The 72,089-nt window shown below is 47.6% G+C and overlaps 5 non-coding genes across 5 annotated transcripts; all 5 read left to right on the top strand.

Moving 5' to 3' along the window:
• Positions 1–17,444: 17,444 nt before the first annotated feature.
• LOC120972461 (5S ribosomal RNA) lies at positions 17,445–17,564 on the top strand. The gene has a single exon (XR_005766801.1). It is a non-coding gene; the product is annotated as a 5S ribosomal RNA (ribosomal RNA).
• A 328-nt stretch (positions 17,565–17,892) lies between these two features.
• On the top strand, positions 17,893–18,011 carry LOC120972487 (5S ribosomal RNA). Its single transcript, XR_005766827.1, has one exon. It is a non-coding gene; the product is annotated as a 5S ribosomal RNA (ribosomal RNA).
• A 12,400-nt stretch (positions 18,012–30,411) lies between these two features.
• LOC120972489 (5S ribosomal RNA) lies at positions 30,412–30,530 on the top strand. The gene has a single exon (XR_005766829.1). It is a non-coding gene; the product is annotated as a 5S ribosomal RNA (ribosomal RNA).
• Positions 30,531–30,830: 300 nt separating this feature from the next.
• On the top strand, positions 30,831–30,949 carry LOC120972486 (5S ribosomal RNA). Its single transcript, XR_005766826.1, has one exon. It is a non-coding gene; the product is annotated as a 5S ribosomal RNA (ribosomal RNA).
• Positions 30,950–31,261: 312 nt separating this feature from the next.
• LOC120972482 (5S ribosomal RNA) lies at positions 31,262–31,380 on the top strand. The gene has a single exon (XR_005766822.1). It is a non-coding gene; the product is annotated as a 5S ribosomal RNA (ribosomal RNA).
• Positions 31,381–72,089: the final 40,709 nt, after the last annotated feature.

Consider the following 72,089-nt stretch of genomic DNA (forward strand, 5'->3'; position numbering starts at 1 on the left):
GAGCGATGTTGGTGTTCGCGGGCCGCGCCTCGGGTTATGTCCGCGACCGCCCCACTGCTCGCCCGCACCGGTACGGGCCATCCAACTCCGGATGAACCGATCACCGTGATCTTCTTCTTCTTGGGAGCCATGGCGATGAAGAATTGCTAGGCTAACTGATAGACCGGATTTTCACAAATGCGCCCCCTACCTGGCGCGCCAAAGATGTCGGGGGAAAACGACACATATGGGATCACTGGAATCCCTTCTACGGTTGGCGGGCGCGGGGTTGTGCAAAGAGCGGGTCTGGCGGTCAGCACAAGGATCATTTACCCAGGTTCGGGCCGCGAGGATGCGTAATACCCTAGTCCTGCTTTGGTGTAGAGTGTTCTTGAGTTCTTGAGCTAGCTACGGTGCGTGTCCAGCCCAAAAGATCCGAATCCTTCTCCTGGACGCCGCGGGCCTCCTTTTGTAGACAAAACGGGTTGCCACAATGGCACACAGTAGGTGGAAAGGTGTACAGTACGCAAGCTTATCGCTTGTCATTACGGGACAAGACGCATTAAATGTGCTCCCTTAGGTGTCCCATTGCTTTATTGGGGACGGCAACGAGGCCCGTCCCGTCCGTCGCCGCTTCACCTCGCTCCGACGCACGTCCAGGCCAGCGACGCGTGCGGCGCCATGTAGGCTGGCAGGCTGCTGAGAAGGTGTGGTGGTAGGGTCTTCACGATGATCTGCATGCCACCACGCAAGTGCTTGCTGAGCTGGTTTGGAAGCCGCACGTCGCCACGCAGGTGCCTGCCCAGCTGGTTGGGCTGGCAGCTGTACGAGAACGGCGGTGCAGTCTTGGTGGACGCGGGCCTGATTGTGGCCTCGCGGGTGTCTTCGGCAAGGGCCTTGCCGGGGCCCCAGCAAGGGCCCCGTCGTGGCATCACGGTCGTCCCCGGCAAGGATCTTGCCGAGAGTCTCGTGGATTTCCTCGGCTAGGATCCCGCTGAGGATCGTCGTCTTCTGGTCATTATCTGGTTTTGTATGCTTCTGATCTTCAGAAAGATCTGCATGCCACCACAGAGGTGCCTTCCGAGCCTTGGTCCCAATGTGGTTGATGGCGTTGGAACCCTCTGCCCAAGGGCGCCGCGCTCTGCTGGCATCGGGCAAGTTGCCCCGGCAAGGGTCTTGCCGGGGGAGCCCTACCTCGCGCTTCTGCTCTTTGTGTCTCTGGTCTTGGCGTTGCTCTGGGTGTATTGTGCTCCGCCTTCCCTCCTCTGCCCTGCCAAGTGTGGCCGCGGGCGCGGCTCCGACTGCCCGTGCACAAGTAAAGGGGTCAAAAGGAGAGCCCCTACTTTTGTACACCGACAAATACTGATTCTAATTGCAGTAGTTCAATAAACAAATTATCTAGGTCGTCCTATTTTGGTAGATTTTTCTGAGTTCCAGAAGTTTGCGTTAGATCCAGATTACTACAGATTGTTCTGTTTTTGACAGGTTCAGTTTTTCGTGTGTTGTTTGCTTATTTTGATGAATCTATGGCTAGTATCGGAGGTTATGAACCATAGAGAAGTTGGAATACAGTAGGTTTAACACCAATCTTTCCCTAATCTCTCCCTAATATAATAATAAAGCACGGATCGACTTTGTCGGATTCACCGTCACAATACGCTTTCTTCTCATGTTATAATACGCTTTTTACAATTTGTATGAACAAAATCGTAATAAAAAGATATAAACGAGGTGGTACTAAAGCATTGGTCGCTTCTGGTCATACGTCAATTTTCGTTCAGATTGTTGGGCACCGAGAAAGGGAACGAAACAGCCCATCCAGAAAAGGCCAAGCGAACGAAACAGTCCATGAGCCGTGCCTTACACCCACGTAAAAACGTTTCGTAACCCTAAAAAAGAAAACGTAAAAACGTTTCGTTTTGTATAAGAACCGGAAACACCTACGGTCCACGCACCGGTTGGATCCTGCCTTTTCGATTGGCTTGATTCACATAACATTGGATCGATTGTGATCTCTCGTCTTAGGTCCACTGCAACCGAGGTGAGAGCACTCGCAATCGTCGGCAAGACTGGCAGCGGCGGACAAGGAGCTATTTAATGGATTCATCACCTGCCGCAGTGGCCATCGAGATTGAGGCGTCGGCTAGCACAGCAGAACCTGCCACCATGGTTGAAGTTGACGATGATAATGGCAAGGATGTAGATGCAGGTGGGACTGGACGCGGAGAACGAGCTCTGTGCAAGCTGCCCGCATGGATTAGCATCTAGCATGACGATGACCTGCCGCTGGGACCAGTCGGGACCGGACCGAAGTGCCCAGCGGGCATGTCCCCCTGAACCGGACCGGCGAGGCGAAAGCTCGGTCAGGGTGAGGGATCTAGCGACGGCGAGGGAGCGCTAGCTGCGTATGTGTAGCTCGGTCAGGGTGAGGGATCTAGCTATGGCGAGGGAGCGCTAGCTGCGTGCGTGTGTGTGCGCCTTTGTGCGTGCTTGCGTGCGTTTGTGCCATGCCCTGTCCTAAAGAGCAACTCCTCCGGATGCTTGCTGCAGACAAAGAGGCAGTCCATCTATGGTAGCGTCTCATCCTGTGGAACTCCGCCGCCCGGCGGCACCGTCACCACATACTATGTACGTACATCGTTGCTTCAAATTTCAGATTACTAATCAGCTTGTACTGCAATACCAACTGTACGTACATCATTGCAAATTTAGACATCATCTGTGGGGGACGACCATGACGAGATCAACTTATTGTTCCTGCGGGAACAAGACGGGGCACACCAACGTATATGTGCTCACCGATGTGTTTGTCGGCACCCGAGATGCCCTTGGAACCAACACATGTGAACTGAGAGATTGCTTTAGGAAGAAGGAAGAAGCAGTTGTTTTGCCTGCACAAACTTCACAACTTTTCTGTTCTATTTCTCTGCTATTTATTCAGACTCGTAGAACAGGAACCGAGCTTCATGGCTTCTGACTCTGCGTCGTCGTGATCAACAACGCTGATGGCTTCTGACGGTGCTCGGGGATGCGGTGGTTCACTCAGGGGGTTGCCGGTGGTCACAACAACGAGGAACGGCAGCCGCGGCGACTGTGCTTTGTCGGACCTGCTTGGAGACTCGGTCAAAAACCGGATCGGACCGAGAGTTTGTGGGGCCTAATTTTCATAACCTGACCGACCAGTTTTCTCATCAGTCAAGGATGCCATCGAGTGCATGCCATCGACGGCTAGCTGTGGACGACCGCCTCACCGCCTCCAGAAAATATGGATGCAAGGGATTCTGCTACAAACATTGCGGAGTCTGTGCGGTTGCGGTGCCGTGATATCTGCAATACGTGGAAGAAGCTCTCGGTGTTATTTACAGATGATGTTAGGGGTTTACAGACCGGAAGTTTCAACCTCCTTTTTAAAAAAGAAAAAAAGAAGAAAAAAATCTACTTTTGACTGGTCAATCTGGTTTGTTGACCACTAGGCGGCTTCATGTTGTGCTACAGTGCACTACAGAGAGGTACATAGGTTCATCTTTATATTTTGAAGTTCAATATTGACTCCTTGATCCCGTTCTTAGGGTTCATGATTGACAATTGATTTTGGGCTATGGAACTAAAATGCCTACTCTGTGACTGAATATTTATGAATATCTTAAAAAGAGAACAATTCATAACTTAGATTTACAATATATTTGATGAATCTGTCTAATCTATACTTGAAATTACAGTGTATAATTCGTTTGGATACTATATATTTGATGGAGCCGTCTAAGTTGGATCGTTGGATTTGAAATACAGTGTATGGTTTCCTTCCAACTTGCTAATTCAAATTTACTTATTTTAAACTCTATAATAATAGCAATTATAAACATCATAATAATCTAGACAATATCTTTCAAGGTATGTTTTTTTACATCTTCTTATGTTAGTTTGATGTGAGATGGGATGTAAATACAGGCCTCTAAATAATTTAGCAGAGTTGTTATTTACACATCCGTAGGGTATCATTGTCAAGGGTGAGATGAAGTATAAGCGGTGCCAATGTAGGATCCATTTTCAAATTGAGGACGTCGACCGATGGAGAGGGTTCTTCAGGGTAAGGGTGCTCGATATTTTTTTCGGAAAAAGATATGGTGTCGGCAATCGACGCATTGTGCAACCACACAAGTGTCATCTATTCTCGTCAAGGAGTGAAGATGTACAACCCACTGCTTATGTGCTGATGACATCATAAATGTGCCGTATGCTCGTCTTGTTGTAGAGTTGTCTATTTTTTTTCTCCGTTGCAACTTACGGGCATTTGTGCTAGTAATAATAAAGCACGGGTTGAGTCTCTCGGGTTCACCGTCACAATACGCTTCTTCCCGTGATTTTACGCTTTCAGTTTGAATTTAAAACATATTCAAGGTGGTACTAATTCTGCTAAAAAACGATTCAAATCGCTGCTTTATGCTATGTCGTTCCTCCAACTTCGTACGCTAGCCATATATTGGGCCGATATATGCTGATGGGCCTCCTCCCAGGCTTCATTGGATTACAATCCAAAAATCAGCAGCGTGGGGATCGTACTCTGGTCTCCACGCCCGGAACCAACTCACCCAGGTTATTTGTCTAAAAAAAACTAACCCTGGTAATGATTGCAACTTCTGGCGTATGATGATACGCGTGGCATGCTCCTCGGGGTAGCTCCTTTTTTTCATGCACGCGCATGCACGTCCTTCTTTAAGTGCTGCAAGCATTTGGTTTGGAGCTGCAAACGTAAATCTTTTCGTTACTTGGCATTTTTCCTGCTATAAAAGTTCATTTTTTTGAAAATATACCTGCTTGATCTACGTGCAACTTCGCTCAAGTTTCGCTGCTTCAAACGGCAAACACTACACTACAAGCGGCATGTATCGCTGTAAGGTCGAGTGTCCACTGCGTCTAGCTAGAAACACGTCAATGTAACATCAGTCTCCACTGTCCTTTTTTCTATTGGCAATTCGGACCAAAGTGCTGCAAAATTATTACATGGGCGCTGGAAGGACGGTCGTTTGTCCTACCAGTTGGATGAAAAACACTGCGAAGGCGACCACGTGGAAGTTGCAAGGATGACTGGCGATGCTATAGGTCAGACGCATGTCATTGCAAGGTCGTTTCATGATTATACTTTTCTTCTAGATATGGACATGCACCTTCTTGTAGCTACCGTCCGAACGCTATCGTGATGTTATGATGGACATGCTATTTTTTATTTGATCTTGTTGCAATGCACGACATATGCGCTATAATAATAATAATTAAAGTCATCAACTACTCCCCAACTTATAAAATATTACCCACCAATGTCATTTATAAGTTGACAAAAAACATTTCACACTTGAAAATCCCCTACCTGGGCCATCCCACGCAGTAGTGATCTCCTATACCGCGCTCTGCATGCAGCGAGAAGATGCAGCGCTCCCAATAGGGCCGCCCATGTGCGGGCGGCCTGTTTTTAAATTTCGTTTTTATTTTTATTTTTTCTTTTCCATTATTGTTTTTTCTCCTTTAAATAATTTGGTACTTCAAAAAAGCTCCAAAAATTAAGAAAAAAACATGTTTGGGAAATAAAAAATATTCATTATTTTTAAAATTTTGTTTATTACAAATTATTAATGAAATTGAACAAAATGGTTGCCAAAATGTTATCGGTGATGCAGCAAAATGTTGTCATGGCCATTGAAGTTTATGTTTTTTTCTCCCGTTGTAACGCACGGGCCCTTTTGCTAGTATAAATAAAGAATGAGTTCATTACAGTACCTTGAAGTGGTGTTTTGTTTTCTTTCGCTAACGGAGCTCATGAGATTTTCTGTTGAGTTTTGTGTTGTGAAGTTTTCAAGTTTTGGGTAAATATTTGATGGATTATGGAACAAGGAGTGGCAAGCGCCTAAGCTTTGGGATGCCCAAGGCACCCCAAGGTAAAATCTAAGGACAACCAAAAGCCTAAGCTTGGGGATGCCCCGGAAGGCATCCCCTCTTTCGTCTTCGTCCATCAGTAACTTTACTTGGAGCTATATTTTTATTCACCACATGATATGTGTTTTGCTTGGAGCGTCTTGTATGATTTGAGTCTTTGCTTTTTAGTTCACCACAATCATCCTTGATGTACACACCTTTTGGGAGAGACACACATGATTCAGAATTTATTATAATACTCTTTGTGCTTCACTTATATCTTTTGAGCTAGAAAATTTGGCTCTAGTGCTTCACTTATATCTTTTAGAGCACGGCGGTGGTTATATTTTATAGAAATTATTGATCTATCAAGCTTCACTTATATTATTTTGAGAGTCCTTTAGAATAGCATGGTAATTTGCTTTGGTTAAAATTTTAGTCCTAAAGTGATAGGCATCCAAGATGGATATAATAAAAAAATTCATATAAGTGCATTGAATACTAAGAGAAGTTTGATACTTGATGATTGTTTTGAGATATGAAGATAGTGATATTAGAGTCATGCTAGTTGAGTAGTTGTGAATTTGAGAAATACTTGTTCTAAAGTTTGTGATTCCCGTAGCATGCACGTATGGTGAACCGTTATGTGATGAAGTCGGAGCATGATTTATTTATTGATTGTCTTCCTTATGAGTGGTGGTCGGGGACGAGCGATGGTCTTTTCCTACCAATCTATTCCCCTAGGAGCATGCACGTAGTACTTCGTTTCAATAACTAATAGATTTTTGCAATAAGTATGTGAGTTCTTTATGACTAATGTTGAGTCCATGGATTATACGCACTCTCATCCTTCCACCATTGCTAGCCTCTATAATACCGCGCACCTTTCGCCGGTATCATACACCCACCATATACCTTCCTCAAAACAGCCACCATACCTACCTATTATGGCATTTCCATAGCCATTCCGAGATATATTGCCATGGAAATTACCACCGTTCCGTTTATGATGACACGCTTCATCATTGTCATATTGCTTTGCATGATCATGTAGTTGACATTGTATTCGTGGCAAAGTCACCATTCATAATTCTTTCATACATGTCACTCTTGATTCATTGCATATCCCGGTACCCCGTCGGAGGCATTCACAGAGTCATATTTTGTTCTAAGTATGGAGTTGTAATTTTTGAGTTGTAAGTAAATAAAAGTGTGATGATCATCATTATTAGAGAATTGTGCCATGTGAGGCAAGGATGATGGAGACTATGATTCCCCCACAAGTCGGGCTGAGACTTCGGACGAAAAATAAAAAAAAGAGAAAGAAAAGAGGCCATAAAAAAGAGAAGAAGGCCCAAAAAAATGAGAGAAAAAGAGAGAAGGGACAATGTTACTGTCCTTTTACCACACTTGTGCTTCAAAGTAGCACCATGATCTTCAGGATAGAGAGTCTCCTATGTTGTCACTTTCATATACTAGTGGGAATTTTACATTATAGAACTTGGCTTGTATATTCCAATGATGCGCTTCCTCAAAATGCCCTAGGTCTTCGTGAGCAAGCGAGTTGGATGCACACCCACTTAGTTTTTTTTGTTGAGCTTTCATACACTTATAGCTCTAGTGCATCCGTTGCATGGCAATCCCTACTCACTCACATTGATATCTATTGATGGGCATCTCCATAGCCCATTGATTTGCCTAGTTGATGTGAGACTATCTTCTCCTTTTTGTCTTCTCCACAACCACCATTCTATTTCACATATAGTGCTATATCCATGGCTCACGCTCATGTATTGCGTGAAGATTGAAAAAGTTTGAGAACATCAAAAGTATGAAAGAATTGCTTGGCTTGTCATCGGGGTTGTGCATGATTAAATACTTTGTGTGATGAAGATAGGGCATAGCCAGACTATATGATTTTGTAGGGATAACTTTCTTTGGCCATGTTATTTTGAGAAGACATGATTGCTTTGCTAGTATGCTTGAAGTATTATTATTTTTATGTCAATATTAAACTTTTACCTTGAATCTTTCGGATCTGAACATTCATGCCACAATAAAGAAAAATACATTGAGAAATATGTTAGGTAGCATTCCACATCAAAAATTCTATTTTTTTATCATTTACCTACTCGAGGACGAGCAGTAATTAAGCTTGGGGATGCTTGATACGTCTCCAACGTATCTATAATTTTTGATTGTTCCATGCTATTATATATTCTGTTTTGGATGTTTAATGGGCTTTATTATACACTTTTATATTTTTTTGGGACTAACCTACTAACCCAAGGCCCGGTGCAAATTGTTGTTTTTTGCCTATTTCAGTGTTTCGTAGAAAAGGAATATCAAACGGAGTCCAAACGGAATGAAACCTTCGGGAGAGTTATTTTTGGAACAAACGTGATCCAGGGGACTTGGAGTGGACATCAAGAAACGAACGAGGAGGCCACGAGGCAAGGAGGCGCGCCTGCCCCCCTAGGCGCGCCCCCACCCTCGTGGGCCCCTCGTAGCTCCACCGACCTACTTGTTCCTCCTATATATACCCATATACACCGAAAACATCCGAGAGCACCACAAAATCCTATTTCCACCGCCGCAACCTTCTATACCCGTGAGATCCCATCTTGGAGCCTTTTCCGGCGCTCCGCCGGAGGGGGAATCGATCACGGAGGGCTTCTACATCAACACCATAGCCTCTCCGATGATGTGTGAGTAGTTTACCTCAGACCTTCGGGTCCATAGTTATTAGCTAGATGGCTTCTTCTTTCTCTTTGGATCTCAATACAAAGTAATCCTCGATCTTCTTGGAGATCTATTCGGTGTAACTCTTTTTGCTGTGTGTTTGTCGAGATCCGATGAATTGTGGGTTTATGATCAAGATTATCTATGAACAATATTTGAATCTCCTCTGAATTCTTTTATGTATGATTGGTTATCTTTGCAAGTTTCTTCAAATTATCAGTTTGGTTTGGCCTACTAGATTGATCTTTCTTGCAATGGGAGAAGTGCTTAGCTTTGGGTTCAATCTTGCGGTGCTCGATCCCAGTGACAGAAGGGGAAACGACACATATTGTATTGTTGCCATCGAGGATAAAAAGATGGGGTTTATATCATATTGCTTGAGTTTATCCCTCTACATCATGTCATCTTGCTTAATGCGTTACTCTGTTCTTATGAACTTAATACTCTAGATGCATGCTGGATAGCGGTCGATGTGTGGAGTAATAGTAGTAGATGCAGGCAGGAGTCGGTCTACTTGTCGCGGACGTGATGCCTATATACATGATCATTCCTAGATATTCTCATAACTATGCACTTTTCTATCAATTGCTTGACAGTAACCCGTTCACCCATCGTAATACTTATGCTATCTTGAGAGAAGCCTCTAGTGAAACCTATGGCCCCCGGGTCTATTTTCCATCATTTACGTTTCCAATCTATTTTACTTTGCAATCTTTATCATAAAAATACCAAAAATATTATCTTATCATCTCTATCAGATCTCACTTTTTCAAGTGGCCGTGAAGGGATTGACAACCCCTTTATCGCGTTGGTTGCAAGGTTCTTATTTATTTGTGTAGGTACGAGGGACTTGCGTGTAGCCTCCTACTGGATTGATACCTTGGTTCTCAAAAACTGAGGGAAATACTTACGGTACTTTGCTGCATCACCCTTTCCTCTTCAAGGGAAAACCAACGCATGCTCAAGAGGTAGCAATCCTTGATCCAGCACCTAGCACCAAATACTCTCAAATAACTAACATTTGGCTTCTTACCAGTTAGTAGCTCATAGGATGTCTTCTTTAGAAGCTTGTGAAGATAAACATGGTTGATGACGTGGCATGCAGTGTCAATAGCTTCAGGCCAGAACTTCCTTGGAGTCTTGTACTCATCAAGCATCATCTGTGCCATCTCAATGAGGGTTCTGTTCTTGCGCTCCACGATGCCATTCTGCTGAGGTGTGTATGGATCAAAGAACTCATGAGTGATGCCCAATGTATCAAGATAAGTGTCGAGGCCGGTATTCTTGAATTCTGTGCCGTTGTCACTTCTGATGTGCTTGATCTTGATGCCATAGTTCGTCATGGCACGATCGGCAAAGCGTCTGAAGACATCATGCACTTCATTCTTGTAGAGGATTATATGCACCCATGTATATCTTGAATAATCATCAACAATGACAAAGCCATAGAGGCAAGCAGTGATAGTAAGAGTAGAGTAGTGAGTAGGACCAAATAAGTCCATGTGAAGCAGCTTGAAGGGTTGAGATGTCGTCATGATTGTCTTCGAGGGATGCTTGGCCTTGTCATCTTTCCAGCTTCGCAGGCACCACACAGATGATCTTTCTTGAACTTGACGCCCTCGATGCCCATGACATGTTTCTTCTTCGCGAGAGTGTACAAGTTCCTCATGCCAGCATGCCCTAGCCTCTGATGCCAGAGCTAGCATTCTAAAGCTTTTGCTAGAAGACATACGGCCAACTGTGGTCCTGCTAAGAAATCTACCATGTACAGATCATCTTTCCGATACCCTTCAAAGACTAGAGACTTGTCAGATTCCATTAGAACAAGGCAAGGATATTTTCCAAATATCACAATCATTTTCAAATCACAAAGCATTGAGACAGACATTAAGTTGAAACCAAGGGATTCAACAAGCATCACTTTATCCATGTGTTGATCCTTTGAGATTGCAACTCTACCTAGACCCAATACCTTGCTTTTACCAGTGTCAGCAAATGTGATGTGACTCTTGTCAGATGGACGTAAGGTTGAGTCCATGAGAAGACTTCGATCACCAGTCATGTCATTAGTGCATCCACCGTCCATAATCCATTCTGAAGCATGTGGTGTCATACCCTACAGTACAGTTAGGGGGATAGGCTTCACCAAGGGTATTGTGAAGCATAAACATTTGACGAACAAGCGGATTATCAAAGCTCAGATCCAGGTTAGGGCTGATAGGATGATTGGCAAGCGATTTAGGAACAAAATACATAGTAAGACCATTGGGGCATTTTATCTTGCGCCCCGCAAGATGTTTTAGGTCCCCAGCATAAGCATCAGACGCCTTTGATTTTCGACTCGAGACCTTTCCCTGCAAAAGAGAGTTAAGTTTTCTTAACCACCCACATTTTCAGGGGTGGCTTCGAAGCAATGAGTCTAAGTGCAGCATCTGAGAACTTCGGCTTTGGAGCCCTAGCAAATAGCCTTGCAGGAGGTGAATAATACTCATATGAATAAGCAGAAAATTTCTTAGTTTTATGAACATAGCGGTATGAGGAAACACGCTCATATTCATAGGTCTGAGTATGATTTCCCTGCAAAACATTGGCGTTAGGGTGACTCTGTTGAGTCCTCTGTCTGTATGAAGCCTTTGGACCATATGAAGCCTTTGGTCTGGGGTTTGTCTTCTTCCCAGGTGGTGTCATGATGACATTCACAGGAAGATTCTCAAGACAGCTTTTGGGTACCCAGATCTTCTTCATAGGTGGCCCATTCCTGCAGTTAGTACCAATATACCTGGCAAACACTTCATCATTCTGATTCTTAAACAGTTTATAGTTTGCACCAAAGGATTCATCAATGATAATCGGGTTAGCACAAGTGAATCCAGATAAGGTGGATGCATCCACTGAAGGTCCCTTTGCAGCAACCCATGTGGTTTTGGGGTACTGCTCAGGCTTCCTGTAAGAACCATCAACATTCATTTTCCTCTCGAACCCAACACCCTCTTTCCTAGGGTTTCGGTTCAGAATCTGCTTTTTGTGGACATCACATAGTGTCTGATGCCCTTTGAGACTATTGTACATCCCTGTCTCAAGCAATGTCTTCAACCTGGCATTTTCATCAGCAATAGTAGTGGTATCCTCAGCAGAGGGGTTAGTTACCACATCGACAGTTGAAGATATTGCAACAGTAGCAGTAGTGGAACATTTAGCAATTGAAGTAGCGTTATCACGCTCATGGCATTTTAGACATGGTGGTTCAAATCCTTCCTGAGCGGGGCTGATCTGTTGAGCGCGAAGTGACTCGTTCTCTTTTTGAAGATCTTCATGAGCCGCTCTCAATTTCTCAAGTTCTTGCTTCCTTTGAAGATAATCGTAGGAAAGCTTTTCATGAGTTGTTGAGAGCGTTTCATGACGACTTTCAAGTTCCTCATACTTAACATGAAGATTTTTTATGTCTTCAATTAAGGACTGAGATCGGGTCATTTCCGTGTGCAACATGTCATCGCTTTTGTCTAGCAATTTTTGAATATGTTCCATAGCTTTCTATTGTTCAGTTGTAGCTAGGTTTGGATTCACATTCAGAGTTATCTTCACTTGATGTTTCAAAGTAAGCATCGGGTGAGTTTACCTTGGCACCATGTGCCATGAAGCAGTAGGTGGGGGCAGAGTCGTCCTTGTCATTAGCATCAGCGTTCGTGACGGAGCCATTGTCTTCAGTGTTGAAAATGGACTTGGCAACGTAGGCTGTAGCTAGAGCCAGACTTGCAACGCCAGAGTCGGACTCCTCCTCAGACTCCACCTCAGCCTCCTCAGAAGCTGACTCCTCCTCTGAATCCATCTCCTTTCCAAAAAAAGCACGAGCCTTGCCAGATGAACTTTTCTTGTGTGATGAAGACTTGCACGAAGACTTTGAAGATTTATTTTTCTTCTTGTCATCAGAATCATATTCCTTGCTCTTCTTCTTCTTCTTCTTGTTCTCATTGTCCCACTGTGGACACTCAGAGATGTAGTGACCAGGTTTCTTGCACTTATGGCATGTTCTCTTCTTGTGGTCATGAGTGGAAGCTTCATCATTTCTTGATCTGGATCTTGAAGACTTTCTGAAGCCTTTCTTCTTGGTGAATTTCTGGAACTTCTTCACAAGCATAGCAAGCTCCTTTCCGATGTCTTCAGGATCCCCAGAACTGCAGTCAGATTCTTCTTTAGATGAGGAAACAGCCTTCGCCTTCAAAGCACGCGTACGGCCATAGCTGGGACCATAAATATCTCTTTTCTCAGATAACTGGAACTCATGTGTGTTGAGCCTCTCAAGTATGTCAGACGGATCGAGAGTCTTGTAGTCAGGGTGTTCTTGAATCATCAGGGCAAGGGTGTCAAATGAGCTGTCAAGTGATCTCAGGAGCGTCTTGACGATTTCATGCTTGGTGATCTTAGTGGCGCCAAGTGCATGAAGCTCATTTGTGATATCAGTGAGGCGATCAAACGTGAGCTGGACATTTTCATTGTCGTTTCTCTTGAAGCGGTTGAAGAGGTTGCGAAGAACACTGATCCTTGAGTCTCTCTGGGTTGAGACGCCTTCGTTGACCTTGGAGAGCCAATAAGTTTCCAGAGCACTCACACGGCCATACTGTCCTTTGGTCAGATGACCACAGATGATGTTCTTGGCAGTAGAATCCAGTTGAATGAACTTCATGACATCAGCAGGGGTGACACCTTCACCAGCCTTGGGAACGCCATTCTTGACGACATACCAGAGGTCGACATCAATGGCTTCAAGATGCATGCGCATCTTATTCTTCCAGTAGGGGTAATCAGTGCCATCGAAGACAGGGCACGCAACGGAGACTTTGATTATCCCTGCAGTCGACCTAGCTAAAACTCCAGGTGGTTAAACCGAATCACACAGAACAAGGGAGCACCTTGCTCTGATACCAATTGAAAGTGCTAGTTATCGACTAGAGGGGGGTGAATAGGCGATTTTTATGAGAGTCTTCAAAACATGAGAGTTTCGAAGACAAACAATAGAAATGAACCTATTGACATGCAGCGGAAGGTAGACTACACTAGACAAGCCATAGTCAAGTAAGGAATGAAGTGAAAGCACGAAGACTATTAGCAGCTAGGTAGCATGGATCAGGGTGGAAGATGGTATGAAGCCAAGCAACAATAGTCGTCACACAGTGAAGTCAAACAGATCAGGCAAGCAAGCAAAGACTTCATGAAGACAAACTGTAAGTAAAGAGAGGGAGGAGATAGAACCGGTTGCTTGGTGAGGATAGGGATTTGTTGGACCAGTTCCAGTTGCTGTGACAACTGTACGTCTGGTTAGGGAGGCTGAGATTCAACTCAGAAGACTGCGTCTTCACCTTATTCCCGTTGAGCTAAGGACACTTAGTCCTCACGCAATCACTCTAGTAAGTCTTCAAGGTAGAGTTCCGAACCTTCACAGACTTTGTTCACCGGCAATCTACAATGACTCTTGGATGCTCAGAACGCGACGCCTAACCGGAAGGAGGATTCACAGTCCTCAAGTGTAATAAGTCTTCAGATCACGCGGACAGAAAGACTTCAGTGATGCCTAAGACTCTTTGGCTCTGGGTGTTTTGGGCTTTGTCCTCGCAAGGATCTCTTTCTCAAATGCTTCGGAGGTGGGTTGCTCTCAAACGACAAAAGCCGTGCACTAACTCTGAGCAGCCACCAACTTATGGTGTAGGGGGTGGGCTATTTATAGCCAGGAGGCAACCCGACCTGATTTGTCCGAAATGACACTGGGTCACTAAGGAACTGACACGTGTCTAACGGTCAGATTTCAAACACACGCGGCAGCTTGACTTGGGCTACAAGTAAAGCCGACTCATCAATCTCTGGATAAGATTTTATCTCATTGTCTTCGCTCGAAGACATAGGATTTGGTTGAGCATCACTTCAGTCACTCTGACTTTGTTCACTTGGACCCCACTTAACAGTGCGGTGGTTCCTATGACTCAACAAAGAAGAAAAAGAAGCTACGAAATAATTATGTCTTCGCACTCCATAGTCTTCATGCGATGTCTTCTCATGTCATAGTCTTCATTGTGAATATCTTCACAGACCACCATTGTCTTCAATGTCTTCACACATTTTTAGGGGTCATCTCCGGTAGGTAAACCATATCAATGAGGGACTACTACCTGTGTTATCCTGCAATTCTCACAAACACATTAGTCCCTCAACCAAGTTTGTCGTCAATACTCCAAAACCAACTAGGGGTGGCACTAGATGCACTTACAATCTTGGTGATTGATGACAAACTGGTTGAGGTTTTCAATGGGGATAAAAGTATGTGAAATTGTAAGGATTAAGGTATTGTCTTCATAAGTAGCAAAAGGCTCCCCCTGAAGATGTGCATATAAATAGTTTGTGTTTGAATGCAAATGCACATGGCAGGTTTTACTTTGTGGAGATCCTTTCCAACATAAGAAGACAATTCATTATGCATATGAATATATACCGAAGATAATGACATGCATAATGAAAAATGGACGTCTGCGGAATGACTTCATGCGAATTTATCATCGCATCACAGAATAGCAAGCAAAGTAGCAGACGACCATCAAGTTTAAGTGTTACAAGCCAAAGAACCAAATGTATCAGAAACGAGAGTTGTAACCACTTGGCAAAAGATATAGCAACCACCCATATGGACCCTCTTGAAGACTATCAACTCATATGCTTCTCCCCCTTTTGTCAGTAAGGACTAAGAAGGTTTGAAGACATAGAGCATCTACTCGTTCCCATCAGGAGTAGATGAAGGAGCAAGGTCGACGTTGGATTTTGGTGGTGCAGATGGGCCTGGTGCAGTGTCGAGACGTGGCGAAGTCATGGTTGGAGAGGTGGCATCTCTTCTTCATCAACGACTCTCGCAACAACAGTTACAACCGAAGATGAATACTCCGAGTCTTCTAAGGAAGGAGTATGACGCAAGACGGCATTTCGGGGAGGCGTGGAATCAAACTTGTAGCGCTCGGTGAAGCCATCTTCGCGAAGATCATCTTCGGGGCTTAGCAATGTCAGACTCTTCCAGGACCTCCGACAGGCTTCATGTGATACGAAGGCATTCTTGGTGGCAAGATTGCGAATGCGATTAGCATCCACCAAGAGGCTCTGCATCTGACGCTTTAGCCAGTCATGGTGCCTATCCTGTTTCTGATGTAAGGCCACAAGAAGCTCTTTGTCATTGAGTACACGAGATCGCTTCCGAGGCCTTTGAGCAATGGTGCTTTCAGTGGCTTCAATGTTGGCACGATGAGGTGCACGTGTATTTTCAGCCAGAGGATAAACAGGAGTGGCAACATTTGGAACATGAACCCCTTCAATTGGTTGCGTGAAGCTTTGGCGATCGACATTGTGAAGATATATTGGCTCCTTGTCGGGCTCAGGGTAGATGGCTTCGACAGACATATCAACCTCAGGCAAGAAGATAAGATGGTTGTGTGCAGAGGGTTGATAGTTGACAGAAGAGTGAAGCTTAATTAAGTGCATCAACCATGGAGCATAGAACTTCAAGCCAAATAGATCAATTCCAGATGCAGCAAGTTGCCTGATGAAGAAATCTTGAGCATTGAAGCTGATGCCATTGAGAATATAGAACACCAATGTCTTCATCGTGCCTTCAAGCTTGGCTGCAGGAGAATGTCCTTTGACGGGCCATAGAGTTCGCCTTATAATGTGATAGATGGTACGGGGCAGATACTCGAGGTCTTCGACAAAGAATTCCTTTGGATATTCAGCATCTTGTGGCAGTGGCTTCATCATGCTGAGCATCTGACTCATGTTGGGCTCAGACTTCTGAAATATGCTCTCCAATGCATTTCTGTGGAGCTGACAACCAGGTTCATAGAGCTCACCTGGAGTGGGCAGGGAAGTAAGCTCAATGATATCTTGAGCTTTCGCTTCATGGTGCACATCACCTGTCATCCACTCAAGGACCCAAGTCTTCGGATCCCTGTTGTAGCCACGAATGTGTAGAGTGGCATAGAATTGCAGCAGAAGCTCCTCATTCCAATGCTCTTTTTCAGTGACAAACTGCAGAAGGACAGCATCTCTTAAACAGTCTAGAGCTTCTTCCAAGAAGGGCAGACCAGCAATGGCTTCACAATCCAGACGCATGTGAGGAAAGATTCGCCCTTGATTGTATAAGATGCATGAGTAATAACTGTGCTGCTGATAGCTCCAGAAGCGATCAGATGAGATCTTTGGGTTTGAGTACGTGTTCTTTGCACTGTCAAAGAAGGTGTTGTGAGCCCTGAAGCTATTGACATTGAATGATCCAGGCGAAGTTGCAGCGCCGGGAAATCTTGGCAGTCTGGGCTTTGGCTTCTGGACCTGAGGCCTGTGCTCCACATGGTAGTCAAATTGTGGTCTGGGGGCAGGAGAAGGAACCAGAATAGGCCATCGGACAGTGACAAGTTGGCCGCGATCAAATGCCTGCTCAATATTGTGAGACCTTGGAGGTGGTACAGGAGCATTGGCATTGACAGGGGCTTCATGTTGCACATTGGCTTCAGGCGCCACATTAGCTTCAGGCGCCACATTGTCTTCAGCCATGACAACGTCATTGGCTCCAGTAGTGTAGTTTGTGGCCGCTTCAGTGTTTTCAACCTCCTCTTGAGTAGCAGGAGGTTCGGACATAGACTCGTTCTCCTCGAGAACATCTTCTTGAGTGATAGGGGGTGTGGCAACTCTCTCTTCTTCTAGACGCGGTTCTTGATTGTCATCGGCTGATGCAGTCGGAATGTAGTGGAGGTGGGAGGGGCAAGCATAAGGGACGAAGACGGGGGTAACATGTCGGATGCGATCATACCAGCACTGAAGCACCAGATCCCATCAGAACTCCGAAGTTAAGCTTGCTTGGGACGAGAGTAGTACTAGGATGGGTGACCTCCTGGGAAGTCCTCGTGTTGCATTCCCTTTTTAATTTTTTTGCGCCGCGTGCAAAACAAAGAGCACGTGTGCGGCGTATATTTACCATGTTTCATTATTTTCCACGTTTGCGGTAAGTTTTAGCTGGGTGCTCATTATTCATGCGTCTAGCGGCAGCGTTGTGGCGCGGCAAGCGCGTTCTGAAAGGGGTCGAAACAGTGGTAAATAGGCGCTGATGCGGTTGAGAGGGAGGGGTGGAAACCATGGTAAACTCGTTTCCGTAGTCGAGCGGAAGCGGCCAAAGCAATGTAAAATCGTCTTTGTAGTGGAGCTGGGAGGGGTAAGCATAAGTGACGAAGACGACGGTAACATGTTGGATATGACCATACCTGCACTAAAGCACCGGATCCCATCAGAACTCCGAAGTTAAGCGTGTTTGGGCGAGAGTAGTTCTAGGATGGGTGACCTCCTGGGAAGTCCTTGTGTTTTGGTCGGCCTGAGGGCAGAGTTCACGCGGTGACCACGCATGTACACGATGCCAGCCTGCGTGTCGACGCGCTCTGAGTGCCGCCGAGCGCTCTGTTTCGCGCGTGCTCGCTCCCCTGACTGCCAAAGCGCGCCAAACTTCGCCACCATCTTCGTCTCAACCCCCCTAACTCCCCCTGGCACTCGCCGACGCCGGAGCTCGCCGCAGCGAGCACGGGCACGGTCCGGCCAACGCCACAGTGCGCTCTGCACTGTGCTCGTCGCCTTCTTCTTGATCTTGTGCTCGTCCCCGTTCGCCCACAGTCCCCGCGTGAGTTGCGTCGCCTTCTCCCCCTCTCACTGACTCCGCTCGTCGCCGGGCGCAGTGTCCAGGTGTCGCCGGGGGAGCCCGATCCACCCCTCGGTGCTCTCCTATAAATGGAGCCCCCCAGCCTCCTCGAGCACCATCCTCCACTCCCACACACTCCACAAGCTTGTAGATAGCCGTAGCCCGGCCGGGCAGGCCGCGGGCCGCTGTCCCCGAGCTCGAGCTCGCCGGTGATCTCCTCGGGTCGCCGCGGTAGCTCCAGCCCCTCCCTCGCCTGGGAGACCCTTGCAGACCCTCCACCACTCTTCGGTGAAGCCGTTCCGTCCACTTGGAGCCCCTAGAGTTGCCTCTGCTCGCAGTCGTCTTCATCTCCGGCGACCACTGCTCTCTGCCTCCGCTTGCGAGGTCGATTCCGACGCCGTCCGACCACCCCTAGCTACGCTACGGGTATGGGCAGGTGCGCCTCCATCCCCTCTCTCGATCCCTCCCTCTCGGTTTGGCCAAGGAGCCCTCGCCGCCGGCGTGAGCTCCGGCGAAGCCATGACCCCCTCTGTTTCCTCCTCCCTCTCCCCCTCGCCTGACTAGCGGGGCCCGCTAGTGAGCCACTCAGTACGCGCGCGAAGCGGTACGAGTGGTGGCGCCCCGAGGCTTTACGCCTTCGACGTCACCCCCCTAGTTTGTTTATTTAAATTCAAAAATATATATATATTTTCTAGAGAGCTTCAAACGGCTATAACTCTTTAACCATAAGTCCAAATGAATTGATTCTTTTTTCATTGTGTTCTTTGCAAAGAAATCTAGCAGCTCACCAAAGATGAGATTTTTCTGTGCTGTCTAGATTTTCTGGTGATTTTCAGAAGGGTTCTTGATATTTTCTTCTTATGTTTAAAATTATTTTCAGAGGGTGAGGCTTGTCTTGAGGATCACCAGAAGGCTTGTGAACCTCATCTGCACTAAGGCAAGACACAACAACATTTTCATGGTGCCATTTCAATGTTTATGATTTTCTTACTTGAATGAAAGATTTAATCCATGCATTTAAATAATTATTATGTTATTTATATTCTGTTAAGTGTTTGTTTTAGTTAATATGCTTTATTTACAGAATGTTTGAAACTAACTTATTTGGTAAAGAAACTAGTATTCATTTGTGGTGATAAAAGAATAATATTTTTATGCATATGAGTAATTACTTGAAGTTATTTTCTTGCATGAGCAAAATAATAAAAATTTGCTAGGATATATTCTGTTTAAAATGAGGTTTATCCTAACTAGAAAAGTGGCATGAGTTGTTGATGTTTCTGCTTAGTGTGAATATAGTTGACTCGGTCATTTCCGTTAATATGTGATGCATATGTAGTGTTGCATTTTCATGGCATGTGATGACACCGGTCATTTTTACTTTAAGTTGAACCTGAATATAACTCAACTTGAACATATCGTTGGCCGGGTCATGGTGCCACTGAATCGAGTTCTTCCCAGTGCAACCACATTTGCCTTTATGGGAAGGCCTTGATTCTGTCCGTTGTCATGCCTCTGGTCGGTGCCTCCAACTAGGGAAGGTTATGGGCGTGCTTACCTGGCCCGGTAAGCAGACATAACCTTGTGTGCCCGTTGTTGAGATTATGGTACCGGGTCCCCTTGTGGGATCATTTTGGCCACCACGGTGGTCGTTGTGTCTTTGGTAGACACGAGGCCACCCAGGACTAGCCCGATGGGGAGTGAGTCGGAGTGGCCGGGAGAGTGTCATGGCAATGGAGGGGTTTCGTCGGAATGCCATTGGTCCACCCGAATGGGAGTGCGAGGCCATGGGTTCCGTGGTGTGGGTACAGTGTGCTACCTCTACAGAGTGTAATAATCTATTGATAGCCGAGTCCATGGTTATGGACACGCTCGTAGTAGTTCACACCATGGGTCAATGTTTAATAAATTTTGCACACTAAGTTATGAACTTTGCACTATTGATGATGGTGGGAAAGCCATCGAGATGTTCGAGACCAAGTATTGGTCATGGTTGTGATCACCGTAAGGATCACGAGATATCCTAGTCAAGACCACGATGGTGGTACGTTTGTGATCCATGAACGATCACGGTTGGTAAGTCAGTCCCGAGGGACTTTTATCACAAGAGCATGAGCACAGCATGTTGAAACATTATTTCATTATTAATTGGTTAATTATCATGATATTGTTTGTCATTATGATTATGCCTGTTGTGAGCTTGCAAGTACATTCGATGTACTGACCTGGCGTGTCATGCCAGATTTCAGGAAAGTCTCGTTGGAAAGGAGTGCTGCTCGAGTCTAGATCGTGTCCACATCGGTGTCCCTGTGCTATGGAGTTTCCGCTACGACGCTGTTCCGTTGCCGCATAGTTGTTATGATCGAGGCCCCTTTATGTTCACTAAATAATGTACATATTGTTCAGCCGCACTGTGTGTGCCGCTTGGCCTCGACACCTGTTGTAATATAAACTATGATCCGCTAGCATCAATAAAGCGGTTGCTTTCTGTACCAAGATGTTGTGTGTTGCCAGAAGACATGGTCTCTGGGCTGGCAAGGCATGGTAAACCGGTCGCTCTGAGCCGGGGTGCCACAACGCTTGGTATCACAGCCGCGCTGACTGTAGGCCACGCTAGACTACGACGTGTTAACTGGACATTAGATACGAGTTTAAGTTGAGTGCCGGTTGCATTTATAGCTGGTTGTTGCATTGCATGCACTCGTTTTATTTTTATGCTAACCTGCTAATGGTTGTGAGTGTAGATGGCTCCGGTGCCGTATCCGTGGCAGTTGCAGCAGATGTCGTTCACGTCGCCGCACCTCCTTCGCAATGTGTGGGATCGGCTGTATCCTCTCGGAGACGATCCAGTCTATCGCGTGTACTGGGAGCGTCTAGCTGACTCAGTGTATGAGTATCACGCAGTGGTTACTCTGCGCACCAGTTCCGATTCTAGCACTTACACTCGTACCTCTCGGAGCGGTTACTCTTCTATCGCTTCTCAGGCTGTCCAGTTTGCTGCATTCGAGGTCCTTGTTGAGATTCATTACAACGAGGTACGGATGCAGAACCACCCAGGTTTCTACTACTATCCTTCTCTGCACGACAATGGTCGTGTCCGTTTCCCTATCATTGATCCGGAGTCTGATAGTGTTATTAGCCATCTTGCTCGTTATATCACCGCTAGCTATCTTATGATCCACGAGCTGGCTCGAGAGCTGACTTGTGCCCGTACTACTTTAGCCTCTGCTTTAGTCTCTACTAGATCTGCCACTACTCCATCCTCCCTGGGATTTACTCCTTATATTCCAGCCAGTTCTAGTTCCCCTGTTTCACCGGTTACTCCCCCGAGTAGCTCGGGCACCTCGACGGTAAACCCTCTCAGTGCCCCTGCCGAGTGGGTTACACTTCTCTCTACTCCTGTAGCCCCGATGCTTCACCCTACCCCTGCCCTGAGGGAGAGCCCTCTAGGCAGCGTTGTCGTGTTACCTTTAACCCGGAGGTATCAGTTAACCTCGTCAGTTCAGGATCCTTGTCCGCTTCAGGAAAGGACCTCGCACCACCCGCAGAGCAGTAGAGCCCCTGAGTATTCGCAGTCATCAGGCTGGTGTACGGATGTAGTAGTACGAGTTAAGATGTTTCATTTCCTGTATGAGAGTAGTTGAACCTGGCATGTTGATTATATTTCATGTAGGAGTCTATGTATAATTATGTTGGAACTCTATTTTATTCGCCGTGTTTTCTTCGTTATTTTGGTTTTTCTCGGGCTTTTGTTGCTGGCTTTTCCCCAATTTATTTTTGGATGTTTCTCATCTCGGTTGCGTTGTCTTGGGAAAAATCATAATTGGATGCCGCGGGGAGGCAGCAGTAGCAACGTTCGTGAGGGTACCCCTGTTCGTCGTTCTGCACGACAGGCATGACACTCCCCCGAGCCGTACGTTCCACCACCACCTCCACCGCCAAATCCACCCTCCACCGAGCAAATTCTGCGTATGTTTGAGGAAAGAAGGAACAATGATCTGATTGAAATATTACGAAGTGTGCAAGCTATGGTTGGACAGAATGGAAATCAGAATGGTCATTACTCCAAGTTGTCAGATTTTCAGAGGACCAAGCCTCCCAGTTTCAGTCAGGTTGTTGATCCCTTGCATGCAGACGATTGGTTGCATACCATTGAGAAAAAGCTTGAGATTGCTCGTACTGAAGAAAATGATAAAGTTCCATTTGCAACTCATTATCTTGAAGGCGCTGCTGCCATATGGTGGGAAAATGCAAAAGCCATGTGGCCTGCTGATGAAGAAATCACCTGGTCAAAATTCAAGGATCAGTTCCAGAAATATCATATCCCTACTGGAATTAGGAAGACTAAGCAGTGAGAATTTCTCGCACTCATCCAAGGAAATCAGTTTGTGGGTGAGTATTTGCAAAAATTCAATCATCTGGCCCGTTACTCCCTTTATGACGTGGCCACCGAAGAAAGAAAGATTGATAGATTTCTTGGAGGATTAAATCCGCAACTCCGGTGTACTCTCAGTATGTTTGATTTCCCGGATTTCCAAACTCTGGTAAACAAGGCTTTCATTGCTGAAAGGGAACACAAGCTTGTATCAGATAATAGGCCTGTTAACAACGACCACAAGCGGAAGTTTGATCCTAAGAAGGCTGGACAACCAGTGCAGAAGGCTCATACCTGGCAGCAGACTCAGGTGGAATACAAGCCCAATTGGCAACAGAATGTTAACAAGACCACCACTCAAGTCAACAATGTCGTGACCAACCCAGTGCACGAGGAGCGCCAGCGCAACAATTCTTGTTTCAGTTGTGGGAAACCGGACATTATGCCAGACAGTGTCCCAAGAACAGCAAGGCGAATGCCCTATTCAGGCCACAAGTCAACTATATGGAGTCATGCCCGACCCAGCAAAACATCATTGGGCACGTGTATCACCTCTCCGCCGATGAAGCCCAAGAGAACCCTCAAGTCGTCATTGGTATGTTTTCTGTTAATAACATACCTGCAGTAATTTTATTTGACTTTGGGGCTTCCCACTCTTTTATTTCTCGGAGTTTTGTTGCCCAAAACTAATTTCCTTGTTCTCTTTTGGGCAAAAATATGCTGGTACAAACCCCGGGATCCTTAATCAAGAGCAATCTGGTCTGCCGTAATCTGGAAATCAATATCAACGGAGGCTGTTTTCCAACTTCTTTGATAATCATTGAGTCTGATAAGTTGGACGCTATCTTGGGTATGAATTGGCTGACTCAATATCAAGTATGCATAAATTGCGTGACCCGAGAAGTCACTTTGACGAGTCAGAATGGGCAGACTACAAAATTCTATGCTCGCAGAAGCATACCCAAGAAAGAAATGGCTTTCACCGCTGTGGCTGAATTGGAATTTATTCCTGTGGTCAGCGAGTTTCCTGATGTATTTCCAGAAGAACTGCCAGGCATGCCACCAGATCGAGAGCTTGAGTTTGCAATAGATCTTGTGCCCGGAACCGCACCGTTATACAAGAAGTATAACCGGATGCCCTCATCAGAATTAGTGGAGCTAAAGAAACAACTCGATGAACTTCTCCAGAAAGGATATATCCATCCCAGCTCTTCACCATGGGGATCACCTGCTATTTTCATGGACAAAAAGGATGGCAGTCTCCGCATGTGTGTGGATTACCGTCAGCTGAATGAGGTTGCCATCAAAAATAAATATCTGCTGCCAAGGATTGATGGTCTATTTGATCAGCTCAGTGGGGCCAAGGTATTCTCTAAGATTGATTTACGGACAGGATATCATCAGCTCAAGATTAAAAAGGAAGATATTCCTAAGACCGCATTCACTACTCGGTACGGTCTTTATGAATATATAGTTATGTCCTTTGGTCTCGCCAATGCCCCTGCCTTTTTCATGCATATGATGAACAAAGTATTCATGGACTTCCTCGATAAGTTCGTGGTAGTCTTCATTGATGACATACTCATTTACTCCAAGAGTGAAGAAGACCACAAGGATCACCTCCGAGTAGTGCTAGCTACAACGACTCCGCGACCATCGGCTGTACGCCAAATTCAGTAAGTGTGAGTTTTCGCAAGTTGGATTTCTTGGACACGTTCTATCTGCCGAAGGTATAGCCGTGGACCCGAGCAAAGTAAATGACGTGCTCGATTGGTTGCCACCCACAACCGTATCACAGATCCGGAGTTTTCTTGGATTAGCCGGGTATTACCGTCGTTTCATTGAAGGATTTTCCAAGATTGCTAAACCCATGACGGAGCTGCTCAAAAAGGATAAGCAGTTTGAATGGACTGAGGACTGTGAGAAAAGTTTCAATGAGCTAAAGATACGGCTGACGACCGCACCTGTATTGACTCTTCTAGATATCTACCGCAGTTTTGATGTGTACTGTGACGCCTCCAGACAAGGTCTTGGATGTGTACTTATGCAAGACGGCAAGGCAGTAGCCTATGCATCGCGACAACTACGACCGCACGAGGGAAATTATCCTACTCATGATTTGGAATTGGCCGCGGTGGTTCATGCTCTAAAAATTTGGAGGCACTACCTCATCGGGAAGAGGTGCCAAATTTTTACCGATCACAAAAGTCTCACGTATATATTTACTCAGCTGGATTTAAATCTCCATCAACGAAGATGGCTTGAGTTGGTTAAGCATTATGATCTTGGAATAAATTACCACCCGGGTAAGGCCAACATGGTTGCCGATGCACTCAATCGAAAGCCTGTCAGCCTGACTGTCATATTGGAGTCCTTGCCTCTTGAACTACAAGAGGAGATCGCTCAGCTCAACTTGGTCATAGTCGATGCTGGCCTCGCTCATATTTTGGAAGTTACCCCCACACTTGAGGAAGAAATCCGCAAGGCCCAGCCAGCTGACATCGATCTACAGAAACGTGTCAAGAGCACGACGGCAGGACAGACTCATGATTTCTCAAAGGATAAATTCGGTACCCTCCGGTTCCGTGGAAGGATTTGTGTACCCAATTAGTCGGACTTAAAGAAGAAAATCCTGTCGGAAGCACACGAATCCTCATATTCTATTCACCCTGGAGGTACGAAGATGTATGAAGACCTTCGACAAATATTCTGGTGGGATGGAATGAAGAAAGGCATTGCCTATTTTGTGGCCTGTTGCGACATATGCAACAAGGTGAAGGGAGAGCATCAGAAGCCAGCCGGACTTCTCCAACCACTGCCAGTTTCACAATGGAATGGGATGACGTTTGCATGGATTTCATCACAGGACTGCCCAAGACTCAGCAAGGCAATGATGCAATCTGGGTCATAGTGGACACCTTAACCAAGGTTGCTCACTTTATCCCGATCAGAACCACATATCGAGCAGACCAATTCGCACAGCTGTATGTATCCAGGATAGTCAGTCTGCATGGAGTACCTTGAACTATCACTTCTGACCGAGGTTCACTTTTTACATCCGCTTTTTGGTCACGTCTCCATCAAGCCTTGGGGACAACACTGAAATACAGTACCGCTTATCATCCTCAGACAGATGGACAGACAGAGCGGGTAAGCCAAATACTCGAAGATATGTTACGAGCCAGCGTCTTGGTCCAAGGATCTAAACGGGAAGACTGTCTGCCATATGCCGAGTTCTCTTATAACAACAGCTTCCAGACCAGTCTAAAGATGTCACCGTATGAGGCTTTGTATGGCCGTAAGTGCCGCACTCCTTTAAATTGGTCTCAAACTGGAGATAGCCGCATTTTCGGAACAGATCTCATGATGGAAGCTGAGAAAAAAGTTAGGGAAATCAGAGACAGATTGTAATTGGCCAAAACTCGACAAAAGAGTTATTATGATGCAAAGCACCGACAGATCAATTTTGAACCCGGAGAACATGTATCCCTCCGAGTCAACCCTATGAAAGGAGTCAAGAGGTTCCAGACTCGAGGAAAGTTGGCACCCAGATTTATTGGCCCATTTCCAGTTATGTCTCGAGTGGGTACTGTTGCTTATCAGTTGGAACTACCCCATAATTGTCAGACGTGCACAACGTGTTTCATGTCTCACAGTTGAGGCGATGCATATCGCCGCCTGAGAAAAATACTGCTATGACTGAGATAGAATTGGCAAGGGATTTAACATATGAAGAGAGTCCGGTTAGGATTTTGGATCAGATGGAAAGAGTCACTCGCAGTAAAGTAAGGAAGTTTTACAAAGTTCAGTGGGAGCATCACACGGAGTCAGAATCAATGTGGGAACGGGAAGAATTTCTAAGGGCACATTCATTCTAAGTGGGGGAGGTTTGTGACAGCCTGGTTTTTGCCCTCCTGTATTTGCGTGATTTTCATTTGGGTTTATTTTGAAAGTTGGAGTTTTTGAATCTTTTCATATGGACTTAAACACTTGGGTACCCTTGGCTTTCACCCAAGTGCCTCATTTCCCTCTCTAATCATCATTCCCTCTCTGGTTCTACCCAAAATAATATTTGGAATATTTTTCTTTAATGAAAAATATTCATTTTCCTCTCTAAAACCCTAGCTAGCTCAATGTGCTCCAAAGCAACCCCAATTTTTCTTGCCCACAAAAATCTGAGAAAATTCACAAAAATCCTTTGAACCCTAGGGCACCTTCCTGAGCAAAAATATTGCACCACTTTTTGGAATATTTTTGCTACAGAAAATATTTTCTGTTCTGGACAGAAATGGTGGTTTCTACAGCAACTACCATTTTACTTGCTCCAATGAGGCTGATCTTTCTTGTGCATCATCACCTTAGTAGATGATTGCAAGCCTCCAAAGCACAGCCCCCAACTCCCAGCCATTTGACCTCAGTAACCTCTCAAAGTTACTGACCAGAAACTTACCTGGCTTGTGAAATCTCTTCTACTGCATCTGGAGCCAAACCAAAGCATGGTAATCTTCAAAACTACCACGAACAACAAGCCAGACATGATCTTTGGACTTTGGTCAGCCTAAGGGCAGAGTTCACGCGGTGACCACGCGTGTACACGATGCCAGCCTGCGTGTCGACGCGCTCTGAGTGCCGCCGAGTGCTCTGTTTCGCGCGTGCTCGCTTCTCCGACTGCCAAAGCGCGCCAAACTTCACCACCATCTTCTTCTCAACCCCCTTAACTCCCCCCTGGCACTCGCCGACGCCGGAGCTCGCCGCAGCGAGCATGGGCGCGGTCCAGCCAACGCCACTGTGCGCTCTGCACTGTGCTCGTCGGCTTCCTCTTGATCCTATGCTCGTCCCCGTTCGCCCACAGTCCCCGCGTGAGTTGCGTCACCTTCTCCCCCTCTCACTGATGCCGCTTGTCACCGAGCGCAGTGCCCAGGTGTCGCCGGCGAAGCCTGATCCACCCCTCGATGCTCGCCTATAAATGGAGCCCCCAGCCTCCTCGAGCACCATCCTCCACTCCCACACACTCCACAAGCTTGTAGATAGCCGTAGCCCGGCCGGGCAGGCCGCATACCGCCGTCCCCGAGCTCGAGCTCGCCGGCGATCCCCTCGGGTCATCGCGGTAGCTCCAACCCCTCCCTGGCCTGGGAGACCCTTCCAGAGCCTCCACCACTCTTCGGTGAAGCCGTTCCATCCACATGGAGCCCCTGGAGTTGCCTCTGCTCGCCGTCGTCTTCGTCTCCGGCGACCACCGCTCTCTGCCTCCGCTTGTGAGGTCGATTCCGACACTGTCCGACCACCCCTAGCTATGCTACGGTTACGGGCAGGTGTGCCTCCATGCCCTCCCTCGATCCCTCCCTCTCGGTTTGGCCAAGGAGCCCTCGCCGCCGGCGTGAGCTCCGGCGAAGCCGCGACCCCCTCTGTTTCCTCCTCCCTCTCCCCCTCGCCTGACTAGCGGGGCCCCGAGGCTTTATGCGCGCGAAGCGGTACGAGTGGTGGCGCCCCGAGGCTTTACGCCTTCGACGTCACCCCCCTAGTTTGTTTATTTAAATTCAAATATATATATATATTTTCTAGAGAGCTTCAAACGGCTATAACTCTTTAACCATAAGTCCAAATGAATTGATTCTTTTTGCATTGTGTTCTTTGCAAAGAAATCTAGCATCTCACCAAAGATGAGATTTTTCTGTGCTGTCTAGATTTTCTGGTGATTTTCAGAAGGGTTCTTGATATTTTCTTCTTATGTTTAAAATTATTTTCAGAGGGTGAGGCTTGTCTTGAGGATCACCAGAAGGCTTGTGAACCTCATCTGCACTAAGGCAAGCCACAACAACATTTTCATGGTGCCATTTCAATGTTTATGATTTTCTTACTTGAATGAAAGATTTAATCCATGCATTTAAATAATTATTATGTTATTTATATTCTGTTAAGTGTTTGTTTTAGTTAATATGCTTGATTTACAGAATGTTTGAAACTAACCTAGTTGGTAAAGAAACTAGGATTCATTTGTGGTGATAAAGGAATAATATTGTTATGCATATGAGTAATTACTTGAAGTTATTTTCTTGCATGAGTAAAATAATAAAAATTTGCTAGGATATATTCTGTTTAAAGTGAGGTTTATCCTAACCAGAAAAGTGGCATGAGTTGTTGATGTTTATGCTTAGTGTGAATATAGTTGACTCGGTCATATCCGTTAATATGTGATGCATATGTAGTGTTGCATTTTCATGGCATGTGATGACACCGGTCATTTTTACTTTAAGTTGTACCTGAATATAACTCAACTTGAACATATCGTTGGCCGGGTCATGGTGCCACTGAATCGAGTTTTTCCCGGTGCAACCACATTTGCCTTTATGGGAAGGCCTTGATTCGGTCCGTTGTCATGCCTCTGGTCGGTGCCTCCAACTAGGGAAGGTTATGGGTGTGCTTACCCTGGCCCGGTAAGCAGACATAACCTTGTGTGCCCGTTGTTGAGATTATGGTACCGGGTCCCCTTGTGGGATCATTTTGGCCACCACGGTGGTCGTTGTGTCTTTGGTAGACACGGGGCCACACAGGACTAGCCCGATGGGGAGTGAGTCGGAGTGGCCGGGAGAGTGTCATGGCAATGGAGGGGTTTCGTCGGAATGCCGTTGGTCCACCCGAATGGGAGTGCGAGTCCATGGGTTCCGTGGTATGGGTACAGTGTGCTACCTCTGCAGAGTGTAATAATCTATCGACAGCCGAGTCCACGGTTACGGACACGCTCGTACTAGGTCACACCATGGGTCAACGTTTAATAAATTTTGCACACTAAGTTATGAACTTTGCACTATTGATGATGGTGGGAAAGCCATCGACATGTTCGACACCAAGTATTGGTCGTGGTTGTGATCGCCGTAAGGATCACGAGATATCCTAGTCAAGACCACGATGTTTGTACGTTTGTGATCCAAGAACGATCACTGTTGGTTAGTCAGTCCCGAGGGACTTTTACACAAGAGCATGAGCACCAGCATGTTGAAACATTATTGCATTATTAATTGGTTAATTATCATGATATTGTTTGTCATTATGATTATGCCTATTGTGAGCTTGCAAGTACATTCGATGTACTGACCTGGCGTGTCATGCCAGATTTCAGGAAAGTCTCGTTGGAAAGGAGTGCTGCTCGAGTCTAGATCGTGTCCACATCGGTGTCCCTGTGCTATGGAGTTTCCGCTACGACGTTCTTCCGCTGCTGCGTAGTTGTTATGATCGAGGCCCCTTTATGTTCACTAAATAATGTACATATTGTTCAGCCGCACCGTGTGTGCCGCTTGGCCTCGACACCTGTGGTAATATAAACTATGATCCGCTAGCATCAATAAAGCGGTTGCTTTCTGTACCAAGATCTTGTGTGTTGCCAGAAGACATGGTCTCTGGGCTGGCAATGCATGGTAAACCGGTCGCTCTGAGCCGGGGTGCCACATATATTTACCACGTTTGAGGTAAGTTTTTCCTGGGTGCTCATTATTCACGCGTCTAGCGGCGGTGTTGTGGCGCGGCAAGCGCATTCTGAAAGGGGTCGAAATAGTGGTAAATAGGCGCTGGTGGGGTTGAGAGGGAGGGGTGGAAACCTTGGTAAACTCGTCTCTGTAGTTGAGCGGGAGTGGCCAAAGCAATGTACAATTGTCTTTATAGTGGAGCTGGGAGGGCCAAGCATAAGGGACGAAGACGGGGGTAACATGTCGGATGTGATCATACCAGCACTAAAGCACCGGATCCCATCAGAACTCCGAAGTTAAGCGTGCTTGGGCGAGAGTAGTACTAGGATGGGTGACCTCCTGGGAAGTCCTCGTGTTGCATTCTCTTTTTAATTTTCTTTGCGTCGCGTGCAAAACAAAGCGCACGTGTGCGGCGTATATTTACCACGTTTGCGATAAGTTTTAGTTGGGTGCTCATTATTCACCCGTCTAGCGGCGAGGTTGTGGCGCGGCAAGCGCGTTCTGAAAGGGGTCGAAACAGTGGTAAATAGGCGCTGGTGCGGTTGAGAGGGAGGGGTGGAAACCATGGTAAACTCGTCTCCGTAGTTGAGCGGTATCGGCCAAAGCATGTACAATCGTCTTTGTAGTGGAGCTGGGAGCGGCAAGCACAAGGGATGAAGTACTAGGATGCGATCATACCAGCAGTAAAGCATCGGATCCCATCAGAACTTTGAAGTTAAGCGTGCTTGGGCGAGAGTAGTACTAGGATGGGTGACGTCCTGGGAAGTCCTCGTGTTGCGTTCCCTTTTTAATTTTTTTTGCGCCGCGTGCAAAACAAAGCGCACGTGTGCGGCATATATTTACCACGTTTGTGGTAAGTTTTAGCTGGGTGCTCATTATTCACGCGTCTAGCGGCGGCGTTGTGGCTCGACAAGTGCGTTCTGAAAGGGGTCGAAACAGTGGTAAATAGGCGCTGGTGCGGTTGAGAGGGAGGGGTGGAAACTGTGGTAAACTCGTCTCCGTAGTTGAGCGGGAGCGGCCAAAGCAATGTACAAACGTCTTTGTAGTGGAGCTGGGAGGGGCAAGCATAAGGGATGAAGACAGGGGTAACATGTCGGATGCGATCATACCAGCAGTAAAGCATCGGATCCCATCAGAACTCTGAAGTTAAACGTGCTTGGGTGAGAGTAGTACTAGGATGGGTGACCTCCTGGGAAGTCCTCGTGTTGCAATCCCTTTTTAATATTTTTTGCGCCACGTGCAAAACAAAGTGCACGTGTGCGGCGTATATTTACCATGTTTTATTATTTTCCCCGTTTGCGGTAAGTTTTAGCTAGGTGCTCATTATTCACGCATCTAGCGGCGACGTTGTGGTGTGGCAAGCGCATTCTGAAAGGGGTCAAAACAATGGTAAATAGGCGCTGGTGCGGTTGAGAGGGAGGGGTGGAAACCGTGGTAAACTCGTCTTCGTAGTTGAGCAGCAGCGGCCAAAGCAATGTACAATCGTCTTTGTACTGGAGCTGGGAGGGGTGAGGGAGTCCTGGATTAGGGGGTCCTCGGACAGCCGGACTATATCCTTTGGCCGGACTGTTGGACTATGAAGATACAAGACTCAAGACTTCGACCCATGTCCGGATGGGACTCTCCTTGGTGTGGAAGGCAAGCTTGGCGATACGGATACGAAGATCTCCTCCCTTGTAACCGACTCTGTGTAACCCTAGCCCCCTCCGGTGTCTATATAAACCGGAGGGTTTAGTCCGTAGGACAACAACAATCATACCATAGGCTAGCTTCTAGGGTTTACCCTCTACGATCTCGTGGTAGATCAACTCTTGTAATACTCATATCATCAAGATCAATCAAGCAGGAAGTAGGGTATTACCTCCATCGAGAGGGCCCGAACCTGGGTAAACATCGTGTCCCCTGCCTCCTGTTACCATCCGCCTTAGACGCACAGTTCGGGACCTCCTACCCGAGATCCGCTGGTTTTGACACCGACATTGGTGCTTTCATTGAGAGTTCCACTGTGCCGTCACCGTAAGGCTAGATGGCTCCTTCGATCATCGACAACGATGCGATCCAGGGTGAGGTTTTCCTCCCCGGACAGATGTTCGTATTCGGCGGCTTCGTACTGCGGGCCAACTTGCTTGGCCATCTGGAGCAGATCAAGAGCTACGCCCCTGGCCATCAGGTCAGGTTTGGAATCCTGAACTATACTGCCGACATCCATGGAGACTTGATCTTCGACGGATTCGAGCCTATGTCAGATGCGCCGCACAATCACGACGAGCATGACTTAGCTCTGCCGTCGGACAGTGTTCCGGAGATCACACCTGCAACTACTCCGGACCTCAATCCGGAACAAATTGCGCCATCTGAGGACGGGTGGATGGACCCCGCCACGGAGGCCGCACACTCAGTGGCGATAGAGCCGAATACTGACTTCACCTCTTATGAGACCCGTGTGGCCGAACCCTTGGATTCGTCCCCGGTCATGGGCTCCGAACCGCCTACATCTGCGCCCATCAAATCCGATTGGGCGCCGATCATGGAGTTTACCTCCGCGGATATCTTTCATCACTCGCCCTTTGGCGACATGCTAAACTCGTTAAGGTCTCTCTCCCTGACAGGAGACCCTTGGCCGAACTCTGTCCGGCTAGAATGGGATGCGGACGACGAAGAAATTCGCTCCCCACCCACCACCCACTTAGTAGCCACTGTCGACGATCTAACCGACATGCTCGATTTCGACTCCGAAGACATCGACGGTATGGACGACGATGCAGGAGACGAACAGGAACCACCGCCCACAGGGCGCTGGACAGCCACTTCATTACACGATATATATATGGTGGATAAACCCAAAGAAAACAATGATGAGGAACGAAAGGATGTAGCGAAGGATAGCTCCTTCGAGAAGCAACCAAAGCGACGGCGTAGGCGCCGCTCCAAATCCCGCCTCTGCAAAAACAGCGATAACAGCGCAAGAAAAAATAACACCCCGGTCGACGCCAGAGGAAGCGACGACCACATTGACCCAGCGATAGAGCAGGATGAACCAGCGAACGGCGAACATAGTACGGAGCCACTGTCTGATCACGTCGACGCCAAGGTTAAAGCTCATCAACCTCTCTTCGGAGAGGGGAACAGTCCGGACGACGACGCACACATCATCCCGGAAAGGCACCTGGAACAAGAGAACCTCCGTAGAAGGCTTATTGCCACCGCGAGGAGTCTGAAGAAGCAAAAGAAAAGGCTTAAGGCCACGCGGAATACGCTCAACAGTAGATGGAACAAAGTGCTTGACACTGAAGAAAAGTATGGTGGCAGTCGCCACACAAAGAGCTATCCAAAGCGCAAGCTGTTACCCGAATTCGATGAGGAGGCCTTAGAGCCCACACAGCCGAAAAATAAAACGGCCGACCAGTCGGATCGACCACCTCGTGGCCGCAATAGGGCGGCTAACGAGGCCGCACATAAGTCAGCATACGATCCAAGCAAGGACTTGCATCAAAAGGCCGGCATGACCAGATCCATCTACGGATCTAGGAAGCGCGCTCCAGCGCATAATCAAAACCGAACACTACAACCGTCAGAACGCCATGACACATCCAAATACAGGGGTGCCGTGCACCCCCTATGTTTCACCGATGAGGTGCTGGATCATGAATTTCCAGAGGGATTCAAACCCATGAACATAGAGGCGTACGACGGAACAACAGACCCTGGGGTCTGGATTGAGGACTTCATCCTCCATATGCATAAGGCTCGCGGAGACGATCTCCACGCCATCAAATACTTGCCCCTCAAGTTGAAAGGACCAGCTCGGCACTGGCTGAAGAGCCTCCCTGAAAATTCAATTGGAAGTTGGGAGGAGCTTGAGGATGCTTTTAGGGCTAACTTTCAAGGGACCTACGCCCGACCTCCGGATGCAGACGATTTAAGTCATATAATTCAACAGCCCGGAGAGTCAGCCCGAAAGCTTTGAAACAGATTTCTCACTAAGAAGAATCATATCGTCAACTGCCCGGACGCCGAAGCCTTGGCAGCTTTCAAACACAGCATCCGAGATGAATGGCTCGCCAGACACCTCGGCCAAGAAAAACCAAGGACAATGGCAGCCCTAACAAGCCTTATGACCCGCTTTTGCGCGGGCGAAGATAGCTGGCTGGCACGTAGTAGCACCAGCGACCCAGGCACATTCGAAGTCAGGGATGGTAATGGAAAACCACGACGCAGTAAAAGCAAGCGTCGAAATAACGAAGACAACCCAGACAACACGGCGGTAAACGCCGGATTTAGGGGCTCTCGACCCGGTCAGCGGAAAAAGCCTTTCAAAGGCAACAGAGATGGACCGTCCAGCCTAAACAAGATTCTAGACAAATTATGTCAAATTCATGGCACCTCCGATAAACCTGGAAATCACACCCACAGAGAATGCCGGGTCTTCAAGCAGGTCGGCAAGTTGAACGCCGAACACAAGGGGAGGGATACACCAAGTGAAGACGAGGATGTGCCTCGCCAGCAAAGCACTGGGGGACAGAAAAAATTCCCACCAGAGGTCAAAACAGTGAACATGATTCACATAACAAAAGGAAGAAGCAAACATGCACTCTGAGACATATGCGCCGTAGAGCCAGTCACCCTTAAGTCCAACCCTTGGTTGGCTTGCCCGATCACTTTCGATCGTAGGGATCACTCGACAAGTATCCGACATGGAGGATTGGCCGCCTTGGTGCTAGACCCAATTATCGACGGATACCATCTCACCCAAGTCCTCATGGACGGCGGCAGTAGTCTTAATCTGATATATCAGGACACAGTCCACAAAATGGGGATAGACCCGACAAGAATTAGCCACATCAATACTACCTTTAATGGAGTAATACCAGGCCCAGAGGCCCGTTGTACGGGCTCTCTAGTACTAGAGGTTATTCGGTTCTCCCGACAACTTCCGAAGTGAAAGGTTAACCTTCGACATCGCTCCATTCCGAAGCGGCTATCAAGCACTACTCGGAAGAATAGCTTTCGCTCGTTTTAGTGCAGTACCGCATTACGCCTCTCTTAAGCTTAAGATGCCCGGTCCACGTGGCATCATCACAGTTAGCGGAAATGTTGAGCATTCCTTACGCGCGGAGAAACGTGTGGCGGCTTTAGCGGCCGAACACTAAACGGCCCCTCCAATCAAAATAAACGATCGGTCGTCAAGACCGCGGACACGGCTAGACGAGTCCGGCGCATCACTAGCTGTAACAGCTTAGATAAACCTGAGATTGGTTTGATGGATATACCCCCGTAGGCGGTACCAAGGGCTTCCCGCATGTAAAAAGGACTACAATTTGGCTCGACCTTACTTATCTTGAATTTTAATGGTTTATTGAGAATAACCAATTTTTCGCACGACAACTTTCACCTAAGTTCTTCTCTTTTACAGATGATAATCGTGCTACACCCTTCCAGGATACGGCAAAACGAGAGACACAGGTGCAGACGTGTAGCAGGGCCCCGCTCAGAAGTTCCAGGCAAGCAAAACCCCCTTGTTCATTCTGATACAATCCCACTCTCTCGCTCCTGCTCTCTTTTATTGCATTAGGATAACAACGATTCATCTGTTACATGCTGCGGTAGTTGAACCCCTTTTCCTTTGCATGACCTGTCATTACCACAGTAAATAGATGAAACCCACTAGCATGAGTAGGAGTTGTTTGAGCCCTGATGTGCCTACTCATTCATGCTTGTTTGTCATGCCTGCTACTTCTTAGAGTTGAGTCAGGTCTGATTCATCGGGGATGAATTGGAATGGTGATGAACATGTCCTATTGTGTGTGCGCTAAGTGTGTGAACACGATTTGGTAAAGGTAGCGGTGAGAGGCCATGTAGGAGTACATGGTGGGTTGTTTCATTGAACCGTCCTCAGGAACTGAGTTATGTGTTTGTGATCCATGAACAGCTACTACCACGCATTGGGACCGAAACCAATTGACCCTCTCGACTTATTAACCGCCCCTGTCCTCTGTCCGGGAGTTGCAAGTAGTTTCTGGTGTTTGTAGTATGCTGGAGGCCATGCGTAGCGCTGACCCGAGGGGTGGGCTGTGATGCGGTAGGCACGTGGCCCGGTGTACCGAGTCACCTGTTTGGTGACTTGGGAACCCTGCACATATCGTTCGGGGCCGTATGTGGTAACCTCGGCCGGACTCCCTGCGAATGGAACCTGAATAGGCGATAAACCTGGACTAGGGACTTGTGTGGTTAGTCAGTCGTGGCCGACACCCTCGCTAGGCTTCCGCTTGAAGGTTGCCGAGTACACGTCGTGTAAACGGCGATAAGTGGTGAGAGCGTGTGTGAAGAAGTACACCCCTGCAGGGTTAACATCATCTATTCGAATAGCCGCGTCCGCGGTAAAGGACTTCTGGGTTGCCTGTACAGTTCATAGACAAGTGAAAGTGGATACTCTAAAATGCGCATGATAAGCATGAGTGCTATGAATGGCGTTCTCGTAGGGAGATGGGAGCGGATCCATAATGGTGTATTGATATGGTGAATATGTGGACTCGTGTGCGCCACCTCAAAAGAGTTACTTTCAGTCGTAGTTTAGGATAGCCACCGAGTCAAAGCTGGCTTGCTGCAGTTAAACTCCACCACCCCCTTTGTTGATACCGATGCATATGTAGTTAGTTCTGATGTAAGTCTTGCCGGGTACATTTGTACTCACGTTTGCTTAATTTATGTTTTTGCAGAGAGACTTCAGTCTCGCTAGTAGTTCCGCGTGGACTTCGACGTTTAGCTTGTTACATCAGTAACGATCTTGTGCCCTCGGCAGGGTCTTGTAGATAGTCAGGCTTCTCAGCCTTTTTCATTTCTAGTTGTCTGTACTCAGACAAGTTAAGCTTCCGCATGTGCTTGTTGCTTGTATGACTTGAATGCTGGGTCATCAGACCCATGTTTGTAATATCTGGCTCTCCGGAGCCTAATGAATAAATACTTTGAGTCATAGAGTTATGTTGTGATGCCATGTTGTATTTGCACATATCGAGCATATTGTGTGTATGTTATTGAAATGCTTGGTATGTGTGGGATCCGACAACCTAGTTGTTTATTCTTGGTAGCCTCTCTTATGGGGAAATGTCTCCTAGTGCTTCCACTGAGCCATGGTAGCTTGCTACTGCTCTGGAACACTTAGGCTGGCCGGCATGTGTCCTTCTTCGTTCCTGTGTCTGTCCCTTCGAGGAAATGTCACGCGGTGTCTACCAGAGTCCTATTAACCTGCTACAGCCCGGATTCTCCGGAGTCCTGTTAGCCTAGCTGCTACAGCCCGGATTCACTCGCTGATGACCGACACGTTCGTTGCTGGGTCATGTATGCCTGTCCCTGTAATTTAGTGCCACTTTGGGTTCACAACTAGTCGTGTCGGCCCGGGTTCTTTGTCATATGGATGCTAGCGACACTATCATATACGTGAGCCAAAAGGCACAAATGGTCCCGGGCCAGGTAAGGTGGCACCCGTGGGAATACCGTGCGTGAGGCCGCAAAGTGATATGATGTGTTACATGCTAGATCGGTGTGACTTAGGATCAGGGTCCTGACAAATGTACAATCGTCTTTGTAGTGGAGCTGGGAGGGGCAAGCATAAGGGACGAAGACGGGGTTATGAAAGTGCTAGTTGTCGACTAGAGGGGGGGTGAATAGGCGATATTTATGAACGACTTCAAAAATGGGAGTTTCGAAGACAAACAATAGAAATGAACCTATTGACATGCAGCGGAAGGTAGACTACACTAGACAAGCCATAGTCAAGTATTCAATGAAGTGAAAGCATGAAGACTAATGGCAGCTAGGTAGTAAAGATCAGGATGGAAGATAGTATGAAGCCAAACAACAATAGAAGTCACACAGTGAAGTCAAACAGGTAACACAGGCAGGCAATGACTTCACGAAGACAAACTATAAATAAAGAGAGGGAGAGGATAGAACCAGTTACTTGATGAGGCAAGGATTTGTTGGACCAGTTCCAGTTGTTGTGACAACTGTACGTCTGGTTAGGGAGGCTGAGATTTAACTCAGAAGACCGTGTCTTCACCTTATTCCCCTTGAGCTAAGGACACCCAGTCCTCGCCCAATCACTCTAGTAAGTCTTCCAGGTAGACTTCCAAACGTTCACAGACTTCGTTCACCGGCGATCCACAATGACTCACTACAAAAAAAAAGACACATCCGTGACATTTTGGGCCGAACGAATTTTTTTCTGTCATACATATGACACTTCTATGACGATAATTGTGACAAAACCCGGTATCATCATAGATGTGGTGGGCTCCTACTTCTATGACAAAAAATCGTGACATAAAATGGGCTTTTCGTCCTGGGTGGGCCGGAGACGCAGCTGCATGACATTCTTTGGGCCGTCCATGACAGAAAAAACCATGGTAGAAGCGAGGGCGAGGAAAATTTCGGGGAGTTCCCGGTTACGGTGGGAGGTCAGGGGCCCAGCGATGCGCGTTTCTCTCGTACACGTACGCGCGTGTGTGTGAGGCGTTGGATCTAACTGAACCCGAGCGAGGTGTTGGGATCTAACTGAACCCGAGCAATTGCACTGCAGGCTACGCGTTACTGAACCCGAGCGATCGATCGATGGTTGTTAACTGAACCCGATCGAGCGATTCCTTCGCTACTGCTGCTAACTGAAGCCGATCGATGCTGCCTCTGGGATGAACAGTGAGCGTTGCGGGGGGGTTTGGATGAACAGTGAGCGGTGGCGTTGCCTCTGGATGAACAGGACCCTGTCGTGTGGTGGAGGGCGGGATGAACAGTAGACGATGGAGGGGTGCCCGTGGAGGGGTGGTTGAACAGGACCCCGTGGTGTGGAGGGCTGGATGAACAGTAGACGGTGGAGGGGTGCTCGTGGAGGGGTGGTTGAACAGTAGCCGGTGGAGTAGCGCGCGATGGAGGCTGGATGAACAGGAGCCCGTGGAGGCTGGAGGAGGTCGATGGTAGCCCGTGGAGGCTAGAGGAGGTCGACGGTGGACATGAACAGTATCCCGTGGAGTCCCGTTTTGCGGTACGCCACACCCCTCCCGATGAACAGGACCCCCGTTTCGACCGTAGGAGGTCCGTTTCGTCCGTTTTGCGGTACGCCACACCCCTCCCGATCAACAGGACCCCCGTTTCAACCGTAGGAGGTCCGTTTCGTCCGTTTTGCGGTACGCCACACCCCTCCCGATCAACAGGACCCCCGTTTCGACCGTAGGAGGTCCGTTTTCTTTGTTTTGCGGTACGCCACACCCCTCCCGATCAACAGGACCCCCGTTTCGACCGTAGGAGGTCCGTTTCCTCCGTTTTGCGATACGCCACACTCCTCCCGATCAATAGGACCCCCGTTTCGACCGTAGGAGGTCCGTTTCCTCCGTTTTGCGGTACGCCACACCCCTCCCCATGAACACGACGCATTCCGATGCCTCCCCATGAACACGACGACGACACTATTTCTCCGTTCCGACCCAGCCATGTACACGAGCCTGGCCGTACGTATGCGCGAGTAGGCGTTTGAGACCCCGCCCGTATGTACACATACGTGGCCGTATTTTCTTTCTTGCACCCTGGCCGCTGTACGTACGTGTACATGCTACGTGCGCGCCTCTACTACGACACGTGCGCGCCTCTACTACGACACGTACGCGCCTCTACTACGACACGTGCGCCCCTCTACATCCACCATTATATATGTACGTACACGTTCGCGACCAGAATGACAACGCTACGTACGCTTCGACCAGGTGGGTCCCGACTGTCAGGCACTTCCTTGCCTGCAAAGATGTAGCTGGTGGGTCCCAGCAGTTAGGGGGCGAATCGTTTTTTTTTGCCCGGACGCATTTCCTTGCGTGGGAAGATGTAGCTGGTGGGTCCCAGCAGTCAGGGGCAAATGTTTTTTTCGCGAAATACGGTGGCCCGTCCAGTGGGTCCCCGCTGTCAGGTGGAGGAATAATTATTTTGCACGTAATAAGGAGGCACTTCCTTGTTGCGGCCGTGGACCCAACTGTCAGCCTCTCCACGTACAGTCCACGTCCGATGGAAGCCATTCCTTGACCACGTTGACCACGCTGCGCCGAGAGCACCAGGGCGGTGGACGACGGTGAGGCCTAGGAAGGGGACGACGCGGAGCCGGGGAAGACGCGGCAGTGGATGCCCACGCGTAGAGGAGTACGACGGTTCATTGGTTCGTTGCGGTGTGAGGCTGCCGTGGCCGCAGAATAACAGGGGGTGTGGGTGAGTAGAGGGATGGCCTGGCCAGCGGTGGGAGTAGTAGGGGGCGGTGAGGCCTCCGCCGCATCGCAGCCGGCCACGGGAGGCAGGAGCCCGAGGCACGACCTACGCTGGTTTGGGCGGCTGGAGCAAGAAGACCAGAGGTTGAAGAAGCACTACGGCCGTTGGATGGACATCGTACGGTCACTGGAGCTAGAATCGTGCATATTGACTAAGTTGACATGTCAGCCTGCCACTATACTGGGTCCCAGCCAACAGGGGGAGTATTCATTTTTTTGTGCGTAATAAGGAGGCACTTCCTTGCGTGCGAAGATATAGCTGGTGGGTCCGAGCTGTCAGCGGCGGTAACGCTTTTTTCACGAAATACAGAGGCCCTTTCGGTGGGTCCCTGATGTCAGGTGGAGGAATCATTATTTTGCGCGTAATAAGGAGGCATTTCCTTGCGTGCGGTCGTGGACCCAGCTGTCGGCCTCTCCACGTACAGTCCACTTCAGATGCATGTCAGTCGTTGACCACGTTGACCAGGCCGCGCCGAGAGCACCAGGGCGGTGGACGACGGCGAGGCCTAGGAAGGGAACGACACGGAGGCAGGGAAGACTCGGCAGTTGTTTCCCACACGGAGGGGAGTACGACTGTACGAGGGTGTACTGGTTCGTCTGCCGTCGCCGGAGAATAACAGCAGGTGTGGGTGAGTAAAGGGATGGCTAGGCCAGCGATGGGAGTACGATGGGGCGGTGAGGCCTGCGCGGCAGCAGAGCCGGCCGTGGGAAGGAGGGAGCAGGCAGTCCTGCCGGCGCTTGTTTGAGCGGCTGGAGCAGGAAGAGCAGAGATTGAAGAAGCACGACGGCCGTTGGATGCCCATCCAACAGTCACTGCTTGTGCGTCAACCTTTTTTTAGGAAAGCCTCAAATCTGTGGAAAACAGCATACAACCCATCTGCCATTATTTCTAATAATTTACAGCCCATTTGCTAATTATTAAGGTTTTTTAGGAGCCCATATTATTTTTGTTAGCATTAAAGCCCATATTGTGGCCACGGTTAAAAAATTATATGAAATTTTGCATATTTCAGTGTGGTACGAACTGTTTTTAATCCCGAAATTTCGACTCACATTCAAACTGATTTTAAAAATAAATGTATATCAATATAAAATCCAACAAATTCTCCATGCATAACAATTAATGTAATTTAAAATCTCAAAATGAAAAAAAAAGATATTTGAAACTAATTGCCGGTTTGATGTGTTTTAAAAATGTACAGCCCATTTCTCATTACTGATGGGCCATTTTCTTGGCCAGCCGAATGAAAGCTCTCCTCGTCTTGAAAGATTTGCAGCCCAACAGGCCTGACAAAGTGACTTACTTGGCAAATCACAAAAAAACTGGGCTGTGGCCGTGGACCCAGCTGTCAGCCTCTCCACGTACAGTACTCTTCTGATGGAAGTCGTTCCTTGACCATGTTGACCACGCCGCACGGAGAGCACCGCGGCGGTGGACGACGGCGAGGCCTAGGAAGGGGACGACGCGGAGCCGGGGAAGACGCGGTAGTGGAAGCCCGCGCGGAGAGGAGTACGAGGGTTTGCTGGTTCGGCTGCGGTGTGAGGCTGTCGTCGCCGCAGGGCCTGGCCAGTGGTGGGAATAGTAGGGGCAGTGAGGCCTCCGCGGCAGCACAGCCGGCCACGGGAGGCAGGAGCATGCAGCACGACCGGCGCTGCTTTGGGCGGCTGGAGCAAGAAGACCAGAGGTTGAAGAAGGACTACGGCCGTTGGATGGACATCGTACGGTCACTGGAGCTAGAATCGTTCATATTGGCTAAGTTGACAAAGCCCTTCGTCCCCGTCAACTTAGTAGGCCCACAAGTCAGCCTCCCACCAAGGTGGGTCCCAGCTAGCCGAGGGAGTATTCATTTTTTTGTGTGTAATAAGGAGGCACTTCCGGTGGGTCCGAGCTGACAGCGGGGGGGGGGGGGACATACGATGGCCCGTCAGGTGGGTCCCAGCAGTCAGGGGGCAAAGTTTTTTTCGCAAAATACGGTGGCCCGTCCAGTGGGTCCCTGCTGTCAGTTGGAGGAATCATTATTTTCCGCGTAATAAGGAGGCACTTACTTGCTGCGGCCGTGGACCCAGCTGAGACTCTCCACGTACAGTATACTTCCGATGGAAGTCGTTCCTTGACCATGTTGACCTCGCCGCGTTCCGTTGCATGTGCATGCGTCCATGGGCGTGGTGCGTCCCCACTGTCAGCCTCTCACGTACAGTCATCTTCCGATGACTCTTGGTTGTTGACCACGTTGACCACACTGTGCCGAGCGCACCCAGACTGGAACGACCCGGAGATGGGGAAGACGGGTGTAACACCCCGGATGTAACTTTCCATATTTGTAACTGCAACTCTTGCCATTTTCGGCTATGTGTTATGATATTCCCTCCATGGTTGGGTTTTTGTCTTTCGTTTTGCATTTTGTTCATGTCATGCATCTCATATCATGTCATCATGTGCATCTCATTTGCATACGTGTTCGTCTCATGCATCCGAGCATTTTCCCCGTTGTCCGTTTTGCAATCCGACACTCCCACATGCACCGGCGCACCCCTCTTGTTTCTTTTCGTGAGCGGGTGTTAAACGTTCTCGGAATGGACCAAGGTTTGTCAAGTGGCCTTGGTATACCACCGGTAGACCACCTGTCAAGTTCCGTTCCATTTGGAGGTCGTTTGATGCTCCAACGGTTAATCGGGTAACCGCAAAGTCCTTTTGTGTGTTGCAGCAAACCCCCCCTCCAAACAGCCCAATAACCCATCTAAGTCACCTCCATGCTATCGGTCGTTCGATCACGATCGTGTGGGTGAAAACCGTGCCTCATTTGGACTCTCCTAGGTCCCTATGCCTATATAAACACCCCCCCCCCCCCGAAATTTGCGTCCAAACCCTAAAAAATCACCCTCCGCCGCCACCGGACACGTCCGCCGCCACCGGACGAAGTCGCCGCCGCCCACAGCCACTCACACCGCGCCACGTGGCTCCACTCCGTCGCCCGCGCCGCCGGCCTGCCTGGCCCGTGCTCGGCCCCCGCGGCCCGCGTACGCCGCCGCCCGACCGCGCCTCCGCCCCAGCGCCTCCCCGCTCCCGCGGCTCCCCCGCCGCCCGCCGGTCTTCTCCGCGACGTCCGCGACCGCCGCCGCCTCCTCCGACCCTGACGTCCGTGCCCGTGCCTCGCCGCCCCTGAGACCGCCCATCGCCCGCCATCCCCGAGCGCCGAGCGCCGGCCCCATCCCTCCTCCCTCTCCGTCCAACTCCGGCGATCCTCGTTTCCCGTGCCTGCCCCCGGATCCAGATCCGAAGAGAGGTTGACCCCGAAATATCTTCTAAGTCCCCGAATTATTGCATTATGTGCTCATGTTCCTCGCATCATATCTTATTGCATACTGCTCCGATTCATGCGCATGATATATCGAAATGTTCATCATGAGATACTCTTCATTTTGTTCCATTGTGCCATGCTCGTTTGAGTCCATCTTGATGCCCAAATCTCTGGTGCAAGAGTGCTATATGATGGTTACTGCTGTTATTTTGTTGCCATGTATCCATGTGGCTACAGTGAGATCCATGCTTCTTTTGGGTATGTTCAGTAAGGATGTTTTGTAGATATAGTTGTGCTCTATCCATCCATACCCCTGTTTGCAATTATAGAGTGACCTAGCATGTCTTAATCTTGCTCTACTTTTGCTATAAAATATTCCTGGCAGAATGTTAACATGATATTTAATTTTGCCAAGGTTGTTGTAGTTGATCCATACATGCTATGAACTAGCTCTTGCCATGGTTAGCTTCATGAACATGCCATCTTGCTGTACGTATGCTTTTTTTGTCATGCATTGCTTTGTGATGAGTGCATCGAGCTCACAAAGATGCCTTCATAATGCTGTAAATGCCATGTTCTGTTTTCTGCCAAGTCTGAAACCTGTTAACGAAACTTGCTATGTTTACATGGGTGCCATCATATCTTCTGATCCTTTTTGGCTCATGGTCAGTAAGGGACTTTTGTTCTATGCATTTAGTAGATTCATGCCATGCCTTGTTTTTCTATGATAAATTCCTGTAGCATGTTGTTTGCTTGCTCTGAACATTGCTACCTGATGCTGTTTCGGCCATGTTCAGTATTTTCATTGTCTGTGAAGCTGATTTCTTTTGCACTTTTGCCATGCTTGTTTGAGCCTGTTATTTTGTGATCTAGCCGTAGCTCAGTGTTCATCTTTTGTCAAGCATCTCCTGTAGATCACTGCCATATGCTTTGTTGCTATGTTGGGGTGCCGTAGCATAGTTACTTGATGTATTCTAAGTGCTATCATGCTGTTAATTGCAGAATCGTGTCATTCTTGTTTTGCTTGCCATTTGCAAACCGTGCATCCGTTTCCGGTGATCTTTATATCAATTTTGACCGAAATCATGTCATCTTTCCAGTGGCATACTTGGCTTGCCAAGTTACTGCCTTGTTCACCCTTTTTCTTCCTGAGCACGCATATGCATCGCATATCATGCATGTATTGCATCATGTTGCTTGTGCATTTCCCGTGATTGATTGTGGTTCCATTGCTTGTGTTCTTACTGTGGATAGATCCGGGAGACGAGTTCGTGAACGAGGAACCTGTTGAGTACGCTTACGAGGATCAAGCTTTTGACAACTCTGAGAACCTTGCAAGCAAGATGACCATACCCTCGAAATCACTTCTATCTTTGCTTTGCTAGTTGTTCGTTCTATTGCTATGCTGCGCTACCTACCACTTGCTATATCATGCCTCCCATATTGCCATGTCAAGCCTCTAACCATCCTTTCCTAGCAAACCGTTGTTTGGCTAAGTTACCGCTTTTGCTCAGCCCTTCTTATAGTGTTGCTAGTTGCAGGTGAAGTTGAAGTTGTTCCATGTTGGAACATGGATATTTTGGAATATCACAATATCTCTTATTTAATTAATGCATCTATATATTTGGTAAAGGGTGGAAGGCTCGGCCTTATGCCTGGTGTTTTGTTCCACTCTTGCCGCCCTAGTTTCCGTCATACCGGGATTATGTTCCTTGAGTTTGCGTTCCTTACGCGGTTGGGTGATTTATGGGACCCCCTTGACAGTTCGCCTTGAATAAAACTCCTCCAGCAAGGCCCAACCTTGGTTTTACCATTTACCTACCTAAGCCTTTTTCCCTTTGATTTTCGCGAGCCCGAGGGTCATCTTTATTTTAACCCCCCCGGACCAGTGCTCCTTCGAGTGCTGGCCCAAACTGGGCGATGTCCGGTGCCCCCTGGGCAACCAGGGTCTATGCCAACCCGACGTCTTGCTCATCCGGTGTGCCCTGAGAACGAGATATGTGCAGCTCCTATCGGGATTTGTCGGCACATTCGGGCAGCTTTGCTGGTCTTGTTTTACCATTGTCGAAATGTCTTATAAACCGGGATTCCGAGACTGATCGGGTCTTCCCGGGAGAAGGTTTATCCTTCGTTGACCGTGAGAGCTTATAATGGGCTAAGTTGGGACACCCCTGCAGGGTATTATCTTTCGAAAGTCGTGCCCGCGGTTATGAGGCAGATGGGAATTATTTAATGTCCGGTTGTAGAGAACTTGACACTTGAGTTAATTAAAATACATCAACCGTGTGCGTAGCCGTGATGGTCTCTTTTCGGCGGAGTCCGGGAAGTGAACACGGTTTGAGTTATGCATGAACGTAAGTAGTTTCAGGATCACTTCTTGATCATTTCTAGCTTCGCGACCGTTGCGTTGCTTCTCTTCTCGCTCTCATTTGCGTATGTTAGCCACCATATATGCTTAGTGCTTGCTGCAGCTCCACCTCATTACACCATCCTTTCCTATAAGCTTAAATAGTCCTGATCTCGCGGGTGTGAGATTGCTGAGTCCTCGTGACTCACAGATTCTACCAAAACAGTTGCAGGTGCCGACGATACCAGTGCAGATGACGCAACCGAGCTCAAGTGGGAGTTCGACGAGGAACGTGGTCGTTACTATGTTTCGTTTCCTGACGATCAGTAGTGGAGCCCAGTTGGGACGATCGGGGATCTAGCATTTGGGGTTATCTTATTTTCATTTGGATTTGACCGTAGTCGGTCTATGTGTGGATTTTGGATGATGTATGAATTAATTTATGTATTGTGTGAAGTGGCGATTGTAAGACAACTCTCGTTATCCCATTCTTGTTCATTACATGGGATTGTGTGAAGATGACCCTTCTTGCGACAAAACCACAATGCGGTTATGCCTCTAAGTCGTGCCTCGACACGTGGGAGATATAGCCGCATCGTGGGCGTTACAAGGGGGCAGTGGAGTCGCAGATGGAGAGGACTGGGAAACTTCACTGGTTCGGGTGCGCGGCAGCACAGCCGCGGTGCCGCCCACGGGAGACAGGAGCAAGAACAGAGGTTGAAGAAGGAGCACGGCTGTTGGATTAACATCCAACGGTCCAGCTTCTAGAATCATTTGTTGATTAAGTTGACAAAGCCGTGCGTACACGTCCGCTTAGTAGGCCCACAAGTCAGTCACCAAATTTGACGGGTCCCAGCTGTCAACGGGATGAATAATTTTTTTCGCAAAACAAGGAGGCACTTCCTTCTGTGCGAAGATACAGCCGGTGGGTCCCAGCTGTCAGGTGGAGAAATAATTTTTTTCACAAAACAAGGAGGTCCCTCATGTAGCTTGTTCGAATCCAAACCTAGACTATGACTATATATGGTGCTATGCTACTCTGCAAGTAATGAAACTAACATATCCAACGTTCGCTTATCCTCTTCTCTACTCACTCTGCCTAGCATCAGAAGCTCTGGCCGTAGCAACCATGTCCGCTGGCTGCTCGTCCACCTGCTCTTCAGCAGGCAACAACCAGATATGCGCCAAGTCTCCACCCGTACCATCGCCTGTGGGTCTCATCACACCATCGCCGGCACACGCATCGCAGCCGATTGCTCATCGCAACCCGCTGCCATTGGTGTGGTGCCACTGCTGCAAATCACGCAGAGTCATCCATCGCGTCTCAACCACAATCCGCAACCCTGGCCGAGTCTTCTACAAATGCCCGATTCATGGGGTAATAATATGTTTAAGTGTTGTTCTGCTGCTTTCAGTTGCTGATTTTTTTAATAGTTTGGTTGATGATCTTCCAATTTGATTCATGCAGAAAAGGGAAGATTCGTGTGATTTGTATTTCTGGGAAGTTGCTGATGTGGGGGAATGCAACTACGCTGATTATTTGGTTAGCCGAGGAATCCCAATACCAGCAGGTTGGGGTGTTGGACAAGTAACTGAAGGAACGACAAAAGAGGAAGATGCAGAGTAGAAGGTTAAAGATGCAGTTCCTCTGATCATGGCCAAGCAACAGCTGATGAACGGCCTTGACAGCAATGAGGAGATGAAAGAGCTTGTGAAGATAATGGGCAAAATTGATGTGCTCTGTAGGATGATGGTCTCTTTATTTGTAGTGTATGTAGCACTCGTGATGTATTCAGTGGCTACGACATGAGCACTTTGCTGAAACTAGTAATGAATGAAACCTGTGTAGCGGGCTGGGCGTAGTGTTGTGAACATCTAATGATTTCTATTAACAGAAATCAGGGGGTATCCCCTTTTGCTCATATAAATAAATAAATAGCAGAGGCCCTGTCGGGTCAGCTTTGTTCTCATTCGAAGACGTCGAGCAAATTGCAGTCCAACAGCAAACTATGTCATCAAATTCAAGTTTCACAGCCAAATATGAGTACAACTAAACAACAATGTCATCATGTTTTAGTTGTCATACAATCACCAAACACAAATCAGCATACATAACAAGTGATGTTCTCGCAGCAAAATACTAAACAACATGTTCATCAGGTTTCAGTTGTCATAACAAATACAATTTCACATAGTAGATAAAAAAACATCTTCTGACAGGCAAATACGACAAAAGCAATGTAATCATCATCCGCAGCAGCAGCGTCAACATCTTCGCCATGTTTATCAGTCTGAATCGTAATTCCCCACGGTGTCATCTTCTTCTTCGTCCTCAACTTCCTTGAACGTTGGCTTCTTCTTGATCAACTCTTGTATGTCCACAACACGACAGGCAATCTTTTCGCCGGCTTCATTGACGTGATGGTTCTCAAAGATATTAGGAACATCTGTGTTATCTTGTACATCAGGAGCAGTGTAAGCATCATCTTGTTGTGCAACTTCATTAAACGAATTCCTCTGCTCAAACCTTTGCAATACTCTCCAGTCATCGCTACGTGAAATGTGTCTTCCAAGAAAAATATCCGTGTTGCTTGATTTGCCAAAATAAAAGGCTCGTTGGTCTGGTACGCCGCCTTGACATTGATGGATTTGAAATAATCATCAGCTCTGGGTTTTGCGATCCTGGAAAATAGGTTATACCAACGACAGCACAACAGAACCACACACCGATGATGATCCTCGAAACTGGAGATATACTGCAACTGAACAATGTCTGTTATGTTAGCATACATTTCAGTTGTCTCTTTGTCATACGTATCCGTGCTCATGATGGCATTGTTTTGTGTCTTCCTGCCTTCGTCTCGTGCAAGGGTGTTGTAGCGCACATCTCCAACAACGCAAGATTCATAATGTCTTACCCGAGCATCAGGACCCATTGCTAGTGAGTAAAGGGCATCATCAACTGCCTGCCCATCCTCCCGCATCTTCTTAACCTATGGTTAGAAAATAGACAAGCTGGTCATCTTATGTACTCAATATATTAAAAAATCTGACAGTGCACTTCGAAAGCTTACATGGTTCTTGAACCATTTCGCAAATCCTGCCATAACCAGATTGTCAATGATTCTTGGATTTTGCGACAGTAACTCCTCTTTGTAGATGCTGCACAACATAGTGATCGCGTCAAACATCTAAATATATAAGAATGTGCTACAAGTTTAATAGATTACGATGTATAAGCTGCAGTACTGCACTTACTTGATATAAGGTAGTATCTCAGGACAGTTATTCAACACTACCAAACCATTTTGTCCAAATCTTTAGGTTTGTGCTCTTGTCGACTCTTCCCTGTAACTCGAACAGAATAATCGAAAACATTGAGCCCGGGATTGTCTTCACCCACCTCTTTGCTAAGCTGATCAACTGTTTCAATGTATTTTGAGAAGAATGTCAACGCTTCTGTAGCAATGTAGGCCTCTGCAATGGAACCCTCGGGTCTAGCTCTGTTCCTAACATAGCCCTTGAAAGTGCCTAGCCCCCTTTCAATAGGGTACATCCAGCCATACTGTACTGGACCTCTAAGTAGTGCCTCATCAGGTAGATGAACAGCCAAATGCACCATCACATCAAAGAAGGTTGGAGGATATATCTTCTCAAGGTCGCATAGGATAGTTGGTATCTTGTCTCTAAGACGCTCCAAAGCATCTATCCTGATATTCCTACTGCAGAGTTCCCTGAAGAATTGTCCCAACTCTGCAACTGCTCTGTATAAGTCAGGGCGCCCAATCCTCTAAGGATAACAGGTAAAACCCTTTGAAGTAGGACGTGGCAGTCATGAATTTTCAACCCTTGTACCTTGTTTCCATCTGCACTGACTCTCCTTTCAGGGTTGGAAGCAAATCCACGTGGGAATCTCACACGTGACAGGACCTCGTAGAATTCTTTTCTTTTTACCTTGTCCAAGACGTACACAGCTGGTGCCATATCCCGTGGTTTACCTTCATCTTGCACCTGCAAATCCTTTCTGATACCCAGGTGTGTCAAATCAATCCTAGATTTTATGGTATCTTTCGTCTTGCCTTCAATATTAAGAAGTGTGCCGATAATGATGTCACATACATTTTTATCGATGTGCATCACATCAAGATTATGCCGCAGATCCAAATCTTTCCAATACTCCAAGTCCCAAAAAGTGGACCAGCGGGTAAACAATAATCTCTCTTCAACCTTGCCATGCTTCCTTTTTGAAGGAAATATGCCCTAGAGGCAATAATAAAGTTATTATTTATTTCCTTATATCATGATAAATGTTTATTATTCATGCTAGAATTGTATTAACCGGAAACATAATACTTGTGTGAATACATAGACAAACAGAGTGTCACTAGTATGCCTCTACTTGACTAGCTCGTTGATCAAAGATGGTTATGTTTCCTAGCCAAAGACATGAGTTGTCATTTGATTAATGGGATCACATCATTAGGAGAATGATGTGATTGACTTGACCCATTCCGTTAGCTTAGCACTCGATCGTTTAGTATGTTGCTACTGCTTTCTTCATGACTTATACATGTTCCTATGACTATGAGATTATGCAACTCCCGTTTACCGGAGGAACACTTTGTGTGCTACCAAACGTCACATCGTAATTGGGTGATTATAAAGGTGCTCTACAGGTGTCTCCAAAGGTACTTGTTGGGTTGGCGTATTTCGAGATTAGGATTTGTCACTCCGATTGTCGGAGAGGTATCTCTGGGCCCACTCAGTAATACACATCACTATAAGCCTTGCAAGCATTGTAACTAATGAGTTAGTTGCGGGATGATGTATTATGGAACGAGTAAAGAGACTTGCCGGTAACGAGATTGAACTAGGTATCGAGATACCGACGATCGAATCTCGGGCAAGTAACATACCGATGACAAAGGGAACAACGTATGTTGTTATGCGGTCTGACCGATAAAGATCTTCGTAGAATATGTGGGAGCCAATATGAGCATCCAGGTTCCGCTATTGGTTATTGACCGGAGAGGTGTCTCGGTCATGTCTACATAGTTCTCGAACCCGTAGGGTCCGCACGCTTAACGTTACGATGACAGTTATATTATGAGTTTATATGTTTTGATGTACCGAAGGTTGTTCGGAGTCCCGGATGTGATCACGGACATAACGAGGAGTCTCGAAATGGTCGAGACATAAAGATTGATATATTGGAAGCCTATGTTTGGATATCGGAAGTGTTCCGGGTGAAATCGGGATTTTTCCGGAGTACCGGGAGGTTACCGGAACCCCCCGGTAACTTAATGGGCCTTAGTGGGCCTAGGTGGAAGAGAGGAGAGGAGGCCAGGGCAGGGCCGCACACCCCTCCCCCCAGTCCGAATAGGACAAGGAGTGGGGGGCGGCGCCCCCCCTTTCCTTCCTCCCCTCCACCTCTTCCCCCCCTCTCTCCTAGTCCAACATGGAAAAGGGGGGGAGTCCTACTCCCGGTAGGAGTAGGACTCCTCCTGGCGCGCCTCTCCCCTTTGGCCGGCCGAACCCCCCTTGCTCCTTTATATACGGGGGCAAGGGGGCACCTCTATAGACACAATTGATCATTGATCTCTTAGCCGTGTGCGGTGCCCCCTTCCACCATATTACACCTCGATAATATCGTAGCGGTGCTTAGGCGAAGCCCTGGATCGGTAGAACATTATCATTATCACCACGCCGTCGTGCTGACGAAACTCTCCCTCAACACTCGGCTGGATCGGAGTTCGAGGGACGTCATCGAGCTGAACTTGTGCTGAACTCGGAGGTGTCGTGCGTTCGGTACTTGATCGGTCGGATCGTGAAGATGTACAACTACATCAACCGCGTTGTGTTAACGCTTCCGCTTTCGGTCTACGAGGGTACGTGGACAACACTCTCCCCTCTCGTTGCTATGCATCACCATGATCGTGCGTGTGCGTAGGAATTTTTTTGAAATTACTACGTTTCCCAACAGTGGCATCCGAGCCAGGTTTTCTGCATTGATGTTATATGCACGAGTAGAACACAAGTGAGTTGTGGGCGATATAAGTCATACTGCTTACCAGCATGTCATATTTTGGTTCAGCAGTATTGTGAGATGAAGCGGTCCAGACCGACATTACGCGTACGCTTACGCGAGACTAGTTTCACCGTTGCGAGCACTCGTTGCTTAAAGGTGACTGGCGGGTGTCTGTCTCTCTCACTTTAGTTGAACCGAGTGTGGCTACGCCCGGTCCTTGCGAAGGTTAAAACAGCACCAACTTGACAAACTATCGTTGTGGTTTTGATGCGTAGGTAAGAACGGTTCTTCCTAAGCCCGTAGTAGCCACATAAAACTTGCAACAACAAAGTAGAGGACGTCTAACTTGTTTTTGCAGGGCCTGTTGTGATGTGATATGGTCAAGACATGATGCTAAATTTTATTGTATGAGATGATCATGTTTTGTAACCGAGTTATCGGCAACTGGCAGGAGCTATATGGTTGTCGCTTTATTGTATGCAATGCAATCGCCATGTAATTGTTTTACTTTATTGCTAAGCGGTAGCGATAGTCGTAGAAGCAATAGTTGGTGAGACGACAACGATGCTACGATGGAGATCAAGGTGTCGCGCTGGTGACGATGGTGATCATGACGGTGCTTCAGAGATGGAGATCACAAGCACAAGATGATGATGGGCATATCATATCACTTATATTGATTGCACGTGATGTTTATCTTTTATCCATCTTATCTTGCTTTGATTGACGGTAGCATTATAAGATGATCTCTCACTAAATTTCAAGATAAAAGTGTTCTCCCTGAGTATGCACCGTTGCCAAAGTTCGTCGTGCCCAGACACCACGTGATGATCGGGTGTCATAAGCTCTACGTCCATCTACAACGGGTGCAAGCCAGTTTTGCACACGCAGAATACTCAGGTTAAACTTGACAAGCCTAGCATATGCAAATATGGCCTCGGAACACTGAGACCGAAAGGTTGAGCGTGAATCATATAGTAGATATGATCAACATAGTGATGTTCACCATTCAAAACTACTCCATTTCACGTGATGATCGGTTATGGTTTAGTTGATTTGGATCACGTAATCACTTAGATGATTAGAGGGATGTCTATCTAAGTGGGAGTTCTTAAGTAATATGATTAATAGAACTTAAATTTATCATGAACTTAGTACCTGATTGTATCTTGCTTGTCTATGTTAATTGTAGATAGATGGCCCGTGCTGTTGTTCCGTTGAATTTTAATGCGTTCCTTGAGAAAGCAAAGTTGAAAGATGATGGTAGCAATTATACGGACTGGGTCCGTAACTTGAGGATTATCCTCATTGCTGCACAGAAGAATTACGTCCTGGAAGCACCGCTGGGTGCCAGGCCTGCTGCAAGAGCAACACCAGAGGTTATGAACGTCTGGCAGAGCAAAGCTGATGACTACTCGATAGTTCAGTGTGCCATGCTTTACGGCTTAGAACCGGGTCTTCAACGACGTTTTGAACGTCATGGAGCATATGAGATGTTCCAGGAGTTGAAGTTAATATTTCAAGCAAATGCCCGGATTGAGAGATATGAAGTCTCCAATAAGTTCTACAGCTGCAAGATGGAAGAGAATAGTTCTGTCAGTGAGCATATACTCAAAATGTTTGGGTATAACAATCACTTGATTCAACTGGGAGTTAATCTTCCGGATGATAGCATCATTGACAGAATTCTTCAATCACTGCCACCAAGCTACAAGAGCTTCGTGATGAACTATAACATGCAAGGGATGAATAAGACAATTCCCGAGCTCTTCGCAATGCTAAAGGCAGAGGAGGTAGAAATCAAAAAGGAGCATCAAGTGTTGATGGTCAATAAGACCACTAGTTTCAAGAAAAAGGGCAAAGGGAAGAAGAAGGGGAACTTCAAGAAGAACAGCAAGCAAGTTGCTGTTCAGGAGAAGAAACCCAAATCTGGACCTAAACCTGAGACTGAGTGCTTCTACTGCAAGCAGACTAGTCACTGGAAGCGGAACTGCCCCAAGTATTTGGCGGATAAGAAGGATGGCAAGGTGAACAAAGGTATATGTGATATACATGTTATTGATGTGTACCTTACCAGAGCTCGCAGTAGCACCTGGGTATTTGATACTGGTTTTGTTGCTAATATTTGCAACTCGAAACAGGGACTACGGATTAAGCGAACACTGGCCAAGCATGATGTGACGATGCGCGTGGGAAACAGTTCCAAAGTCGATGTGATCACCGTCGGCACGCTACCTCTACATCTACCTTCGGGATTAGTATTAGACCTAAATAATTGTTATTTGGTGCCGGCTTTGAGCATGAACATTATATCTGGATCTTGTTTGATGCGAGACGGTTATTCATTTAAATCAGAGAATAATGGTTGTTCTATTTATATGAGTAATATCTTTTATTGTCATGCACCCTTGAAGAGTGGTCTATTCTTAATGAATCTTGGTAGTAGTGACACACATATTCATAATGTCGAAGCCAAAAGATGCAGAGTTGATAATGATAGTGCAACTTATTTGTGGCACTGCCGTTTAGGTCATATCAGTGTAAAACGCATGAAGAAACTCCATAATGATGGACTTTTGGAATCACTTGATTATGAGTCACTTGGTACTTGCGAACCGTGTCTCATGGGCAAGATGACCAAAACACCGTTCTCCAGAACTATGGAGAGAGCAACTAATTTGTTGGAAATCATACATACAGATGTATGTGGTCCGATGAATATTGAGGCTCGTGGCGGATATTGTTATTTTCTCACCTTCACAGATGATTTGAGCAGATATGGGTATATCTACTTAATGAAACATAAGTCTGAAACATTTGAAAAGTTCAAAGAATTTCAGAGCAAAGTTGAAAATCATCGTAACAAGAAAATAAAGTTTCTACGATCAGATCGTGGAGGAGAATATTTGAGTTACGAGTTTGGCCTACATTTGAAACAATGCGGAATAGTTTCGCAACTCACGCCACCCGGAACACCACAACGTAATGGTGTGTCCGAACGTCGTAATCGTACTTTACTAGATATGGTGCGATCTAAGATGTCTCTTACTGATTTACCTCTATCATTTTGGGGTTATGCTTTAGAGACGGCTGCATTCTCTCTAAATAGGGAACCATCGAAATCCGTTGAGACGACGCCTTATGAACTATGGTTTGGCAAGAAACCAAAGTTGTCGTTTCTTAAAGTTTGGGGTTGCGATGCTTATGTGAAGAAACTTCAACCTGGTAAGCTCGAACCTAAATCGGAGAAATGTGTCTTCATAGGATACCCAAAGGAGACTGTTGGGTACACCTTCTATCACAGATCCGAACGCAAGACATTCGTTGCTAAGAATGGATCCTTTCTAGAGAAGGAGTTTCTCTCAAAAGAAGTGAGAGGGAGGAAAGTAGAACTTGATGAGGTAACTATACCTGCTCCCTTATTGCAAAGTAGATCATCACAGAAACCAGTTTCTGCGACACCTACACCAATTAGTGAGGAAGTTAATGATAATGATCATGAAACTTCAGATCAAGTTATTACTGAACCTCGTAGGTCAACCAGATTAAGATCCGCACCAGAGTGGTACGGTAATCCTGTTCTGGAGGTTATGTTACTAGACCATGACGAACCTACGAACTATGAAGAAGCGATGGTGAGCCCAGATTCCGCAAAATGGCTTGAGGCCATGAAATCCGAGATGGGATCCATGTATGAGAACAAAGTATGGACTTTGGTTGACTTGCCCGATGATCAGCAAGCCATTGAAAATAAATGGATCTTCAAGAAGAAGACTGACGCTGACGGTAATGTTACTGTCTATAAAGCTCAACTTGTTGCGAAAGGTTTTTGACAAGTTCAAGGGACTGACTACGATGAGACCTTCTCACCCGTAGCGACGCTCAAGTCTGTCTGAATCATGTTAGCAATTGCCGCATTTTATGATTATGAAATTTGGCAAATGGATGTCAAAACTGCATTCCTGAATGGATTTCTGGAAGAAGAGTTGTATATGATACAACCGGAAGGTTTTGTCGATCCAAAGGGAGCTAACAAAGTGTGCAAGCTCCAGTGATCCATTTATGGACTGGTGCAAGCCTCTCGGAGTTGGAATAAACGCTTTGATTGTGTGATCAAAGCATTTGGTTTTATACAGACTTTTGGAGAAGCCTGTATTTACAAGAAAGTGAGTGGGAGCTCAGTAGCATTTCTGATATTATATGTGGATGACATATTGCTAATTGGAAATGATATAGAATTACTGGATAGCATAAAGGTATACTTGAATAAGAGTTTTTCAATGAAAGACCTCGGTGAAGCTGCATATATATTGGGCATCAAGATCTATAGAGATAGATCAAGACGCTTAATTGGACTTTCACAAAGCACATACCTTGACAGAGTTTTGAAGAAGTTCAAAATGGATCAAGCAAAGAAAGGGTTCTTGCCTGTATTACAAGGTGTGAGATTGAGTAAGACTCAATGCCCGACCACTGCAGAAGATAGAGAGAAGATGAAAGATGTTCCCTATGCTTCAGCCATAAGCCTATCATGTATGCAATGCTGTGTACCAGACCTGATGTGTGCCTTGCTATAAGTTTAGCAGGGAGGTACCAAAGTAATCCAGGAGTGGATCACTGGACAGCGGTCAAGAACATCCTGAAATACCTGAAAAGGACTAAGGATATGTTTCTCGTTTATGGAGGTGACAAAGAGCTCATCGTAAATGGTTACGTTGATGCAAGCTTTGACACTGATCCGGACGATTCTAAATCGCAAACCGGATACGTGTTTACATTGAACGGTGGAGCTGTCAGTTGGTGCAGTTCTAAGCAAAGTGTCGTGGCGGGATCTACGTGTGAAACGGAGTACATAGCTGCTTCGGAAGCAGCAAATGAAGGAGTCTGGATGAAGGAGTTCATATCCGATCTAGGTGTCATACCTAGTGCATCGGGTCAATGAAAATCTTTTGTGACAATACTGGTGCAATTGCCTTAGCAAAGGAATCCAGATTTCACAAGAGAACCAAGCACATCAAAAGACGCTTCAATTCCATCCGGGATTTAGTCCAGGTGGGAGGCATAGAAATTTGCAAGATACATACGGATCTGAATGTTGCAGACCCGTTGACTAAGCCTCTTCCACGAGCAAAACATGATCAGCACCAAGACTCTATGGGTGTAAGAATCATTACTGTGTAATCTAGATTATTGAGTCTAGTGTAAGTGGGAGACTGAAGGAAATATGCCCTAGAGGCAATAATAAAGTTATTATTTATTTCCTTATATCATGATAAATGTTTATTATTCATGCTAGAATTGTATTAACCGGAAACATAATACTTGTGTGAATACATAGACAAACAGAGTGTCACTAGTATGCCTCTGCTTGACTAGCTCGTTGATCAAAGATGGTTATGTTTCCTAGCCAAAGACATGAGTTGTCATTTGATTAACGGGATCACATAATTAGGAGAATGATGTGATTGACTTGACCCATTCCGTTAGCTTAGCACTCGATCATTTAGTATGTTGCTACTGCTTTCTTCATGACTTATACATGTTCCTATGACTATGAGATTATGCAACTCCCGTTTACCAGAGGAACACTTTGTGTGCTACCAAACGTCACATCGTAACTAGGTGATTATAAAGGTGCTCTACAGGTGTCTCCAAAGGTACTTGTTGGGTTGGCGTATTTCGAGATTAGGATTTGTCACTCCGATTGTCGGACAGGTATCTCTGGGCCCACTCAGTAATACACATCAATATAAGCCTTGCAAGCATTGTAACTAATGAGTTAGTTGCGGGATGATGTATTACCGAACGAGTAAAGAGACTTGCCGGTAACGATATTGAACTAGGTATCGAGATACCGACGATCGAATCTCGGGCAAGTAACATACCGATGACAAAGGGAACAACGTATGTTGTTATGCGGTCTGACCGATAAAGATCTTCGTAGAATATGTGGGAGCCAATATGAGCATCCAGGTTCCGCTATTGATTATTGACCGGAGAGGTGTCTCGGTCATGTCTACATAGTTCTCGAACCCGTAGGGTCCGCACGCTTAACGTTACGATGACAGTTATATTATGAGTTTATATGTTTTGATGTACCGAAGGTTGTTGGGAGTCCCGGATGTGATCACGGACATAACGAGGAGTCTCGAAATGGTCGAGACATAAAGATTGATATATTGGAAGCCTATGTTTGGATATCGGAAGTGTTCCGGGTGAAATCGGGATTTTTTTCGGAGTACCGGGAGGTTACCGGAACCCCCCGGTAACTTAATGGGCCTTAGTGGGCCTAGGTGGAAGAGAGGAGAGGAGGCAGGGCAGAGCCGCACGCCCCTCCCCCCCAGTCCGAATAAGACAAGGAGAGGGGGGCGGCGCCCCCCCCTTTCCTTCCTCCCCTCCACCTCTTCCCCCTCTCTCTCCTAGTCCAACATGGAAAAGGGGGGGAGTCCTACTCCCGGTAGGAGTAGGACTCCTCCTGGCGCGCCTCTCCCCTTTGGCCGGCCGAACCCCCCTTGCTCCTTTATATACGGGGGCAAGGGGGCACCTCTATAGACACAATTGATCATTGATCTCTTAGCCGTGTGCGGTGCCCCCTTCCACCATATTACACCTCGATAATATCGTAGCGCTGCTTAGGCGAAGCCCTGCGTCGGTAGAACATCATCATTGTCACCACGCCATCGTGCTGACGAAACTCTCCCTCAACACTCGGCTGGATCGGAGTTCGAGGGACGTCATCGAGCTGAACGTGTGCTAAACTCGGAGGTGCCGTGCGTTCGGTACTTGATCGGTCGGATCGTGAAGACGCACGACTACATCAACCGCGTTGTGTTAACGCTTCCGCTTTCGGTCTACGAGTGTACGTGGACAACACTCTCCCCTCTCGTTGCTATGCATCACCATGATCTTGCGTGTGCGTAGGATTTTTTTTGAAATTACTACGTTTCCCAACACTTTTCCTGCTACCATTACCAGGATGGTTTCCTGGTGTAATATGCCTGACCTTCTCTAATTCCATTTGCAACTCAGCAGCGGTGAGCCTCTTTGGCGCATCACGGTTTTCATGCTTTGCATTGAACACATGTCTTCGGTATTTTCTATGATGCAGCTTGTCCGTGGCAAGGAAACAGCGGTGTCCAATGTAACAGATCTTGCTAAGTATTGCGTATGACAGCGGATTCCTATCACAGCGAACACATGCATTGTAACCATGTGTCGTTCGCCCTGACATAGTGCCCAAAGCCGGATAATCATGGATGCACCAAATTATAACAGCACGCAGAAAGAAATCAGCTGGTGGGCTGCTATATAGGTCTCGAGTGAGAACACCCTTCCATAGCTGTTGAAGTTCCTCCACAAGAGGCTCCATGAACAAATCAAAATCCTTTCCAGGACTTTTTGGACCTGGGATGAGCAAGGCCATCATGTAGTTTGATTCTTTGGTGCAGACATTTGGAGGCATGTTGTAAGGGATAACAAGCACTGGCCACATGCTATATGTGGTGCTCTAGTGGCCAAATGGGTTAAATCCATCTGAAGCTAAGCCAAGTCTAATGTGTCTCGGGTCAGCAGCAAACTCTTTGTGTTTATCATTGAAGCTTTTCCAGTCACTACCATGAGATGGATGGCTCATTACATTCTGGTCTCTGTACTCCTGGTTCCTAGAATGCCACAGTACATCCTCTCTTGTTTCAGCATCATGAAACAACCTCTGCAATCTTGGTATAATTGGAAAATGTCTCAGAACATTATGAGGAATCCTCTTCATAGCACCGCCATCTTTCCATCTTGATGATTTGCATTTCGGGCATTCACTTAAGTTGGCATAATCCTTCCGGAACAGAACACAATTATTCTTACAAACATCGATCATATCATATCCAATTCCAACTACACGAAGGAAATTCTTCATTTTACTGTAGGTGTGTGGCAGCTCAGACGCATCTGGGAAAGATTCGCGGAAAGCAGCCAACATCGCATCGAATGATTTGTTGGTCATCCGCTCAGATGTCTTCACCTGAAGAAAGGTGACCATAGCTGAGAATACTGACAGCTTATTTCCTGGGGTGACAGCAACGTTGCATTGTTCCAACATGCGGGCCCACCGTTTTTCTTCTGCAGGTGAAAGTTCACGGAATGCACGAGCATTTCGTAGCATTGTTTCAATGTTGGTCAAACTCACTGGCTCCGCCACCATCACCTCCTCCTCCTCTTCCACCTGAGCATCAGGCAGATCAAGATGGTGATCTGCTGCTTCCACGTAGTCAATAACATTGACGTTCACAGCTTCACCATGATGAACCCACCTAGTATATGTGACCGACATCCCATACAAGTGTAGATGATTTTGCACAGTTGACTCGGGTCTTGTAACTGAATTCATACAACTGCTACACGGGCAGAGCACATCTGATTTCGGACCACCGTACTCAGCTCTGATAAAGTTCATGAAGTTTTCAACCCCCTCGACATATGCAGCGGAGAATCTTCCAGCAGAAGTTATCCAAGTCCTGTCCATCTGTTAGACATACAAATTAGTTCTTCTACTAGATATTACAGGAAAAACATATATGCTTTTTTATGAAGTCCAGAAAAAAATACCTAGGTCGATGTCTAAAGCTATGGCAAGATATTTGGACGAGCAGATCTAAGTAACGAAATATATGTAAAGCTAATTCAGCAAACAGATTTGAGTGCCAAATTATGGCAGGCTGTTTCAGCAGTCAATGAGGCCGAGCACACAACCATCGAACTATCGAAGGCCATCGCAGCAACAAAGATCGAGTATAAAACGGTGTAGAGCTATTTCACCTAATAGATTGGCTACTAGACCATGGCAATCTATGTCACAATAAATATATGGCAGGATATTTTAGCAACTAATCGGCCTTGGCATGCCATCTCAGCTAAGCAGATTGAGTGCACAACAGGGCAAGGAAGCTTCTTAAGCAGAGCATATTGACAGTAAACTACTTCGGCAAATAGTGAGATTAACAGCGTCTATCAGCTAACATTCAGCGCTACACCGACATGAACGGGGCCTCAGTCTAGAATGCGCGTACCGTGGGAGAAGCTGACCGCCGTGCGTCTCCACACGAACGTCGCCAGCGGTGGCGGCGCTGACCGCCGTGCGCCTCCACAAGAACGTAGCCAGAGGTGGCGGCGCGGCTAGAGGACGGCAGTCTACGAGAGCGTACTGTGGGAGCAAGAGGATCGCCGAACCGCGGCACCGACGTATCGGCGCGGCGGGGAGGGCGGCTTTGGCGGAGCGAATGGAGTCGAGGGGGACAGGGGGGAGGGAGGTTTGGGGAATATTATTGGCTAGTTGGCCGAAGGGCGGTTGAATCGGATTGGTGGGGAATTTTTGGGTGTGGGGGGGGGGGAGAATTTTCACGGGTGGGCGGGGGGAGTTTGGCGCATGGTCGGTTTCTCCAAGTGCAGTCCCACGTGTCAGTGAAGAGGCAAGCCGAAGCGCGTTCCGTTTGCGTGAGCCGTGTGCAGGACCAAACGTGTGTGGGGTGCAATGCGACCACGACAGGAGTGTTGTGAGTGTACCGCCTTTTTTCCTTTTAAACTAGGTGCTTCGCCTCCTCAAAAAAAATTTTGTTGCTTCGCGCGATCCATCGATACTACTACTAGTAATGCGGTAATCCTGACTAAAACGGCACGGCCGGGTCTTTTCCCGCGCGATATGCTGGGAGGTTGGCTTAGTTGGGTTTTTTAGGACGAGTAATGCTACACCTACGTAATCCCAGTTACGTAATTAACGTAATGTGAAACGTGTGAGCTGTTGATTGTAGATTGGGGGAGGGAGGGGCCCACCACCATGAAAATCAGGGGAGGAGAGAGAGAGGCAATTTACGTTAACCCTTTCGTAGAAAGATGTGAAATGCATGAATGTCTAGTAGACGTACTATTGGAGTGCCTAAGATAATTTGTGTATGTATAGACCCTATGTGTTTATTTTACTTCGCATGTTAGATTTGTCTCGGTTCAATAAAAAGCAGAGTTGGTGATGATGGTGTGCCTGTCATCCTGCAATATAGGCCGTCCGATCTATATCTAACGGATAGGAAGGAAACTATGACAATTTACCCACACTCCTCTCCACATTTGCAGACAAGGCATTCCCTCGTTCATCCTTTTCTCCCACAAGATCTTGATCTTCCGTGCAACGCACGGGCATCTTCCTAGTACTCCTACAATATGTATATTATTGTGAAAGCTCATATACACCGGCCGAGATTAATGCAAACACGACAGATTTTCATTACATTTCGAACTTTTATAGGACAGAAAAATAAAAGAAACCCGACCCTAAACCTATTCTACGGCGGCGACCGACGTCCTCCATCTGCGATCTCTATGTACGGGGGCGGGGTTCAAGACCCGTGAAGTGAAGGTGCGGTCTCCGGCGAGGAAGAGTAGAACACTGGATACGGACCGGCCAGTTGCACACCATGCCCTGCCGCCTCCCATGCCCTACTCATCCTCGGAGAAGTCCCCGACCTCGGCGGTGCCGGACATTGGACGGCGGCAAGTAGGATGCGTGGCTGACGGTGCTCCTGTCGTCGGCCGCCAGCGTGGCCACCACTTGTGCAGTCGCGTCCGCGTCCGGCTACGCCGCTATTGCGTCGCGAGAGGCGACTTGAGCGAGGGCGGCGACCTCGAGCTTCATCCCCGAAGATAAGGTCTCCCGCAGAGCGTTCGCACTTGCGATCATGGTGGATGTGGTGCCAGGTAGGAGGACGATGCGCTATGGTGTGGAGGTTAGCTGGGCGTTGCCGCTTTAAGTAGCGCATGCCGGTGAGGCCAAGCGTCCGGGTGCGTCATTAAGTCGCCGGAGTTGGTTCCTCGGGCACCGAGCCTCTTAACGACGACATACGAACGGACGGCATGAATGCGGGAAGCTGGCGCCGCCTAGGAACGCACCGCGCGACGGCACGAGGGACGAGGGTTTTGGTGTGCCAGGGTAGTCAGCTGCGGTCGTGGCAACGTTGGAGATGCCCTTTGCTCACATGCGATCCCCGCATGTCATTGAAAAAGTAAGATGACCCGGCATGGTCTCAAGTCCAGAGGATGCAGTTGGCCGCGCTACACCACTCCGCGGATGCGTCGCGGCGCCCCGTGCATCCTCGACGAGCCGAGTGTTGGGGTGTGTTTAGATTGTGGCCAAAGTGCACCTTACCAAAATTTTGGTCATGACCCAAAGATTGGTCTTTGTTTGGATGGTTGCCATTTTTTGGCATGCCAATGAACTCTAGCCAACTCTAGTTCATTTTTCTTGCCAATGTCGGCCAAATCATGGGCAACCAATACCTCAACCAAAATTTTGGTCATGACCCAAAGATTGGTCTTTGTTTGGATGGTTGCCATTTCTTTGGCATGACAATGAACTCTAGCCAACTCTAGTTCATTTTTCTTGCCAATGTCGGCCAAATCATGGGCAACCAATACCTCAACCAAAATTTTGGCTACCCAATGCTTTGACGGGGCAACCTAGGGCACAAACCAAACATACCGTTGGTCGTGCCACAGCACTAACGCCACCCTCGGCACACTAAAACCGACCGTGTCTAGCGACGATATGGGCGTGTCGCTCACCGCGATCGCCGTGTCCAGAGGCGGTACTGGAGCTGCGCCCCATTGTTGGCCCCAACGACCCACATGAACGGTTGTCGGTGGCGAGGAGGTCGTGGGCCAGCTCCTCCATTGGACTAGTCTGCGCTACGTCGTCCCGACGGGTGTGCCCCACATGTCGGTTTCCCTGTTTTCCCGGCCATATTCAAGCGTCAGTGCTCCGAGTTGCGCATTAGGCCTTTCACTATGTAGGCCAAGCGAGACAACTTATTGTTTATTTGAGTCGTTCAAGTATAATCATGTGGCGTTTGCTTATTTCTCATTCCTCTCCAACCCTCTTCTCCATCGATCATGTCGCCCTCCAGTCGAGGCCATCCTCCCGCATGCCTCATTTGAACATTCCGCCGAGTATCATTCGCATGTACCCACCCTAGTCCTCTTTCAATAGATCTCCGGACCCCGAGATGAAATCGAGAGGGAACGAGTGGGGGCACGTGATACCTAAGGCGGATTCAAAATTTTGAACCGGTGATCATAGCATCCGCAAATCATATATAAAGGGTATTCAATGTTCGTTTCGTTTTTGAACGTACAATATACTCCCCCTATCCTTTCTAGTTTACATATAAGTTTTATGTGTAGTCAAAGTATCTCTACTTTGATAAAAAAATGTATCAACATTCAACAACGCCCAATCAATATTGTTAGATTCGTACGTAATCCTAGATTTGTACTCGAGATGGTTTCCAATTTGAATATTGACAAGATTATCAGTACATGAGATGTATAATGTGAAAATTATATCATTCGAAACTCCTTTCACATACGAATTTGACCGTATGCTTTGTGTAAGTTGCATGTCATATATTATTACTCTAACATTTGGTCAAAGTTAGCCTCGAAAAATGCATTAGACCCTGTATGTTTTGTGTAAGTTGCATGTCATATATTATTACTCTAACATTTGAGTAAGTTGCATGTCATATATTATTACTCTAACATTTGGTCAAAGTAGTATAGTGGAAGTGGATCCTCTGACGTAGGTATCCCTGCCTTACCCTCCCTTTCGGTTACTTACTGGCGGACCCCATGCTTGCTAGGCCCCGCATGTCAGTTACTCAATGGGTTCGGCCACGTCAGGGGATCCTCATCCGTAGTATACTCCCTATGTTTTTACTTACTCCGCATAAAACGGAGGGAGTGGTGGTATAATAAATGACGCGGGCGGGGGAGGGGGAGGGACGTCGGTTTTCTCTCAACTGCGGTCCCACAAGAGAGCGAAAACGCAAGACGAAGCGCGTTCCATTCGGTGAGCGACGTGGAGGGTCCAGCGTGCCGGGCTGCAACGCGAACGCGACAAGAGCGATGTACAGTCAAAACCGATTGACCGGTCGTCACCGGAACCACTATTCACACCAGAACCTTCGCTGCTCGGCCTACGCCAGCCACTGCCCTAAAACCACACCAAATCTCCAGCCCATTCCCCCATCTTTCGATCCCCTAGCCCGCATCAAGCGTCCCCTAGTTCGCCGGAAAGCCATGGTGCACTGCAAGATGACTTATTACAAGATGATGACGCCGGAGCGCCGCACAGAAATCGCGGCGGCGGTCGGCGCCACAGACCTCCGTTCCCAAGCTCGCTTTGCGTCGGGCCAATCCCCGAGTTCTCTGGAGCCAAGCTACGAGGAGGAGGAGGAAGCCGAACCAATGTTCATGGCGGAGGTCGCGGCACAGAAGGCCCACGATGGGTATCAGACGATGGACGTCGACTTCGTGCCGGCGTCCGAGTCCCCCATGGTGCAGGCGGACCACCGGTTCAACATGGCGATACTAAAGGAGGACCGGGAGGCAGAGGCTCAACTCGACGCGGAGCGCGCGCATGCCGCTGCCATCGAGGCTCTCCTGCAGGCCGAACCGGATGTCGTGGATGTGAACCGGGCGGCGGAGGCTCAACTTGAGGCGGAGCGCGCGGATGCCGCTGCCATCGAGGTCCTCCTGCAGGCGGAACTGGACGTCATGAACTTGAACCGGGCGGCAGAGGCTCGACTCGACACAGAGCGCGCGGATGCCGCTCTCATCGACGCCCTCCTGCAGGCAGAACCGGACGTCCTGGACTTGAACCGGGCGGCGGAGGCTCGACTCGACGCGGAGCGCGCGGATGCCGCTGCCATCGAGGCCCTCCTGTAGGCGGAACCGGACGTCCTCGACTTGAACCGGGCTATGCTCTCGTCCGTGCAGAGCGCCCGCACGCTCCGCTTGAACGAGTAGCTGGAGGCCGAGGACAACCACGGTGCGGAGACACACGTCGGCAGCGACGGCTGGTTCGCGCCGGCAGCCAAAGACGATGAGGCCGTCTCTTTCCGCGAGCAGTGATAGTTTTTCTTTATGTTGTTGGTTTTATGGATCTTTTGCTGTGTAAAAACATATATTTGTTATACAAGTCGCCTGACTTGGGTTAGTCTACCATTTCAGGCGGTTGGATGAATATCCTACGTCTCCTAACCCTTCTTTCCTTCTTCCTCACCTCTTCTTCTAACCCAACAGACCACCGCACGGGCCGTACGGATACTCCCCAACATGCGGTTGGATAAACATACTCTATGAACGAAAATTATGTGTCAGCGATAGGATGGCTGAGTTTGGTTTGTTCACATGCGACAGCATGTGTCAGTGAGGGTGTGTTCCCCGTGTTGGGTTTGCGGCGTGCAGGAGCGACTATGTGAGGGTGCGGTGCGACCGCGGCGTGCAGGAGCGACCGTGTGAGGGTGCGGTGCGACCGCGACAGCCGTGCGCAAGTGTACCTCCTTCTCATTTTGAAAACTTTAGCCAAGCTTGGCAAAAATGTGTGGCGAAGTTTGGCAATGCAAGGCCTAGACCCAAACAGGATAAGTACGTACATACTAGGAGTACTAGAGTTAAAAAAGAAAGGCGGGGTTTTCCTTCGAGGGATTTAATCGATACAAATCCTCGTTTCACGTGTCAATTAATGCGTATTTTTTTCTCCAAAGACCAAAGAGCTAACCATCTCACTCCTCATCGCTTGATTAATGCAGCGCCATGGAAACGTACCTTCTCACTTCCGCATGCATGCAGGGGATATTAATGTCCTTGGTTGCTAACCCCATCAATTTTGCCTCGATTAGTGTTAGTGGCCCTTTGCAAATTGTAATTTTGATATACTGGCCTTGTGTACAAAAAAATGGAGGTAGTAACTATATTTGACTTCCTTCCCCATTGCGGTGACGTCGACGATATCTTTTTTTTGGTGGTCTGGCGAAGTGCGTTCGACGGAGAACACCATTGAGGGAGACCACGGTAAGTCGTTCGCAAGTGCCGCCTGCAAGCCGAGACAACCGCCTTATTTGCATCCAGGAAGTCCTTTACTAGTACTACTAGGAGTACTAGTGTGGTGAGATGGTTTCTCGAAGAAGACGATGGAGAAGCGGAGTCAGCGAAGAGTGAAATGCTGGTTGCTTCGTCCGTGCTTTTGTGATTTGACGCCTCACTGCTTTGTGATTTGTGATTGAAGGGACAGGGGAGTAGACTCTGTGCTCTATACTGTACTACATGCGTCCAAGCATGGGAGAAAGAGGAGAGACATTGCATTTTTCTATTCCTTCAATCAATCAATCAGGGAGCTTCGGTTCCATCTTTTTGGCATTGGCAACACTGTCCACAATGGTTCCCACGATGCCAAAAGCTATTTTCACATTTGGCTACACATTGTGGATGCCCTTAACCGTACCACTTGGTTTTGCTCCTGTGTGCTACCTATACAAATCTCAATTATATTGATCTAAAAAATTATAGAATCAAGATTCACTAGTAGGAAAAGGGGATTTTACCCCGGTTTCTAAGGGCCTTTTGTCCCGGTTTTCGAACCGAGACTAAAGGGTCGTTACTAAAGCCCTAACCCTTTAGTCCCGGTTCTTACACGAACCGGGACAGAATGTCACGACCGGTTTTTCAATAAAATAATTATTGAGAAACCAATCCCTGTTACGGACCAGCGAGGAAGAATTCCTTCTCACTGATAGACAATATATTGGTCACAGAAGAAAAATACCAGGAGTACTAAATATAATACAAGGTTGAGCAGAGACTGCCCAACAATTTATTACATGCACGCCGATAAAACAATACGGCGGATAGGGTGGCAAACTACTAACTCACGATAAAAACGGTGGTGGAAAAATCATCGCGAAGCGAGTGACATGATTCCGGGATACTACAACTCTTCGAGCATCGGAGTGAGGCTCGAGAAGACTTATTGCGGGTGGCGGAAGCGTAAACGATACAAGTGACCAATATCCGGGATCGTGCAGGACTGACTGGGACTCCTCTAGGCGTCGGACGCGCTATCAAACTCTTCATCCAAGAGATCGCCTTCGTCAACATCTGGCCAAATCAACAAGCCAGGTGAGTACTATGAAAGTACTCGCAAGACAGTTCGGACATAAGGTATAACAAATGCAAACATGAAGCACATGAATAAGTTAACCAGTGCGATCAGACATAGAGATAATAAATACTGGGTGCCAAGCGAGGGTGTGAATGACGCCTCGAGCGGAAACTGCAGAATAGTAATGCGGGTGCCAAACGAGTGTCTGAAAGACTCCTCGAGCGGAAAACGCGGAATAATAATACAGGTGCCAAACGAGTGTCTGAAAGACTCCTCGAGAGGAAAATGCGGAATAAAAATACAGGTGCCAAACGAGTGTCTGAAAGACTCCTCGAGCGGAAAATGCGGAATAATAATACAGGTGCCAAACGAGTGTCTGAAAGACTCCTCGAGAGGAAAATGCGGAATAAAAATACAGGTGCCAAACGAGTGTCTGAAAGACTCCTCGAGAGGAAAATGCGGAATAAAAATACAGGTGCCAAACGAGTGTCTGAAAGACTCCTCGAGAGGAAAATGCGGAATAAAAATACAGGTGCCAAACGAGTGTCTGAAAGACTCCTAGAGAGGAAAATGCGGAATAAAAATACAGGTGCCAAACGAGTGTCTGAAAGACTCCTCGAGAGGAAAATGCAGAATAATAATGCCACAGTCGGGCGTCGGGGCGACACCACATAAAGGGCTTATAACAGAAAGTAAAGACAGTGCATGCCGCAGTCGGACGTCTGAGCAACATCACATAAAGGGCTTATATCGAAAGTGAGAAACGAGTACACGCCACAGTCGGACGTCTGCGCGACGTCACATAAAGGGCTTATATCACAACTCATTAATACAATAGCTCGGAGACATAAATTATCACAAGCATGAGACACAAAATAAAGTTAGTCCATCAACTGGAATAACAATAAATCTGAGATTTTACCGCTTGAGCTTGTTCACCGGGGGCAAGATTTTCACACGGATAGATTTGGATGTAAAGTCTACATTACTGATCATGGATAGGATGATTTGGAAAGAATTGACTCTGCAGAGTTTGTACTTAACCACAGCCAACGGATTTCAGTAGTCACGGGGACTAGTTCCGTCTACGGTGTTCTGGAAGGAACACGTCTAACCAGTACACACCCAATTTAACCATCCGAAGCCAGGGATCACCCTCGGCAACATTCAGGAAAAACCCTGAGTCGGGGAGGCTACAACCTCGCGTAGCATGGGATCAAATTTCTATACGCGCGCTATAAGGGGGTGCCCCCCTCTCGGTCCCAACCGGAAACACCCATGCCCCCTGACCGAATGACTGGCTTTAATCCTGGGCCAAGGTACCATCATCCCGGCCTCTCTGTTTGGTGTGTACACGGAAACAGGTTACCAACTTACTAAACCGTATCCTGGCAATGAGACATGTGGTAACACGGAAAGGGGAAGGGACGATAACACGGCTCCAACCATGTTAACGTCGGAAAAGTCGGATGACACAAGGCTGGCATGCTACAACAGTACCACCTTGCGGCCCTTCATGTCACCACATGATTAGGCCACCTCTCATCAGAGGTCATCGCAACTTTGGAACATGCGGGAAAAGATCGATAACGTGGCTCCAACCACGTTAACGTCGAAGAAAGTCGGATGACGCAAGGCTGGCATGCTACAACAGTACCACCTTGCTGCCCTTCATGTCACTACATGATTAGGCCACCTCTCATCAGAGGTCATCGCAACTTCGGAACAACCGGGTCGTTGCCTTACAAGCAACGAGATATTTACCGACACTCATAATCCACACACAAACTTTCACATGAACATGCAAAACATCTGCCATATCAAATGTTCAAACATGCTTGCCTGGTTCGGAGAAGTCGGAGTCTAGCTCGGCGAAGTTCGCGGCTCCGTCCCCTCTCCCGGAACCTACGGCAATCACGAAACGGGGTACTAACGTGAAAACCAACACATGCACAGAAACTTTGCCAAATATTTTTCAAATAAATCCCATAAAAAACTAGACATAATTTGGAGATTGACAGAAAAAGAATCACTCAAAAATACCTTTTCATTAAAAAGTTATAAAGGTTTCTGTCCAGGGACTTATCTGTAATGAAACAAAAAAGTTCCAGGGTTTTAACTGAGAAAACAGAAAACGCTTCGGCTGGGAATGCGCAAGCGCAAGGAGAAAACGTATTTTGCCCAAAGGCGCCAACAAAAAACGGTTCGGGGAAATAAAACAGAGGCTGACACGCGGGGCCCGCATGTCAGGTTTGAAAGCTCGCCGGCGCCCGAAGACGGCGATGGACGCCAGCGTCGAACCACGGCGAGTTAGGAGAAACGGAGGGCACCAAGAGCTTCAGTGTCTTCTTCCGCGTCGGTGGGTGGTGGACTCGTCCAACGGGGAGCACCACGTCGACGGCGACACTATCTCCGGCGGACGGCGGTTCGGGTGAGGTTGGGGAACTCCGGTGGAGGGCTGCAAAGTACGAATTGAGGCGCGGGTCAGAACGGGTGATGCAAGGAGAAGCTACCAGCAAGAGAATGGGGGCTGTGGAGCACACACGGGGGCGAATCGGGCTGGATCCCGTGGCGGATCGCGGCGGCCGGAGTCGAGGAAGGAGACCCCCTCGCGGCTCTTCCAGTGGCTGGGCGTGCTCTAGGGGAAGTGTAGGGCTGGTGGGTGCTCGAGTTGAAGCTCGGGCCCCCTATTTATAGGCAGGTCGACGGGGTGGCCGTGAACGGAGAATCTTCGGCGAGCGATTACGGTGGAGCAGTGGGTTGGCAGGGGGTTTGAGCGGTCGAGTAGCATCAGTGGATGTTACGGGACTCGTTTTGCAGCTAAACGGAGCTGGCCCTGGCGTAATGGCGTCTGCCCACGGTGAGGTGACCGCACGGGCTCAACGGCGGCAGAGAGCGCGCTCCGCGCCCTGGGGTTCACGACGAGAGCGGCAGCGCATTCGGGGGAGTGGACAGCCACGCGGCGGGCTCCGGTGGTTTGGGCGGCGCTGGGTGGAGTCGGCGGCGCCGTGTCTCCCGCTGGCGTCCGCAAAGCCGCCGCCGGCGTCGGTCACGGGGCGGCGCACCTTCTGCTGCTCGTCGCCGACGCCCGCAAGATGCCAGGCACTCGTGCGGTGCAGGAACGAGAGGGCGAGGACGAGGAGCAAGGCGACGCGAGGGTACTGGCGAGATCGACGCCCATTTCTGAAGAAAACGACAGCAGCCACTTGACTGAACTCTGAACTTACTGAATCTTGACAGTGACCAAGCATTGCAGGTGTTCGACAGTAGGTTTTGGTAAAGAGATAAATTTTTCTGGAGCTGTAACTTGGTGAGATGATCACTCAAAGCACCCAGGGGCTGCATGAATTTACTTGGAATTTTTGGAGAAAGTTTTGAATGAATTTCACCAAATTTGGCAAATCTGGTCCAAACTTGCAGTTGATGTAGTTTGAAAATTTTGAACTGGAGACCAGTGGATCTTCATGGTTCTAGGTTGAGGGTTCAAAGGACTAGGAGGGGAAAGAAGTTTGGTGGTAAAAGTCCAAACAGAAAATGGAGTTCCTTTGTAAATCTCCAAGTGCTATAAGAGAAGACAGAAATTTATTTGAATAGAATATGAATGGAAATGATCACATGAGGAGGTTCAACTTGCTGGATTTGATGCAAATCATGATCCAAAGGTGAGGGAAGGGTTAGGAGAGAGGATTTGCACTAATGCCATGGCAAGAAGGAATAGTTGAAAGTGGCAAAGGACTTTCCAAAAGCCATAGTGCATTCTCAAAAATATTTCAAAGGTTATTTTCTCAAATGAAAAACATTTTGTCTTGAGTCCAATGAAAAGCAAGAACCTCCAAGACCAAAGGAGGATCTTGGGTGAATTCAAATAAAATTTTTGCCATAAAGAAAAATATTTGAGAGTGAGAGTTCTCTTGAAGAAAAATTTTTAAATCACTCCCTTCAAGTCAAATAAAAACTTTTGAAAAATCCAAA

This window comes from Aegilops tauschii, chromosome 1 (genome assembly GCF_002575655.3).
Source record: "Aegilops tauschii subsp. strangulata cultivar AL8/78 chromosome 1, Aet v6.0, whole genome shotgun sequence".
Classification (NCBI taxonomy): domain Eukaryota; kingdom Viridiplantae; phylum Streptophyta; class Magnoliopsida; order Poales; family Poaceae; genus Aegilops; species Aegilops tauschii.